Source organism: Electrophorus electricus, chromosome 1 (genome assembly GCF_041902795.1).
Source record: "Electrophorus electricus isolate QZ-2024a chromosome 1, ASM4190279v1, whole genome shotgun sequence".
NCBI classification, from domain to species: domain Eukaryota; kingdom Metazoa; phylum Chordata; class Actinopteri; order Gymnotiformes; family Gymnotidae; genus Electrophorus; species Electrophorus electricus.
The window spans coordinates 12,103,463-12,164,410 of NC_137497.1; the positions used below are offsets into that span (position 1 = coordinate 12,103,463).

The 60,948-nt window shown below is 37.8% G+C and overlaps 17 non-coding genes and 1 pseudogene across 17 annotated transcripts; all 18 read left to right on the forward strand.

Moving 5' to 3' along the window:
- Positions 1 to 7,036: 7,036 nt before the first annotated feature.
- LOC145659770 (5S ribosomal RNA) lies at positions 7,037 to 7,155 on the forward strand. Its single transcript, XR_014125908.1, has one exon. It is a non-coding gene; the product is annotated as a 5S ribosomal RNA (ribosomal RNA).
- Positions 7,156 to 9,501: 2,346 nt separating this feature from the next.
- LOC145659782 (5S ribosomal RNA) lies at positions 9,502 to 9,620 on the forward strand. The gene has a single exon (XR_014125928.1). It is a non-coding gene; the product is annotated as a 5S ribosomal RNA (ribosomal RNA).
- Positions 9,621 to 12,653: 3,033 nt separating this feature from the next.
- LOC145659794 (5S ribosomal RNA) lies at positions 12,654 to 12,772 on the forward strand. The gene has a single exon (XR_014125934.1). It is a non-coding gene; the product is annotated as a 5S ribosomal RNA (ribosomal RNA).
- A 3,022-nt stretch (positions 12,773 to 15,794) lies between these two features.
- Positions 15,795 to 15,913, forward strand: LOC145659795 (5S ribosomal RNA). The gene has a single exon (XR_014125936.1). It is a non-coding gene; the product is annotated as a 5S ribosomal RNA (ribosomal RNA).
- A 3,009-nt stretch (positions 15,914 to 18,922) lies between these two features.
- On the forward strand, positions 18,923 to 19,041 carry LOC145659797 (5S ribosomal RNA). The gene has a single exon (XR_014125937.1). It is a non-coding gene; the product is annotated as a 5S ribosomal RNA (ribosomal RNA).
- Positions 19,042 to 22,099: 3,058 nt separating this feature from the next.
- LOC145659799 (5S ribosomal RNA) lies at positions 22,100 to 22,218 on the forward strand. Its single transcript, XR_014125939.1, has one exon. It is a non-coding gene; the product is annotated as a 5S ribosomal RNA (ribosomal RNA).
- A 3,057-nt stretch (positions 22,219 to 25,275) lies between these two features.
- Positions 25,276 to 25,394, forward strand: LOC145659800 (5S ribosomal RNA). Its single transcript, XR_014125940.1, has one exon. It is a non-coding gene; the product is annotated as a 5S ribosomal RNA (ribosomal RNA).
- A 3,001-nt stretch (positions 25,395 to 28,395) lies between these two features.
- Positions 28,396 to 28,514, forward strand: LOC145659801 (5S ribosomal RNA). The gene has a single exon (XR_014125943.1). It is a non-coding gene; the product is annotated as a 5S ribosomal RNA (ribosomal RNA).
- Positions 28,515 to 31,600: 3,086 nt separating this feature from the next.
- LOC145659786 (5S ribosomal RNA) lies at positions 31,601 to 31,709 on the forward strand (annotated as a pseudogene).
- A 3,066-nt stretch (positions 31,710 to 34,775) lies between these two features.
- Positions 34,776 to 34,894, forward strand: LOC145659802 (5S ribosomal RNA). Its single transcript, XR_014125944.1, has one exon. It is a non-coding gene; the product is annotated as a 5S ribosomal RNA (ribosomal RNA).
- Positions 34,895 to 37,990: 3,096 nt separating this feature from the next.
- Positions 37,991 to 38,109, forward strand: LOC145659764 (5S ribosomal RNA). The gene has a single exon (XR_014125897.1). It is a non-coding gene; the product is annotated as a 5S ribosomal RNA (ribosomal RNA).
- Positions 38,110 to 41,167: 3,058 nt separating this feature from the next.
- On the forward strand, positions 41,168 to 41,286 carry LOC145659803 (5S ribosomal RNA). The gene has a single exon (XR_014125945.1). It is a non-coding gene; the product is annotated as a 5S ribosomal RNA (ribosomal RNA).
- A 3,011-nt stretch (positions 41,287 to 44,297) lies between these two features.
- Positions 44,298 to 44,416, forward strand: LOC145659804 (5S ribosomal RNA). The gene has a single exon (XR_014125946.1). It is a non-coding gene; the product is annotated as a 5S ribosomal RNA (ribosomal RNA).
- Positions 44,417 to 47,484: 3,068 nt separating this feature from the next.
- On the forward strand, positions 47,485 to 47,603 carry LOC145659807 (5S ribosomal RNA). Its single transcript, XR_014125947.1, has one exon. It is a non-coding gene; the product is annotated as a 5S ribosomal RNA (ribosomal RNA).
- Positions 47,604 to 50,629: 3,026 nt separating this feature from the next.
- Positions 50,630 to 50,748, forward strand: LOC145659811 (5S ribosomal RNA). Its single transcript, XR_014125948.1, has one exon. It is a non-coding gene; the product is annotated as a 5S ribosomal RNA (ribosomal RNA).
- A 3,031-nt stretch (positions 50,749 to 53,779) lies between these two features.
- LOC145659813 (5S ribosomal RNA) lies at positions 53,780 to 53,898 on the forward strand. Its single transcript, XR_014125949.1, has one exon. It is a non-coding gene; the product is annotated as a 5S ribosomal RNA (ribosomal RNA).
- Positions 53,899 to 56,926: 3,028 nt separating this feature from the next.
- On the forward strand, positions 56,927 to 57,045 carry LOC145659815 (5S ribosomal RNA). The gene has a single exon (XR_014125950.1). It is a non-coding gene; the product is annotated as a 5S ribosomal RNA (ribosomal RNA).
- Positions 57,046 to 60,074: 3,029 nt separating this feature from the next.
- On the forward strand, positions 60,075 to 60,193 carry LOC145659817 (5S ribosomal RNA). The gene has a single exon (XR_014125952.1). It is a non-coding gene; the product is annotated as a 5S ribosomal RNA (ribosomal RNA).
- Positions 60,194 to 60,948: the final 755 nt, after the last annotated feature.

Sequence of the window (60,948 nt, forward strand, 5' to 3'; positions counted from 1 at the left end):
AGGAGTGGCAAAAAGTTATCCAACAGCAATGTGAAAGACTGGTGGAAAGCATGCCAAGATGCATGAAAGCTGTGATTAAAAATCAAGGTTATTCCACCAAATATTGATTTCTTGACTCATCCTATGTTGAAATATTAGTACTGTGTTGTTTATAAATGAATATGAGCTTGTTTTCTTTGCATTATTTGTGGTGTGAAATTTCTGTAACTGTTTTGTTCTTTTGACCATTAGTCATTTTCATTAAAAAATCATGATCTAAAATACAATATATTTATCTGGAATTTGGAAGAAATGTTGCCAGTAGTTTATAGAATAAAACAAAACTGCTCAGCCTGGTCAAACACATACACATCAATTGTAAAACTAGAGAAACTGTTAATTTTGTAGTGGTCTCTTATTTTTTTTCTGGAGCTGTGTGTGTGTGTATATATATATATATATATGTGTGTGTGTGTGTGTGTGTGTGTGTGTGTGTGTGTGTGTGTGTGTGTGTGTGTGTTGGGTTTTTATTTAATTAAAAAATGGTACCAATTGAGAACTTAAATGAACATTTATCACTGTTATTTTCTGCACTGTTTGCTTAAGTATATCTGTACTCTGTCAGCAGGGCACTTATTTTAAATAAAAATCTCCACAGGTAATAAAAAATAAATAAAGAAGACCCACCCCTCACCCCCCACCCCCCACCCAACCTTCTCAGTCGACGGCAGGAAGGAAAAGAACAATGCCAGTGCTGATTATAAAAACGACATTTAATTGGCCAATGAATCGGTCGACCACTACTTCACCCTGTGCTTCATGATAAACACCTGACATGGTGAGGTCTCGTACGGAGGTCTAGGATCCATTCCTCAGCTATGATTCTACACCAATAAATTCCCCTCCAAAAAAAGAAACCCAGTTACCATAGCAACATGTTGTCACGGCTAGTCCCTCCCAGCTTCTGTGTTCCGTGTTTTCCATCTTGTGTATTTTAGTTCCATTCCGTAGTTTCATTTTCTCCGCCCCTCGTTTGATTTTCCACACCTGTCCCTCGTTTAGTTCATGTATTTAAAACCTGTCTTCTTGCCCTTGTCTTGGCTGTTCATTGCATTTGTGCATTCGTTAGACTTCATTGTGTTTGGTGAATGTTTTTGAAAGCCCGATATGCATGTATTTAAGTTTGTACTCCGTGCCTTTGTGTTTATGCTAGACTTCGTGTTTCCTAGCCTTTGTTATAGCCTGTTTGCCTTCGTGTGTTTTGTTTGTTTGCTCATGTATCCACGTACTCTCCGTGTTGGCTCCATCACCCTGGACTGCTACAACGATTCTGATTTTGGATTTGCCCGTAATAAATCTCGTTCTTCTCTGCTCTCGCGTCCGTCTCCTTACCGCTCACTTACATTTGTACAGGTCATTTACTGAACAGTTCTGTGGTTACCACTGTATTCATCACCCATTCCACACTGCCACTCAGTTTTTAACTGTTTATATGTGATTGTCATGTAAGAGAGAGTTAAACAGATGAAATATAAATGACCACTGTGAACCACAAACATTACTGGGTGCTGAAATAGATTCAGTAATGAACCTTCATTAATTCTAGTTAACAAAAACCTTATAGCCAGACCTGCCTAATCATGAACACACAACTAATTAGATCAGGAAACTAAGCTGTCCTTTAGACACACTTACACACCACCATAAAACAGACTAATAAACATTATCTACATGTAGCCCTGTGGAGAAAGGAATGTGTATATGATGTTATATGTGTATGTATGTATAAGTACTGTATATATTTATTTCCTTTCTTCTTGTTGTTTGAAGGAGAAACGGTGAAATTGTTTACAGTTTTTCATGTGTATACTTGGTTTCTGTGAGCATTATTGTCACAGACTGCTACTCCCCCATAAGTCACGTGGTGAGGCCCGCCGCGTGCAGGGGGATCCACACGTACTGTGAATAAATGTTTTGTAACCACACCACTTCGGGATTACATACACAGGGTTTATTGTTAAGTGTCAATGTGTCTATGTAAACCCTGTCCGTGTGTCCCTTTGTTGGTCATTGTCGCTACATGTGTGTTAACTCCTGGCCCTGTAGCAGTAACGATGGTTTGTGTAGTTCCCGTTAATGTGTAAATGTCTTCGTATGCTGTTTACAAAAGGGCTGCTGCTTCTCATCTGTCTGTGAGTGATGTGAGTGTAAAAGCTGATTTCTCCCTGTAAAGCGTCCTTGAGTTTGAGAAAGGCACTAAATAAATGTAACTAACTAATAATAATTTTTATTTCTAGTGTGGCTTATGTTTTTTTTTTTGTTTGGCCTTGTCTGCTCCTGAAGCTCAATCCCTCTACATACGACCTCCAATAAATCAACAAATACTTCACCCTCAATATCACTGTTCACTGTAGTAATTATGATGTGTGTTAATATGTAAATGTAGTCAGTGATGGTGCAGTAATTATGATGTGTGTTAATATGTAAATGTAGTCAGTGATGGTGCAGTAACTATGATGTGTGTTAATATGTAAATGTAGTCAGTGATGGTGCAGTAACTATGCTGTGTGTTAATATGTAAATGTAGTCAGTGATGGTACAGTAATTATGCTGTGTGTTAATATGTAAATGTAGTCAGTGATGGTGCAGTAATTATGCTGTGTGTTAATATGTAAATGTAGTCAGTGATGGTATAGTAATTATGCTGTGTGATAATATGTAAATGTAGTCAGTGATGGTGCAGTAATTATGCTGTGTGTTAATATGTAAATGTAGTCAGTGATGGTGTAGTAATTATGCTGTGTGTTAATATGTAAATGTAGTCAGTGATGGTGCAGTAATTATGCAGTGTGTTAATAAGTAAATGTAGTCAGTGATGGTGCAGTAATTATGCTGTGTGTTAATATGACAGACTGGAGCTTCAGCAGTGATCATAGTTATGACGGAGCACAGGTGGTGATCAGGGTGGTGGTGGTTGTTGTTGTTGTGTACACCCCCCCCTTTGTGTGGCTCATTCTCTCCACTGGTTCATTCACTTTGAACTCTGAGTATGTTTCTATTCTACATTTACAACAATATCTCTCTACAAGATCCAGATTTGTTTTAGTTTGATTTCTAAACAGTTCTCCATCACTGTAATAGTTACTTCCTGATGCTGAGCTCACTAGAGGACACAGACACAAATCTGTAGAAGTGGTTACTATGGTAACTGCTGAAACATTATGCATACCTACTTGTTAAGATCTTGTGCAGTGATGCTGTTGTGATCTTTCTGTCAGGAACTGGAGCTGAACTGCCCCAATCCCACAATCATTCTAGATCCCGTCACCGTGACCAATCTCGTGCATACACATATAATTATAACTCTATATGTTTAAATACACACACACACACACACTACGAGATCCTGTGATGTAATTTAATGCAACTGTAAATACTTTTGTCAAGTCATGGAAAAACAGGTAATCTGTAACATCTTTTAAATAGTTTAAATAGTTTAGTTGCCATTTGTCAACATGTTTTATTTAAGAGTTCCCCTTATTGTTCAGGTTATTGTAACGGTGAGTGATAATGAGGCGGTTGCATGTGCGTAGGAGAGCGAAATTTATTAGGGGCAAATCCAGAGTCGTAGTCAGAGTAGTCCAGGGTCATAGAATGCATAACAAAAACAAGAGCTATCTGCCATTCATACAAAGGCAAGGAAGCTGATGGGCTATTTTAGTTTTATTTAAGTTAATTAACTATTTAAGTTCATAAAATTATTTTCACATTTGTTTACACATTGTGTTATATTGCTACATATGTAACGTTTAGGTTTTTATCGTTAAAGGGGAAGCTGGAGCTTGTTCAAGAGCATATGGGAAAACCAAAAAAGAAACTGATTCAGGAGGTTGAAACAAGGTGGTACAGCAGCTTTCAAATGCTGGAGCGATTAGTAGAACTCAGGGAGCCTGTAAGCACTGGCAGGCTTACAAACTGGTATTCCTGCTCTGACCTCTGATGAGTACAATAATGTTTGTGAGCTCCTGTCTATATGTCTCCTTTTCACAAGGCCACTGTGGTGCTGTCAGAGGAGAAAAAGGTATCTGGCTGCAAAGTGGTGCTATTATTGAAAATGGTGGAAAAGATGCTCCAGGAAGAGGCAGCAAAGGTAACGGTAGCTAGTGAACTGGGAGAGACCTCATCAGGCTCCTTAGGGAAAAGCTCCACACAGCATGAGCATTATATCGCTGGGACCGCTGCTAGACCCAAGATACAAATCACTTGGATCCTTTATCCAAAAAAGGCAGATGAAGGAATAAAACAACTCACCTTTGAATCTGCCAATGTAATAGGGTCTAGACAGTCACATTCAACCCCAGCTGCAGCGTCAACATCACAGGATGCTATAGCTGAAAGACCTGGTTAGTATTTTTGCATTGGTTTAAAGTCAATTTCAGAGTTATGATCTCATTCATATTATCTGGTTTTGCTTCTCAGGAAACAAACTGTGGTGTCATTTTGATGCCACGTTCATGGAGGCCAGAAGAACTCACAATGTCACTGCTGATGCCACAGTTGAAATGCAGACCTGGCAGAACTGAAGAAAAGCAGAACACAGGGTCCCCTCCAGTACTGGGAGAGGCAGAGGTGCATATATCCAAATCTCTACAGGTTTGCTGTGGGATACTTGTGCACCTCTGCCTCCTCAGTACCACGTGAAAGTGTTTTCTTCAAAGCCAGGGAAGTTATTTTCAAACAGAGAAACCAACTGAGTCCAAGCACAGTGGAAAAAATATTATTTCTTAATAAAAGTGAATAAAGTCACCACAGTATTCATAAGCATAACCATTTTCCCATCTTTGAAAAACACTGCAACAGTCTTAAAAACATCTCAACATAAACATCTCATGTCCTATTTGGTTTATTTAAACATTGACTGAAAGCAACCTGTTTTTTGACACTAGTAGACCTCCAAAACCATTACCTACACATCAAAAACAGATTAGATGAATGAATGAACCACACAAAATCATATTAAGGTGTTTTTATTTCTATTGTTGGCAGTGACTATTCCCATGCTGTCACTGGTGCAAAACAGCCAAGAGATCCATCACAAATAGTTGAAATGACAATAAAGGTTTAGCCAGCAGGGGGGTTTGTGTGCACATGAAGCCTCCAGATATGAACCTTTTTTTGAACCAATTGGATGGAAAGCTTCAAGGCTTCATCTGGCAATCACTACAAAAACAAACAAAAATGTTTTAAAAAATAGAATTTAGCATTTACAAGTTACAAGTTCAATAAAAGAAAATCAGCAATCATAAATTCTCCAAAATAAGTCAACATCAAAACTCCACTCTTGAAATTTCCTTTGGAAACAAATACAAGGAAAAACAGGAAATTGGGTGATGTCACTTCCTGTCTTTAAGCAGGACGATTCCCCATAAAGCTCCCCTTCAAAGACAACATGGAAGACTCTCCACAAAAAAGTCACAGGTAAGTTCATTTTTTCTTAATATACTTTTGTTTTACCTACTTTGTTAAAATATACAAACTTTTCTGTGTTAATCCTGTGTTTTAATTTACATACATATATAAATATATATACACACAGCATATGTGCATTTCAAACACACAGTCCATGAACACATTGTGGTGGAGGGTAACCATCACAAGACATTATACTCATACTGTGTGCATCTGCACCTGTCTCACTCCACCACACAGAAAACAGCATGAAAAACCTTTCCCAGTTTCCAAAGATTTCCAACTTTAATGTGTTGATTTGTACAGAGACTTCAATACAGTGAGTTATGATTCCAAAGCATGTGTAACTTGTAGAACAGCGTGTATCATATGTACAGAAATAAACTGCAGCTGAAGAGTCCTTTAGCATCATTTATTGTGCATGTGTTTTTTTTGGGGACTTCTCACTGGTACTCACAATTTATTATTACATGGGTAGTACACACACACACACACACACACATACTAACAAGCAATTTTTACATGTTTATATGTCATCAAAGGTACAGAGATATTATTGTTTATTTTATGTTTCTTTTGAAAATGTTACTTTGCTAATCGCAATGTCATGAAATCTTGTATCCTGTGTAAAAACCCCAGCTGCTGTGGTTGCTATGGTGACAGCGATGCTTGTTAATGTTAGCGCAGATCTTTTCGACATGTTATTGTGTTGTTTTTTGTTGTTGTGATTTTCTATCTTTCATTGGTTAAATGATAGAATATGGGTTTTCTGGTTAAGTTTCACTTTCTAAATGTTTACTCGATTTGTAATCAACTCGTTATTTTTAGTATTTTAACATGCTGTTTGTAGTGGTTGATCATTCCTGTTCATATTTGTTATTATGACATTAGGCTACTTACGTTATTTATGTGACCTACAGGACATTGTTGTGCTGCGCTTAACATTACACAGCACAATATAGCAACTTAGATTTCCAGATGAAATTTTTTTTTTACTAACGGACCTTGAGGGGAGGAGAGTCTGCCAGTCTCTCTCTCTCTCACATGCACACACACGCACGCAATTTCATTTTTCCATGTTTTTACAGTAAAGGTTCACAGACCCAGTACTGCCGCTTGCCTCGTGATGTTAACAGTGCCAGAACAAAACGCAGCATCACAGCGAGTAGACAGAATTGTCGGGGTACACAAGCTGGCTTGGTATTGTGAAACAGTGCGGTTGTGCACAGCTGGATCTCTTGAGTTGTCGCGTATTTGTTCACTGAACGTATGGATGGACAGGTAGCTAGCTCACGTTAGTTGTAGGAACTAAGCACAGCTTAGCTTGCTCTAGCTAGAAGTGTCCAATACAGCGATACGCTGTATAATGATCCCATAAAGTAAACTTCATATCATTTTAAGCAACGGATCATCCAGCATATTGCAGAGAGGAAGAGCATGTTAAAGCAATGAAAAAAAGAAAGCAAAAACATGAAGGCATTGTGTAAGGCATTGTTTTATCGCTTCGACAAGAGCTTAATCGGGTGATTGTGTCTGTAGCCACGCTGTCGATGTATTGCATAAAGGCGCATTTTTCGCCGCTTTCATCGCTTACGGCCATACCACTCTGAACACGCCCGATCTCGTCCGATCTCGGAAGCTAAGCAGGGTCGGGCCTGGTTAGTACTTGGATGGGAGACCGCCTGGGAATACCAGGTGCTGTAAGCTTTTCTTCTTAGCTATGTTTCTTTTCATTTTTGCCTCTTTTCACGTACAACGTGGCTTCATTTCTTTAGGGTTTTATTTTATGCTTTCTTTCTTGCTTTTAGGTTTAGAACTGTAGCATTTTGGAGCTTAGTAAGTGCACCGGGTTCTCATAAACGTATGTATGTTTGTCTTATCAATTTCACCAAAACAACTCCATGTTTCTTTACTTTTACATCTTTCTCTTACCTTCATGTATTATGCCGTTTGTGTGTGCGAACACTTTCGGAGCAATTATCTAGGTGCGTTGGACCGCACGCCACTCAAAGCTTTTATTAACGGAACTGGAGGTTGGTTGCGTCGAGTTCAACTCCGTCCAATCATTTTGGGATTAGAACATGGTTTTACTCTTGAATCCCTTTCGACATTATATGTGCTATGTACATTTTAATGGGTGTTGTTTTGGGAAGGGATAGACTAATTTTAGTTACTGCAGCCTTTCTTTCGTTTGCTAACTATATTCATTCTGTTCCTTCTACCAGGGGAGCCAAGTCTGTCTCTCACTCATACATACACATACACACACACACACACACACACACACACACACACACATTAACAATTCTCCAAAATAAGTCAACATCAAAACTCCACTCTTGAAATTTCCTTTGGAAACTAATACAAGGAAAAACAGGAAATTGGGTGATGTCACTTCCTGTCTTTAAGCAGGACAATTCCCCATAAAGCTCCCCTTCAAAGACAACATGGAAGACTCTCCACAAAAAAGTCACAGGTAAGTTCATTTTTTCTTAATATACTTTTGTTTTACCTACTTTGTTAAAATATACCAACTTTTCTGTGTTAATCCTGTGTTTTAATTTACATACATATATAAATATATATACACACAGCATATGTGCATTTCAAACCCACAGTCCATGAACACACTGTGGTGGAGGGTAACTATCACAAGACATTACACTCATACTGTGTGCATCTGTGCCTGTATCACTCCACCACACAGAAAACAGCATGAAAAACCTTTCCCAGTTTCCAAAGATTTCCAACTTTAATGTGTTGATTTGTACAGAGACTTCTACATGTGTAACTTGTAGAACAGCGTGTATCATATGTACAGAAATAAACTGCAGCTGAAGAGTCCTTTAGCATCATTTATTGTGCATGTGTTTTTTTTGGGGACTTCTCACTGGTGCTCACAATTTATTATTACATGGGTAGTACACACACACACACACACACACACACACACACACACGCGCACACACATACTAACAAGCAATTTTTACATGTTTATATGTCATCAAAGGTACAGAGATATTATTGTTTATTTAATGTTTCTTTTGAAAATGTTAGTTTGCTAATCGCAATGTCATGAAATCTTGTATCCTGTGTAAAAACCCCAGCTGCTGTGGTTGCTATGGTGACAGCGATGCTTGTTAATGTTAGCGCAGATCTTTTCGACATGTTATGTTGTTTTTTGTTGTTGTGATTTTCTATCTTTCATTGGTTAAATGATAGAATATGGGTTTTCTGGTTAAGTTTCACTTTCTAAATGTTTACTCGATTTGTAATCAACTCGTTATTTTTAGTATTTTAACATGCTGTTTGTAGTGGTTGATCATTCCTGTTCATATTTGTTATTATGACATTAGGCTACTTACGTTATTTATGTGACCTACAGGACATTGTTGTGCTGCGCTTAACATTACACAGCACAATATAGCAACTTAGATTTCCAGATGAAATTTTTTTTTTACTAACGGACCTTGAGGGGAGGAGAGTCTGCCAGTCTCTCTCTCTCTCACATGCACACACACGCACGCAATTTCATTTTTCCATGTTTTTACAGTAAAGGTTCACAGACCCAGTACTGCCGCTTGCCTCGTGATGTTAACAGTGCCAGAACAAAACGCAGCATCACAGCGAGTAGACAGAATTGTCGGGGTACACAAGCTGGCTTGGTATTGTGAAACAGTGCGGTTGTGCACAGCTGGATCTCTTGAGTTGTCGCGTATTTGTTCACTGAACGTATGGATGGACAGGTAGCTAGCTCACGTTAGTTGTAGGAACTAAGCACAGCTTAGCTTGCTCTAGCTAGAAGTGTCCAATACAGCGATACGCTGTATAATGATCCCATAAAGTAAACTTCATATCATTTTAAGCAACGGATCATCCAGCATATTGCAGAGAGGAAGAGCATGTTAAAGCAATGAAAAAAAGAAAGCAAAAACATGAAGGCATTGTGTAAGGCATTGTTTTATCGCTTCGACAAGAGCTTAATCGGGTGATTGTGTCTGTAGCCACGCTGTCGATGTATTGCATAAAGGCGCATTTTTCGCCGCTTTCATCGCTTACGGCCATACCACTCTGAACACGCCCGATCTCGTCCGATCTCGGAAGCTAAGCAGGGTCGGGCCTGGTTAGTACTTGGATGGGAGACCGCCTGGGAATACCAGGTGCTGTAAGCTTTTCTTCTTAGCTATGTTTCTTTTCATTTTTGCCTCTTTTCACGTACAACGTGGCTTCATTTCTTTAGGGTTTTATTTTATGCTTTCTTTCTTGCTTTTAGGTTTAGAACTGTAGCATTTTGGAGCTTAGTAAGTGCACCGGGTTCTCATAAACGTATGTATGTTTGTCTTATCAATTTCACCAAAACAACTCCATGTTTCTTTACTTTTACATCTTTCTCTTACCTTCATGTATTATGCCGTTTGTGTGTGCGAACACTTTCGGAGCAATTATCTAGGTGCGTTGGACCGCACGCCACTCAAAGCTTTTATTAACGGAACTGGAGGTTGGTTGCGTCGAGTTCAACTCCGTCCAATCATTTTGGGATTAGAACATGGTTTTACTCTTGAATCCCTTTCGACATTATATGTGCTATGTACATTTTAATGGGTGTTGTTTTGGGAAGGGATAGACTAATTTTAGTTACTGCAGCCTTTCTTTCGTTTGCTAACTATATTCATTCTGTTCCTTCTACCAGGGGAGCCAAGTCTGTCTCTCACTCATACATACACACACACACACACACACACACACACACACACACACACACACACACACACACACACCACACATTAACAAGCAGTTGATTTTTTACATGTTTATATATCATCACAGGTACAGAGATATTTTTTATTTTATGTTTCTTTTGAAAATGTTAGTTTGCTAATCGCAATGTAATGAAATCTTGTATCCTGTAGAAAACCACAGTGGAAAAAATATTATTTCTTAATAAAAGTGAATAAAGTCACCACAGTATTCATAAGCATAACCATTTTTCCCATCTTTGAAAAACACTGCAACAGTCTTAAAAACATCTCAACATAAACATCTCATGTCCTATTTGGTTTATTTAAACATTGACTGAAATCAACCTGTTTTTTGACACTAGTAGACCTCCAAAACCATTACCTACACATCAAAAACAGATTAGATGAATGAATGAACCACACAAAATCATATTAAGGTGTTTTTATTTCTATTGTTGGCAGTGACTATTCCCATGCTGTCACTGGTGCAAAACAGCCAAGAGATCCATCACAAATAGTTGAAATGACAATAAAGGTTTAGCCAGCAGGGGGGTTTGTGTGCACATGAAGCCTCCAGATATGAACCTTTTTTTGAACCAATTGGATGGAAAGCTTCAAGGATTCATCTGGCAATCACTACAAAAACAAACAAAAATGTTTTAAAAAATAGAATTTAGCATTTACAAGTTACAAGTTCAATAAAAGAAAATCAGCAATCATAAATTCTCCAAAATAAGTCAACATCAAAACTCCACTCTTGAAATTTCCTTTGGAAACTAATACAAGGAAAAACAGGAAATTGGGTGATGTCACTTCCTGTCTTTAAGCAGGACAATTCCCCATAAAGCTCCCCTTCAAAGACAACATGGAAGACTCTCCACAAAAAAGTCACAGGTAAGTTCATTTTTTCTTAATATACTTTTGTTTTACCTACTTTGTTAAAATATACCAACTTTTCTGTGTTAATCCTGTGTTTTAATTTACATACATATATAAATATATATACACACAGCATATGTGCATTTCAAACCCACAGTCCATGAACACACTGTGGTGGAGGGTAACTATCACAAGACATTACACTCATACTGTGTGCATCTGTGCCTGTATCACTCCACCACACAGAAAACAGCATGAAAAACCTTTCCCAGTTTCCAAAGATTTCCAACTTTAATGTGTTGATTTGTACAGAGACTTCTACATGTGTAACTTGTAGAACAGCGTGTATCATATGTACAGAAATAAACTGCAGCTGAAGAGTCCTTTAGCATCATTTATTGTGCATGTGTTTTTTTTGGGGACTTCTCACTGGTGCTCACAATTTATTATTACATGGGTAGTACACACACACACACACACACACACACACGCGCGCACACACATACTAACAAGCAATTTTTACATGTTTATATGTCATCAAAGGTACAGAGATATTATTGTTTATTTAATGTTTCTTTTGAAAATGTTAGTTTGCTAATCGCAATGTCATGAAATCTTGTATCCTGTGTAAAAACCCCAGCTGCTGTGGTTGCTATGGTGACAGCGATGCTTGTTAATGTTAGCGCAGATCTTTTCGACATGTTATTATGTTGTTTTTTGTTGTTGTGATTTTCTATCTTTCATTGGTTAAATGATAGAATATGGGTTTTCTGGTTAAGTTTCACTTTCTAAATGTTTACTCGATTTGTAATCAACTCGTTATTTTTAGTATTTTAACATGCTGTTTGTAGTGGTTGATCATTCCTGTTCATATTTGTTATTATGACATTAGGCTACTTACGTTATTTATGTGACCTACAGGACATTGTTGTGCTGCGCTTAACATTACACAGCACAATATAGCAACTTAGATTTCCAGATGAAATTTTTTTTTTACTAACGGACCTTGAGGGGAGGAGAGTCTGCCAGTCTCTCTCTCTCACATGCACACACACGCACGCAATTTCATTTTTCCATGTTTTTACAGTAAAGGTTCACAGACCCAGTACTGCCGCTTGCCTCGTGATGTTAACAGTGCCAGAACAAAACGCAGCATCACAGCGAGTAGACAGAATTGTCGGGGTACACAAGCTGGCTTGGTATTGTGAAACAGTGCGGTTGTGCACAGCTGGATCTCTTGAGTTGTCGCGTATTTGTTCACTGAACGTATGGATGGACAGGTAGCTAGCTCACGTTAGTTGTAGGAACTAAGCACAGCTTAGCTTGCTCTAGCTAGAAGTGTCCAATACAGCGATACGCTGTATAATGATCCCATAAAGTAAACTTCATATCATTTTAAGCAACGGATCATCCAGCATATTGCAGAGAGGAAGAGCATGTTAAAGCAATGAAAAAAAGAAAGCAAAAACATGAAGGCATTGTGTAAGGCATTGTTTTATCGCTTCGACAAGAGCTTAATCGGGTGATTGTGTCTGTAGCCACGCTGTCGATGTATTGCATAAAGGCGCATTTTTCGCCGCTTTCATCGCTTACGGCCATACCACTCTGAACACGCCCGATCTCGTCCGATCTCGGAAGCTAAGCAGGGTCGGGCCTGGTTAGTACTTGGATGGGAGACCGCCTGGGAATACCAGGTGCTGTAAGCTTTTCTTCTTAGCTATGTTTCTTTTCATTTTTGCCTCTTTTCACGTACAACGTGGCTTCATTTCTTTAGGGTTTTATTTTATGCTTTCTTTCTTGCTTTTAGGTTTAGAACTGTAGCATTTTGGAGCTTAGTAAGTGCACCGGGTTCTCATAAACGTATGTATGTTTGTCTTATCAATTTCACCAAAACAACTCCGTTTCTTTACTTTTACATCTTTCTCTTACCTTCATGTATTATGCCGTTTGTGTGTGCGAACACTTTCGGAGCAATTATCTAGGTGCGTTGGACCGCACGCCACTCAAAGCTTTTATTAACGGAACTGGAGGTTGGTTGCGTCGAGTTCAACTCCGTCCAATCATTTTGGGATTAGAACATGGTTTTACTCTTGAATCCCTTTCGACATTATATGTGCTATGTACATTTTAATGGGTGTTGTTTTGGGAAGGGATAGACTAATTTTAGTTACTGCAGCCTTTCTTTCGTTTGCTAACTATATTCATTCTGTTCCTTCTACCAGGGGAGCCAAGTCTGTCTCTCACTCATACATACACACACACACACACACACACACACACACACACACACACACCACACATTAACAAGCAGTTGATTTTTTACATGTTTATATATCATCACAGGTACAGAGATATTATTTTTTATTTTATGTTTCTTTTGAAAATGTTAGTTTGCTAATCGCAATGTAATGAAATCTTGTATCCTGTGGAAAAGCACAGTGGAAAAAATATTATTTCTTAATAAAAGTGAATAAAGTCACCACAGTATTCATAAGCATAACCATTTTTCCCATCTTTGAAAAACACTGCAACAGTCTTAAAAACATCTCAACATAAACATCTCATGTCCTATTTGGTTTATTTAAACATTGACTGAAATCAACCTGTTTTTTGACACTAGTAGACCTCCAAAACCATTACCTACACATCAAAAACAGATTAGATGAATGAATGAACCACACAAAATCATATTAAGGTGTTTTTATTTCTATTGTTGGCAGTGACTATTCCCATGCTGTCACTGGTGCAAAACAGCCAAGAGATCCATCACAAATAGTTGAAATGACAATAAAGGTTTAGCCAGCAGGGGGGTTTGTGTGCACATGAAGCCTCCAGATATGAACCTTTTTTTGAACCAATTGGATGGAAAGCTTCAAGGATTCATCTGGCAATCACTACAAAAACAAACAAAAATGTTTTAAAAAATAGAATTTAGCATTTACAAGTTACAAGTTCAATAAAAGAAAATCAGCAATCATAAATTCTCCAAAATAAGTCAACATCAAAACTCCACTCTTGAAATTTCCTTTGGAAACTAATACAAGGAAAAACAGGAAATTGGGTGATGTCACTTCCTGTCTTTAAGCAGGACAATTCCCCATAAAGCTCCCCTTCAAAGACAACATGGAAGACTCTCCACAAAAAAGTCACAGGTAAGTTCATTTTTTCTTAATATACTTTTGTTTTACCTACTTTGTTAAAATATACCAACTTTTCTGTGTTAATCCTGTGTTTTAATTTACATACATATATAAATATATATACACACAGCATATGTGCATTTCAAACCCACAGTCCATGAACACACTGTGGTGGAGGGTAACTATCACAAGACATTACACTCATACTGTGTGCATCTGTGCCTGTATCACTCCACCACACAGAAAACAGCATGAAAAACCTTTCCCAGTTTCCAAAGATTTCCAACTTTAATGTGTTGATTTGTACAGAGACTTCTACATGTGTAACTTGTAGAACAGCGTGTATCATATGTACAGAAATAAACTGCAGCTGAAGAGTCCTTTAGCATCATTTATTGTGCATGTGTTTTTTTTGGGGACTTCTCACTGGTGCTCACAATTTATTATTACATGGGTAGTACACACACACACACACACACACACACACACACGCGCACACACATACTAACAAGCAATTTTTACATGTTTATATGTCATCAAAGGTACAGAGATATTATTGTTTATTTAATGTTTCTTTTGAAAATGTTAGTTTGCTAATCGCAATGTCATGAAATCTTGTATCCTGTGTAAAAACCCCAGCTGCTGTGGTTGCTATGGTGACAGCGATGCTTGTTAATGTTAGCGCAGATCTTTTCGACATGTTATTATGTTGTTTTTTGTTGTTGTGAATTTCTATCTTTCATTGGTTAAATGATAGAATATGGGTTTTCTGGTTAAGTTTCACTTTCTAAATGTTTACTCGATTTGTAATCAACTCGTTATTTTTAGTATTTTAACATGCTGTTTGTAGTGGTTGATCATTCCTGTTCATATTTGTTATTATGACATTAGGCTACTTACGTTATTTATGTGACCTACAGGACATTGTTGTGCTGCGCTTAACATTACACAGCACAATATAGCAACTTAGATTTCCAGATGAAATTTTTTTTTTACTAACGGACCTTGAGGGGAGGAGAGTCTGCCAGTCTCTCTCTCTCTCACATGCACACACACGCACGCAATTTCATTTTTCCATGTTTTTACAGTAAAGGTTCACAGACCCAGTACTGCCGCTTGCCTCGTGATGTTAACAGTGCCAGAACAAAACGCAGCATCACAGCGAGTAGACAGAATTGTCGGGGTACACAAGCTGGCTTGGTATTGTGAAACAGTGCGGTTGTGCACAGCTGGATCTCTTGAGTTGTCGCGTATTTGTTCACTGAACGTATGGATGGACAGGTAGCTAGCTCACGTTAGTTGTAGGAACTAAGCACAGCTTAGCTTGCTCTAGCTAGAAGTGTCCAATACAGCGATACGCTGTATAATGATCCCATAAAGTAAACTTCATATCATTTTAAGCAACGGATCATCCAGCATATTGCAGAGAGGAAGAGCATGTTAAAGCAATGAAAAAAAGAAAGCAAAAACATGAAGGCATTGTGTAAGGCATTGTTTTATCGCTTCGACAAGAGCTTAATCGGGTGATTGTGTCTGTAGCCACGCTGTCGATGTATTGCATAAAGGCGCATTTTTCGCCGCTTTCATCGCTTACGGCCATACCACTCTGAACACGCCCGATCTCGTCCGATCTCGGAAGCTAAGCAGGGTCGGGCCTGGTTAGTACTTGGATGGGAGACCGCCTGGGAATACCAGGTGCTGTAAGCTTTTCTTCTTAGCTATGTTTCTTTTCATTTTTGCCTCTTTTCACGTACAACGTGGCTTCATTTCTTTAGGGTTTTATTTTATGCTTTCTTTCTTGCTTTTAGGTTTAGAACTGTAGCATTTTGGAGCTTAGTAAGTGCACCGGGTTCTCATAAACGTATGTATGTTTGTCTTATCAATTTCACCAAAACAACTCCATGTTTCTTTACTTTTACATCTTTCTCTTACCTTCATGTATTATGCCGTTTGTGTGTGCGAACACTTTCGGAGCAATTATCTAGGTGCGTTGGACCGCACGCCACTCAAAGCTTTTATTAACGGAACTGGAGGTTGGTTGCGTCGAGTTCAACTCCGTCCAATCATTTTGGGATTAGAACATGGTTTTACTCTTGAATCCCTTTCGACATTATATGTGCTATGTACATTTTAATGGGTGTTGTTTTGGGAAGGGATAGACTAATTTTAGTTACTGCAGCCTTTCTTTCGTTTGCTAACTATATTCATTCTGTTCCTTCTACCAGGGGAGCCAAGTCTGTCTCTCACTCATACATACACACACACACACACACACACATTAACAAGCAGTTGATTTTTTACATGTTTATATATCATCACAGGTACAGAGATATTATTTTTTATTTTATGTTTCTTTTGAAAATGTTAGTTTGCTAATCGCAATGTAATGAAATCTTGTATCCTGTGGAAAAGCACAGTGGAAAAAATATTATTTCTTAATAAAAGTGAATAAAGTCACCACAGTATTCATAAGCATAACCATTTTTCCCATCTTTGAAAAACACTGCAACAGTCTTAAAAACATCTCAACATAAACATCTCATGTCCTATTTGGTTTATTTAAACATTGACTGAAATCAACCTGTTTTTTGACACTAGTAGACCTCCAAAACCATTACCTACACATCAAAAACAGATTAGATGAATGAATGAACCACACAAAATCATATTAAGGTGTTTTTATTTCTATTGTTGGCAGTGACTATTCCCATGCTGTCACTGGTGCAAAACAGCCAAGAGATCCATCACAAATAGTTGAAATGACAATAAAGGTTTAGCCAGCAGGGGGGTTTGTGTGCACATGAAGCCTCCAGATATGAACCTTTTTTTGAACCAATTGGATGGAAAGCTTCAAGGATTCATCTGGCAATCACTACAAAAACAAACAAAAATGTTTTAAAAAATAGAATTTAGCATTTACAAGTTACAAGTTCAATAAAAGAAAATCAGCAATCATAAATTCTCCAAAATAAGTCAACATCAAAACTCCACTCTTGAAATTTCCTTTGGAAACTAATACAAGGAAAAACAGGAAATTGGGTGATGTCACTTCCTGTCTTTAAGCAGGACAATTCCCCATAAAGCTCCCCTTCAAAGACAACATGGAAGACTCTCCACAAAAAAGTCACAGGTAAGTTCATTTTTTCTTAATATACTTTTGTTTTACCTACTTTGTTAAAATATACCAACTTTTCTGTGTTAATCCTGTGTTTTAATTTACATACATATATAAATATATATACACACAGCATATGTGCATTTCAAACCCACAGTCCATGAACACACTGTGGTGGAGGGTAACTATCACAAGACATTACACTCATACTGTGTGCATCTGTGCCTGTATCACTCCACCACACAGAAAACAGCATGAAAAACCTTTCCCAGTTTCCAAAGATTTCCAACTTTAATGTGTTGATTTGTACAGAGACTTCTACATGTGTAACTTGTAGAACAGCGTGTATCATATGTACAGAAATAAACTGCAGCTGAAGAGTCCTTTAGCATCATTTATTGTGCATGTGTTTTTTTTGGGGACTTCTCACTGGTGCTCACAATTTATTATTACATGGGTAGTACACACACACACACACACACACACACACACACACACACACACGCGCACACACATACTAACAAGCAATTTTTACATGTTTATATGTCATCAAAGGTACAGAGATATTATTGTTTATTTAATGTTTCTTTTGAAAATGTTAGTTTGCTAATCGCAATGTCATGAAATCTTGTATCCTGTGTAAAAACCCCAGCTGCTGTGGTTGCTATGGTGACAGCGATGCTTGTTAATGTTAGCGCAGATCTTTTCGACATGTTATTATGTTGTTTTTTGTTGTTGTGATTTTCTATCTTTCATTGGTTAAATGATAGAATATGGGTTTTCTGGTTAAGTTTCACTTTCTAAATGTTTACTCGATTTGTAATCAACTCGTTATTTTTAGTATTTTAACATGCTGTTTGTAGTGGTTGATCATTCCTGTTCATATTTGTTATTATGACATTAGGCTACTTACGTTATTTATGTGACCTACAGGACATTGTTGTGCTGCGCTTAACATTACACAGCACAATATAGCAACTTAGATTTCCAGATGAAATTTTTTTTTTACTAACGGACCTTGAGGGGAGGAGAGTCTGCCAGTCTCTCTCTCTCTCACATGCACACACACGCACGCAATTTCATTTTTCCATGTTTTTACAGTAAAGGTTCACAGACCCAGTACTGCCGCTTGCCTCGTGATGTTAACAGTGCCAGAACAAAACGCAGCATCACAGCGAGTAGACAGAATTGTCGGGGTACACAAGCTGGCTTGGTATTGTGAAACAGTGCGGTTGTGCACAGCTGGATCTCTTGAGTTGTCGCGTATTTGTTCACTGAACGTATGGATGGACAGGTAGCTAGCTCACGTTAGTTGTAGGAACTAAGCACAGCTTAGCTTGCTCTAGCTAGAAGTGTCCAATACAGCGATACGCTGTATAATGATCCCATAAAGTAAACTTCATATCATTTTAAGCAACGGATCATCCAGCATATTGCAGAGAGGAAGAGCATGTTAAAGCAATGAAAAAAAGAAAGCAAAAACATGAAGGCATTGTGTAAGGCATTGTTTTATCGCTTCGACAAGAGCTTAATCGGGTGATTGTGTCTGTAGCCACGCTGTCGATGTATTGCATAAAGGCGCATTTTTCGCCGCTTTCATCGCTTACGGCCATACCACTCTGAACACGCCCGATCTCGTCCGATCTCGGAAGCTAAGCAGGGTCGGGCCTGGTTAGTACTTGGATGGGAGACCGCCTGGGAATACCAGGTGCTGTAAGCTTTTCTTCTTAGCTATGTTTCTTTTCATTTTTGCCTCTTTTCACGTACAACGTGGCTTCATTTCTTTAGGGTTTTATTTTATGCTTTCTTTCTTGCTTTTAGGTTTAGAACTGTAGCATTTTGGAGCTTAGTAAGTGCACCGGGTTCTCATAAACGTATGTATGTTTGTCTTATCAATTTCACCAAAACAACTCCATGTTTCTTTACTTTTACATCTTTCTCTTACCTTCATGTATTATGCCGTTTGTGTGTGCGAACACTTTCGGAGCAATTATCTAGGTGCGTTGGACCGCACGCCACTCAAAGCTTTTATTAACGGAACTGGAGGTTGGTTGCGTCGAGTTCAACTCCGTCCAATCATTTTGGGATTAGAACATGGTTTTACTCTTGAATCCCTTTCGACATTATATGTGCTATGTACATTTTAATGGGTGTTGTTTTGGGAAGGGATAGACTAATTTTAGTTACTGCAGCCTTTCTTTCGTTTGCTAACTATATTCATTCTGTTCCTTCTACCAGGGGAGCCAAGTCTGTCTCTCACTCATACATACACACACACACACACACACACACACACACACACACACACACACACACACACACACACACACACACCACACATTAACAAGCAGTTGATTTTTTACATGTTTATATATCATCACAGGTACAGAGATATTATTTTTTATTTTATGTTTCTTTTGAAAATGTTAGTTTGCTAATCGCAATGTAATGAAATCTTGTATCCTGTGGAAAAGCACAGTGGAAAAAATATTATTTCTTAATAAAAGTGAATAAAGTCACCACAGTATTCATAAGCATAACCATTTTTCCCATCTTTGAAAAACACTGCAACAGTCTTAAAAACATCTCAACATAAACATCTCATGTCCTATTTGGTTTATTTAAACATTGACTGAAATCAACCTGTTTTTTGACACTAGTAGACCTCCAAAACCATTACCTACACATCAAAAACAGATTAGATGAATGAATGAACCACACAAAATCATATTAAGGTGTTTTTATTTCTATTGTTGGCAGTGACTATTCCCATGCTGTCACTGGTGCAAAACAGCCAAGAGATCCATCACAAATAGTTGAAATGACAATAAAGGTTTAGCCAGCAGGGGGGTTTGTGTGCACATGAAGCCTCCAGATATGAACCTTTTTTTGAACCAATTGGATGGAAAGCTTCAAGGATTCATCTGGCAATCACTACATAAACAAACAAAAATGTTTTAAAAAATAGAATTTAGCATTTACAAGTTACAAGTTCAATAAAAGAAAATCAGCAATCATAAATTCTCCAAAATAAGTCAACATCAAAACTCCACTCTTGAAATTTCCTTTGGAAACTAATACAAGGAAAAACAGGAAATTGGGTGATGTCACTTCCTGTCTTTAAGCAGGACAATTCCCCATAAAGCTCCCCTTCAAAGACAACATGGAAGACTCTCCACAAAAAAGTCACAGGTAAGTTCATTTTTTCTTAATATACTTTTGTTTTACCTACTTTGTTAAAATATACCAACTTTTCTGTGTTAATCCTGTGTTTTAATTTACATACATATATAAATATATATACACACAGCATATGTGCATTTCAAACCCACAGTCCATGAACACACTGTGGTGGAGGGTAACTATCACAAGACATTACACTCATACTGTGTGCATCTGTGCCTGTATCACTCCACCACACAGAAAACAGCATGAAAAACCTTTCCCAGTTTCCAAAGATTTCCAACTTTAATGTGTTGATTTGTACAGAGACTTCTACATGTGTAACTTGTAGAACAGCGTGTATCATATGTACAGAAATAAACTGCAGCTGAAGAGTCCTTTAGCATCATTTATTGTGCATGTGTTTTTTTTGGGGACTTCTCACTGGTGCTCACAATTTATTATTACATGGGTAGTACACACACACACACACACACACACACACACACACACACACACGCGCACACACATACTAACAAGCAATTTTTACATGTTTATATGTCATCAAAGGTACAGAGATATTATTGTTTATTTAATGTTTCTTTTGAAAATGTTAGTTTGCTAATCGCAATGTCATGAAATCTTGTATCCTGTGTAAAAACCCCAGCTGCTGTGGTTGCTATGGTGACAGCGATGCTTGTTAATGTTAGCGCAGATCTTTTCGACATGTTATTATGTTGTTTTTTGTTGTTGTGATTTTCTATCTTTCATTGGTTAAATGATAGAATATGGGTTTTCTGGTTAAGTTTCACTTTCTAAATGTTTACTCGATTTGTAATCAACTCGTTATTTTTAGTATTTTAACATGCTGTTTGTAGTGGTTGATCATTCCTGTTCATATTTGTTATTATGACATTAGGCTACTTACGTTATTTATGTGACCTACAGGACATTGTTGTGCTGCGCTTAACATTACACAGCACAATATAGCAACTTAGATTTCCAGATGAAATTTTTTTTTTACTAACGGACCTTGAGGGGAGGAGAGTCTGCCAGTCTCTCTCTCTCTCACATGCACACACACGCACGCAATTTCATTTTTCCATGTTTTTACAGTAAAGGTTCACAGACCCAGTACTGCCGCTTGCCTCGTGATGTTAACAGTGCCAGAACAAAACGCAGCATCACAGCGAGTAGACAGAATTGTCGGGGTACACAAGCTGGCTTGGTATTGTGAAACAGTGCGGTTGTGCACAGCTGGATCTCTTGAGTTGTCGCGTATTTGTTCACTGAACGTATGGATGGACAGGTAGCTAGCTCACGTTAGTTGTAGGAACTAAGCACAGCTTAGCTTGCTCTAGCTAGAAGTGTCCAATACAGCGATACGCTGTATAATGATCCCATAAAGTAAACTTCATATCATTTTAAGCAACGGATCATCCAGCATATTGCAGAGAGGAAGAGCATGTTAAAGCAATGAAAAAAAGAAAGCAAAAACATGAAGGCATTGTGTAAGGCATTGTTTTATCGCTTCGACAAGAGCTTAATCGGGTGATTGTGTCTGTAGCCACGCTGTCGATGTATTGCATAAAGGCGCATTTTTCGCCGCTTTCATCGCTTACGGCCATACCACTCTGAACACGCCCGATCTCGTCCGATCTCGGAAGCTAAGCAGGGTCGGGCCTGGTTAGTACTTGGATGGGAGACCGCCTGGGAATACCAGGTGCTGTAAGCTTTTCTTCTTAGCTATGTTTCTTTTCATTTTTGCCTCTTTTCACGTACAACGTGGCTTCATTTCTTTAGGGTTTTATTTTATGCTTTCTTTCTTGCTTTTAGGTTTAGAACTGTAGCATTTTGGAGCTTAGTAAGTGCACCGGGTTCTCATAAACGTATGTATGTTTGTCTTATCAATTTCACCAAAACAACTCCATGTTTCTTTACTTTTACATCTTTCTCTTACCTTCATGTATTATGCCGTTTGTGTGTGCGAACACTTTCGGAGCAATTATCTAGGTGCGTTGGACCGCACGCCACTCAAAGCTTTTATTAACGGAACTGGAGGTTGGTTGCGTCGAGTTCAACTCCGTCCAATCATTTTGGGATTAGAACATGGTTTTACTCTTGAATCCCTTTCGACATTATATGTGCTATGTACATTTTAATGGGTGTTGTTTTGGGAAGGGATAGACTAATTTTAGTTACTGCAGCCTTTCTTTCGTTTGCTAACTATATTCATTCTGTTCCTTCTACCAGGGGAGCCAAGTCTGTCTCTCACTCATACATACACACACACACACACACACACACACACACACACACACACACACACACACACACACACACACACACACACACACACACATTAACAAGCAGTTGATTTTTTACATGTTTATATATCATCACAGGTACAGAGATATTATTTTTTATTTTATGTTTCTTTTGAAAATGTTAGTTTGCTAATCGCAATGTAATGAAATCTTGTATCCTGTGGAAAAGCACAGTGGAAAAAATATTATTTCTTAATAAAAGTGAATAAAGTCACCACAGTATTCATAAGCATAACCATTTTTCCCATCTTTGAAAAACACTGCAACAGTCTTAAAAACATCTCAACATAAACATCTCATGTCCTATTTGGTTTATTTAAACATTGACTGAAATCAACCTGTTTTTTGACACTAGTAGACCTCCAAAACCATTACCTACACATCAAAAACAGATTAGATGAATGAATGAACCACACAAAATCATATTAAGGTGTTTTTATTTCTATTGTTGGCAGTGACTATTCCCATGCTGTCACTGGTGCAAAACAGCCAAGAGATCCATCACAAATAGTTGAAATGACAATAAAGGTTTAGCCAGCAGGGGGGTTTGTGTGCACATGAAGCCTCCAGATATGAACCTTTTTTTGAACCAATTGGATGGAAAGCTTCAAGGATTCATCTGGCAATCACTACAAAAACAAACAAAAATGTTTTAAAAAATAGAATTTAGCATTTACAAGTTACAAGTTCAATAAAAGAAAATCAGCAATCATAAATTCTCCAAAATAAGTCAACATCAAAACTCCACTCTTGAAATTTCCTTTGGAAACTAATACAAGGAAAAACAGGAAATTGGGTGATGTCACTTCCTGTCTTTAAGCAGGACAATTCCCCATAAAGCTCCCCTTCAAAGACAACATGGAAGACTCTCCACAAAAAAGTCACAGGTAAGTTCATTTTTTCTTAATATACTTTTGTTTTACCTACTTTGTTAAAATATACCAACTTTTCTGTGTTAATCCTGTGTTTTAATTTACATACATATATAAATATATATACACACAGCATATGTGCATTTCAAACCCACAGTCCATGAACACACTGTGGTGGAGGGTAACTATCACAAGACATTACACTCATACTGTGTGCATCTGTGCCTGTATCACTCCACCACACAGAAAACAGCATGAAAAACCTTTCCCAGTTTCCAAAGATTTCCAACTTTAATGTGTTGATTTGTACAGAGACTTCTACATGTGTAACTTGTAGAACAGCGTGTATCATATGTACAGAAATAAACTGCAGCTGAAGAGTCCTTTAGCATCATTTATTGTGCATGTGTTTTTTTTGGGGACTTCTCACTGGTGCTCACAATTTATTATTACATGGGTAGTACACACACACACACACACACACACACACACACACGCGCACACACATACTAACAAGCAATTTTTACATGTTTATATGTCATCAAAGGTACAGAGATATTATTGTTTATTTAATGTTTCTTTTGAAAATGTTAGTTTGCTAATCGCAATGTCATGAAATCTTGTATCCTGTGTAAAAACCCCAGCTGCTGTGGTTGCTATGGTGACAGCGATGCTTGTTAATGTTAGCGCAGATCTTTTCGACATGTTATTATGTTGTTTTTTGTTGTTGTGATTTTCTATCTTTCATTGGTTAAATGATAGAATATGGGTTTTCTGGTTAAGTTTCACTTTCTAAATGTTTACTCGATTTGTAATCAACTCGTTATTTTTAGTATTTTAACATGCTGTTTGTAGTGGTTGATCATTCCTGTTCATATTTGTTATTATGACATTAGGCTACTTACGTTATTTATGTGACCTACAGGACATTGTTGTGCTGCGCTTAACATTACACAGCACAATATAGCAACTTAGATTTCCAGATGAAATTTTTTTTTTACTAACGGACCTTGAGGGGAGGAGAGTCTGCCAGTCTCTCTCTCTCTCACATGCACACACACGCACGCAATTTCATTTTTCCATGTTTTTACAGTAAAGGTTCACAGACCCAGTACTGCCGCTTGCCTCGTGATGTTAACAGTGCCAGAACAAAACGCAGCATCACAGCGAGTAGACAGAATTGTCGGGGTACACAAGCTGGCTTGGTATTGTGAAACAGTGCGGTTGTGCACAGCTGGATCTCTTGAGTTGTCGCGTATTTGTTCACTGAACGTATGGATGGACAGGTAGCTAGCTCACGTTAGTTGTAGGAACTAAGCACAGCTTAGCTTGCTCTAGCTAGAAGTGTCCAATACAGCGATACGCTGTATAATGATCCCATAAAGTAAACTTCATATCATTTTAAGCAACGGATCATCCAGCATATTGCAGAGAGGAAGAGCATGTTAAAGCAATGAAAAAAAGAAAGCAAAAACATGAAGGCATTGTGTAAGGCATTGTTTTATCGCTTCGACAAGAGCTTAATCGGGTGATTGTGTCTGTAGCCACGCTGTCGATGTATTGCATAAAGGCGCATTTTTCGCCGTTTTCATCGCTTACGGCCATACCACTCTGAACACGCCCGATCTCGTCCGATCTCGGAAGCTAAGCAGGGTCGGGCCTGGTTAGTACTTGGATGGGAGACCGCCTGGGAATACCAGGTGCTGTAAGCTTTTCTTCTTAGCTATGTTTCTTTTCATTTTTGCCTCTTTTCACGTACAACGTGGCTTCATTTCTTTAGGGTTTTATTTTATGCTTTCTTTCTTGCTTTTAGGTTTAGAACTGTAGCATTTTGGAGCTTAGTAAGTGCACCGGGTTCTCATAAACGTATGTATGTTTGTCTTATCAATTTCACCAAAACAACTCCATGTTTCTTTACTTTTACATCTTTCTCTTACCTTCATGTATTATGCCGTTTGTGTGTGCGAACACTTTCGGAGCAATTATCTAGGTGCGTTGGACCGCACGCCACTCAAAGCTTTTATTAACGGAACTGGAGGTTGGTTGCGTCGAGTTCAACTCCGTCCAATCATTTTGGGATTAGAACATGGTTTTACTCTTGAATCCCTTTCGACATTATATGTGCTATGTACATTTTAATGGGTGTTGTTTTGGGAAGGGATAGACTAATTTTAGTTACTGCAGCCTTTCTTTCGTTTGCTAACTATATTCATTCTGTTCCTTCTACCAGGGGAGCCAAGTCTGTCTCTCACTCATACATACACACACACACACACACACACACATTAACAAGCAGTTGATTTTTTACATGTTTATATATCATCACAGGTACAGAGATATTATTTTTTATTTTATGTTTCTTTTGAAAATGTTAGTTTGCTAATCGCAATGTAATGAAATCTTGTATCCTGTGGAAAAGCACAGTGGAAAAAATATTATTTCTTAATAAAAGTGAATAAAGTCACCACAGTATTCATAAGCATAACCATTTTTCCCATCTTTGAAAAACACTGCAACAGTCTTAAAAACATCTCAACATAAACATCTCATGTCCTATTTGGTTTATTTAAACATTGACTGAAATCAACCTGTTTTTTGACACTAGTAGACCTCCAAAACCATTACCTACACATCAAAAACAGATTAGATGAATGAATGAACCACACAAAATCATATTAAGGTGTTTTTATTTCTATTGTTGGCAGTGACTATTCCCATGCTGTCACTGGTGCAAAACAGCCAAGAGATCCATCACAAATAGTTGAAATGACAATAAAGGTTTAGCCAGCAGGGGGGTTTGTGTGCACATGAAGCCTCCAGATATGAACCTTTTTTTGAACCAATTGGATGGAAAGCTTCAAGGATTCATCTGGCAATCACTACAAAAACAAACAAAAATGTTTTAAAAAATAGAATTTAGCATTTACAAGTTACAAGTTCAATAAAAGAAAATCAGCAATCATAAATTCTCCAAAATAAGTCAACATCAAAACTCCACTCTTGAAATTTCCTTTGGAAACTAATACAAGGAAAAACAGGAAATTGGGTGATGTCACTTCCTGTCTTTAAGCAGGACAATTCCCCATAAAGCTCCCCTTCAAAGACAACATGGAAGACTCTCCACAAAAAAGTCACAGGTAAGTTCATTTTTTCTTAATATACTTTTGTTTTACCTACTTTGTTAAAATATACCAACTTTTCTGTGTTAATCCTGTGTTTTAATTTACATACATATATAAATATATATACACACAGCATATGTGCATTTCAAACCCACAGTCCATGAACACACTGTGGTGGAGGGTAACTATCACAAGACATTACACTCATACTGTGTGCATCTGTGCCTGTATCACTCCACCACACAGAAAACAGCATGAAAAACCTTTCCCAGTTTCCAAAGATTTCCAACTTTAATGTGTTGATTTGTACAGAGACTTCTACATGTGTAACTTGTAGAACAGCGTGTATCATATGTACAGAAATAAACTGCAGCTGAAGAGTCCTTTAGCATCATTTATTGTGCATGTGTTTTTTTTGGGGACTTCTCACTGGTGCTCACAATTTATTATTACATGGGTAGTACACACACACACACACACACACACACACACACACGCACACACATACTAACAAGCAATTTTTACATGTTTATATGTCATCAAAGGTACAGAGATATTATTGTTTATTTAATGTTTCTTTTGAAAATGTTAGTTTGCTAATCGCAATGTCATGAAATCTTGTATCCTGTGTAAAAACCCCAGCTGCTGTGGTTGCTATGGTGACAGCGATGCTTGTTAATGTTAGCGCAGATCTTTTCGACATGTTATTATGTTGTTTTTTGTTGTTGTGATTTTCTATCTTTCACTGGTTAAATGATAGAATATGGGTTTTCTGGTTAAGTTTCACTTTCTAAATGTTTACTCGATTTGTAATCAACTCGTTATTTTTAGTATTTTAACATGCTGTTTGTAGTGGTTGATCATTCCTGTTCATATTTGTTATTATGACATTAGGCTACTTACGTTATTTATGTGACCTACAGGACATTGTTGTGCTGCGCTTAACATTACACAGCACAATATAGCAACTTAGATTTCCAGATGAAATTTTTTTTTTACTAACGGACCTTGAGGGGAGGAGAGTCTGCCAGTCTCTCTCTCTCTCACATGCACACACACGCACGCAATTTCATTTTTCCATGTTTTTACAGTAAAGGTTCACAGACCCAGTACTGCCGCTTGCCTCGTGATGTTAACAGTGCCAGAACAAAACGCAGCATCACAGCGAGTAGACAGAATTGTCGGGGTACACAAGCTGGCTTGGTATTGTGAAACAGTGCGGTTGTGCACAGCTGGATCTCTTGAGTTGTCGCGTATTTGTTCACTGAACGTATGGATGGACAGGTAGCTAGCTCACGTTAGTTGTAGGAACTAAGCACAGCTTAGCTTGCTCTAGCTAGAAGTGTCCAATACAGCGATACGCTGTATAATGATCCCATAAAGTAAACTTCATATCATTTTAAGCAACGGATCATCCAGCATATTGCAGAGAGGAAGAGCATGTTAAAGCAATGAAAAAAAGAAAGCAAAAACATGAAGGCATTGTGTAAGGCATTGTTTTATCGCTTCGACAAGAGCTTAATCGGGTGATTGTGTCTGTAGCCACGCTGTCGATGTATTGCATAAAGGCGCATTTTTCGCCGCTTTCATCGCTTACGGCCATACCACTCTGAACACGCCCGATCTCGTCCGATCTCGGAAGCTAAGCAGGGTCGGGCCTGGTTAGTACTTGGATGGGAGACCGCCTGGGAATACCAGGTGCTGTAAGCTTTTCTTCTTAGCTATGTTTCTTTTCATTTTTGCCTCTTTTCACGTACAACGTGGCTTCATTTCTTTAGGGTTTTATTTTATGCTTTCTTTCTTGCTTTTAGGTTTAGAACTGTAGCATTTTGGAGCTTAGTAAGTGCACCGGGTTCTCATAAACGTATGTATGTTTGTCTTATCAATTTCACCAAAACAACTCCATGTTTCTTTACTTTTACATCTTTCTCTTACCTTCATGTATTATGCCGTTTGTGTGTGCGAACACTTTCGGAGCAATTATCTAGGTGCGTTGGACCGCACGCCACTCAAAGCTTTTATTAACGGAACTGGAGGTTGGTTGCGTCGAGTTCAACTCCGTCCAATCATTTTGGGATTAGAACATGGTTTTACTCTTGAATCCCTTTCGACATTATATGTGCTATGTACATTTTAATGGGTGTTGTTTTGGGAAGGGATAGACTAATTTTAGTTACTGCAGCCTTTCTTTCGTTTGCTAACTATATTCATTCTGTTCCTTCTACCAGGGGAGCCAAGTCTGTCTCTCACTCATACATACACACACACACACACACACACACACACACACACACACACACACACACACACACACACACACACACACACACACACACACACACACCACACATTAACAAGCAGTTGATTTTTTACATGTTTATATATCATCACAGGTACAGAGATATTATTTTTTATTTTATGTTTCTTTTGAAAATGTTAGTTTGCTAATCGCAATGTAATGAAATCTTGTATCCTGTGGAAAAGCACAGTGGAAAAAATATTATTTCTTAATAAAAGTGAATAAAGTCACCACAGTATTCATAAGCATAACCATTTTTCCCATCTTTGAAAAACACTGCAACAGTCTTAAAAACATCTCAACATAAACATCTCATGTCCTATTTGGTTTATTTAAACATTGACTGAAATCAACCTGTTTTTTGACACTAGTAGACCTCCAAAACCATTACCTACACATCAAAAACAGATTAGATGAATGAATGAACCACACAAAATCATATTAAGGTGTTTTTATTTCTATTGTTGGCAGTGACTATTCCCATGCTGTCACTGGTGCAAAACAGCCAAGAGATCCATCACAAATAGTTGAAATGACAATAAAGGTTTAGCCAGCAGGGGGGTTTGTGTGCACATGAAGCCTCCAGATATGAACCTTTTTTTGAACCAATTGGATGGAAAGCTTCAAGGATTCATCTGGCAATCACTACAAAAACAAACAAAAATGTTTTAAAAAATAGAATTTAGCATTTACAAGTTACAAGTTCAATAAAAGAAAATCAGCAATCATAAATTCTCCAAAATAAGTCAACATCAAAACTCCACTCTTGAAATTTCCTTTGGAAACTAATACAAGGAAAAACAGGAAATTGGGTGATGTCACTTCCTGTCTTTAAGCAGGACAATTCCCCATAAAGCTCCCCTTCAAAGACAACATGGAAGACTCTCCACAAAAAAGTCACAGGTAAGTTCATTTTTTCTTAATATACTTTTGTTTTACCTACTTTGTTAAAATATACCAACTTTTCTGTGTTAATCCTGTGTTTTAATTTACATACATATATAAATATATATACACACAGCATATGTGCATTTCAAACCCACAGTCCATGAACACACTGTGGTGGAGGGTAACTATCACAAGACATTACACTCATACTGTGTGCATCTGTGCCTGTATCACTCCACCACACAGAAAACAGCATGAAAAACCTTTCCCAGTTTCCAAAGATTTCCAACTTTAATGTGTTGATTTGTACAGAGACTTCTACATGTGTAACTTGTAGAACAGCGTGTATCATATGTACAGAAATAAACTGCAGCTGAAGAGTCCTTTAGCATCATTTATTGTGCATGTGTTTTTTTTGGGGACTTCTCACTGGTGCTCACAATTTATTATTACATGGGTAGTACACACACACACACACACACACACACACACACACACACACACACACACACGCGCACACACATACTAACAAGCAATTTTTACATGTTTATATGTCATCAAAGGTACAGAGATATTATTGTTTATTTAATGTTTCTTTTGAAAATGTTAGTTTGCTAATCGCAATGTCATGAAATCTTGTATCCTGTGTAAAAACCCCAGCTGCTGTGGTTGCTATGGTGACAGCGATGCTTGTTAATGTTAGCGCAGATCTTTTCGACATGTTATTATGTTGTTTTTTGTTGTTGTGATTTTCTATCTTTCATTGGTTAAATGATAGAATATGGGTTTTCTGGTTAAGTTTCACTTTCTAAATGTTTACTCGATTTGTAATCAACTCGTTATTTTTAGTATTTTAACATGCTGTTTGTAGTGGTTGATCATTCCTGTTCATATTTGTTATTATGACATTAGGCTACTTACGTTATTTATGTGACCTACAGGACATTGTTGTGCTGCGCTTAACATTACACAGCACAATATAGCAACTTAGATTTCCAGATGAAATTTTTTTTTTACTAACGGACCTTGAGGGGAGGAGAGTCTGCCAGTCTCTCTCTCTCTCACATGCACACACACGCACGCAATTTCATTTTTCCATGTTTTTACAGTAAAGGTTCACAGACCCAGTACTGCCGCTTGCCTCGTGATGTTAACAGTGCCAGAACAAAACGCAGCATCACAGCGAGTAGACAGAATTGTCGGGGTACACAAGCTGGCTTGGTATTGTGAAACAGTGCGGTTGTGCACAGCTGGATCTCTTGAGTTGTCGCGTATTTGTTCACTGAACGTATGGATGGACAGGTAGCTAGCTCACGTTAGTTGTAGGAACTAAGCACAGCTTAGCTTGCTCTAGCTAGAAGTGTCCAATACAGCGATACGCTGTATAATGATCCCATAAACTAAACTTCATATCATTTTAAGCAACGGATCATCCAGCATATTGCAGAGAGGAAGAGCATGTTAAAGCAATGAAAAAAAGAAAGCAAAAACATGAAGGCATTGTGTAAGGCATTGTTTTATCGCTTCGACAAGAGCTTAATCGGGTGATTGTGTCTGTAGCCACGCTGTCGATGTATTGCATAAAGGCGCATTTTTCGCCGCTTTCATCGCTTACGGCCATACCACTCTGAACACGTCCGATCTCGGAAGCTAAGCAGGGTCGGGCCTGGTTAGTACTTGGATGGGAGACTGCCTGGGAATACCAGGTGCTGTAAGCTTTTCTTCTTAGCTATGTTTCTTTTCATTTTTGCCTCTTTTCACGTACAACGTGGCTTCATTTCTTTAGGGTTTTATTTTATGCTTTCTTTCTTGCTTTTAGGTTTAGAACTGTAGCATTTTGGAGCTTAGTAAGTGCACCGGGTTCTCATAAACGTATGTATGTTTGTCTTATCAATTTCACCAAAACAACTCCATGTTTCTTTACTTTTACATCTTTCTCTTACCTTCATGTATTATGCCGTTTGTGTGTGCGAACACTTTCGGAGCAATTATCTAGGTGCGTTGGACCGCACGCCACTCAAAGCTTTTATTAACGGAACTGGAGGTTGGTTGCGTCGAGTTCAACTCCGTCCAATCATTTTGGGATTAGAACATGGTTTTACTCTTGAATCCCTTTCGACATTATATGTGCTATGTACATTTTAATGGGTGTTGTTTTGGGAAGGGATAGACTAATTTTAGTTACTGCAGCCTTTCTTTCGTTTGCTAACTATATTCATTCTGTTCCTTCTACCAGGGGAGCCAAGTCTGTCTCTCACTCATACATACACACACACACACACACACACACACACACACACACACACACACACACACACACACACACACACACACACACACACACCACACATTAACAAGCAGTTGATTTTTTACATGTTTATATATCATCACAGGTACAGAGATATTATTTTTTATTTTATGTTTCTTTTGAAAATGTTAGTTTGCTAATCGCAATGTAATGAAATCTTGTATCCTGTGGAAAAGCACAGTGGAAAAAATATTATTTCTTAATAAAAGTGAATAAAGTCACCACAGTATTCATAAGCATAACCATTTTTCCCATCTTTGAAAAACACTGCAACAGTCTTAAAAACATCTCAACATAAACATCTCATGTCCTATTTGGTTTATTTAAACATTGACTGAAATCAACCTGTTTTTTGACACTAGTAGACCTCCAAAACCATTACCTACACATCAAAAACAGATTAGATGAATGAATGAACCACACAAAATCATATTAAGGTGTTTTTATTTCTATTGTTGGCAGTGACTATTCCCATGCTGTCACTGGTGCAAAACAGCCAAGAGATCCATCACAAATAGTTGAAATGACAATAAAGGTTTAGCCAGCAGGGGGGTTTGTGTGCACATGAAGCCTCCAGATATGAACCTTTTTTTGAACCAATTGGATGGAAAGCTTCAAGGATTCATCTGGCAATCACTACAAAAACAAACAAAAATGTTTTAAAAAATAGAATTTAGCATTTACAAGTTACAAGTTCAATAAAAGAAAATCAGCAATCATAAATTCTCCAAAATAAGTCAACATCAAAACTCCACTCTTGAAATTTCCTTTGGAAACTAATACAAGGAAAAACAGGAAATTGGGTGATGTCACTTCCTGTCTTTAAGCAGGACAATTCCCCATAAAGCTCCCCTTCAAAGACAACATGGAAGACTCTCCACAAAAAAGTCACAGGTAAGTTCATTTTTTCTTAATATACTTTTGTTTTACCTACTTTGTTAAAATATACCAACTTTTCTGTGTTAATCCTGTGTTTTAATTTACATACATATATAAATATATATACACACAGCATATGTGCATTTCAAACCCACAGTCCATGAACACACTGTGGTGGAGGGTAACTATCACAAGACATTACACTCATACTGTGTGCATCTGTGCCTGTATCACTCCACCACACAGAAAACAGCATGAAAAACCTTTCCCAGTTTCCAAAGATTTCCAACTTTAATGTGTTGATTTGTACAGAGACTTCTACATGTGTAACTTGTAGAACAGCGTGTATCATATGTACAGAAATAAACTGCAGCTGAAGAGTCCTTTAGCATCATTTATTGTGCATGTGTTTTTTTTGGGGACTTCTCACTGGTGCTCACAATTTATTATTACATGGGTAGTACACACACACACACACACACACACACACACACACACACGCGCACACACATACTAACAAGCAATTTTTACATGTTTATATGTCATCAAAGGTACAGAGATATTATTGTTTATTTAATGTTTCTTTTGAAAATGTTAGTTTGCTAATCGCAATGTCATGAAATCTTGTATCCTGTGTAAAAACCCCAGCTGCTGTGGTTGCTATGGTGACAGCGATGCTTGTTAATGTTAGCGCAGATCTTTTCGACATGTTATTATGTTGTTTTTTGTTGTTGTGATTTTCTATCTTTCATTGGTTAAATGATAGAATATGGGTTTTCTGGTTAAGTTTCACTTTCTAAATGTTTACTCGATTTGTAATCAACTCGTTATTTTTAGTATTTTAACATGCTGTTTGTAGTGGTTGATCATTCCTGTTCATATTTGTTATTATGACATTAGGCTACTTACGTTATTTATGTGACCTACAGGACATTGTTGTGCTGCGCTTAACATTACACAGCACAATATAGCAACTTAGATTTCCAGATGAAATTTTTTTTTTACTAACGGACCTTGAGGGGAGGAGAGTCTGCCAGTCTCTCTCTCTCTCACATGCACACACACGCACGCAATTTCATTTTTCCATGTTTTTACAGTAAAGGTTCACAGACCCAGTACTGCCGCTTGCCTCGTGATGTTAACAGTGCCAGAACAAAACGCAGCATCACAGCGAGTAGACAGAATTGTCGGGGTACACAAGCTGGCTTGGTATTGTGAAACAGTGCGGTTGTGCACAGCTGGATCTCTTGAGTTGTCGCGTATTTGTTCACTGAACGTATGGATGGACAGGTAGCTAGCTCACGTTAGTTGTAGGAACTAAGCACAGCTTAGCTTGCTCTAGCTAGAAGTGTCCAATACAGCGATACGCTGTATAATGATCCCATAAAGTAAACTTCATATCATTTTAAGCAACGGATCATCCAGCATATTGCAGAGAGGAAGAGCATGTTAAAGCAATGAAAAAAAGAAAGCAAAAACATGAAGGCATTGTGTAAGGCATTGTTTTATCGCTTCGACAAGAGCTTAATCGGGTGATTGTGTCTGTAGCCACGCTGTCGATGTATTGCATAAAGGCGCATTTTTCGCCGCTTTCATCGCTTACGGCCATACCACTCTGAACACGCCCGATCTCGTCCGATCTCGGAAGCTAAGCAGGGTCGGGCCTGGTTAGTACTTGGATGGGAGACCGCCTGGGAATACCAGGTGCTGTAAGCTTTTCTTCTTAGCTATGTTTCTTTTCATTTTTGCCTCTTTTCACGTACAACGTGGCTTCATTTCTTTAGGGTTTTATTTTATGCTTTCTTTCTTGCTTTTAGGTTTAGAACTGTAGCATTTTGGAGCTTAGTAAGTGCACCGGGTTCTCATAAACGTATGTATGTTTGTCTTATCAATTTCACCAAAACAACTCCATGTTTCTTTACTTTTACATCTTTCTCTTACCTTCATGTATTATGCCGTTTGTGTGTGCGAACACTTTCGGAGCAATTATCTAGGTGCGTTGGACCGCACGCCACTCAAAGCTTTTATTAACGGAACTGGAGGTTGGTTGCGTCGAGTTCAACTCCGTCCAATCATTTTGGGATTAGAACATGGTTTTACTCTTGAATCCCTTTCGACATTATATGTGCTATGTACATTTTAATGGGTGTTGTTTTGGGAAGGGATAGACTAATTTTAGTTACTGCAGCCTTTCTTTCGTTTGCTAACTATATTCATTCTGTTCCTTCTACCAGGGGAGCCAAGTCTGTCTCTCACTCATACATACACACACACACACACACACACACACACACACACACACACACACACACACACACACACACACACACACACACACACACACACACACACACACACACACACACACACACCACACATTAACAAGCAGTTGATTTTTTACATGTTTATATATCATCACAGGTACAGAGATATTATTTTTTATTTTATGTTTCTTTTGAAAATGTTAGTTTGCTAATCGCAATGTAATGAAATCTTGTATCCTGTGGAAAAGCACAGTGGAAAAAATATTATTTCTTAATAAAAGTGAATAAAGTCACCACAGTATTCATAAGCATAACCATTTTTCCCATCTTTGAAAAACACTGCAACAGTCTTAAAAACATCTCAACATAAACATCTCATGTCCTATTTGGTTTATTTAAACATTGACTGAAATCAACCTGTTTTTTGACACTAGTAGACCTCCAAAACCATTACCTACACATCAAAAACAGATTAGATGAATGAATGAACCACACAAAATCATATTAAGGTGTTTTTATTTCTATTGTTGGCAGTGACTATTCCCATGCTGTCACTGGTGCAAAACAGCCAAGAGATCCATCACAAATAGTTGAAATGACAATAAAGGTTTAGCCAGCAGGGGGGTTTGTGTGCACATGAAGCCTCCAGATATGAACCTTTTTTTGAACCAATTGGATGGAAAGCTTCAAGGATTCATCTGGCAATCACTACAAAAACAAACAAAAATGTTTTAAAAAATAGAATTTAGCATTTACAAGTTACAAGTTCAATAAAAGAAAATCAGCAATCATAAATTCTCCAAAATAAGTCAACATCAAAACTCCACTCTTGAAATTTCCTTTGGAAACTAATACAAGGAAAAACAGGAAATTGGGTGATGTCACTTCCTGTCTTTAAGCAGGACAATTCCCCATAAAGCTCCCCTTCAAAGACAACATGGAAGACTCTCCACAAAAAAGTCACAGGTAAGTTCATTTTTTCTTAATATACTTTTGTTTTACCTACTTTGTTAAAATATACCAACTTTTCTGTGTTAATCCTGTGTTTTAATTTACATACATATATAAATATATATACACACAGCATATGTGCATTTCAAACCCACAGTCCATGAACACACTGTGGTGGAGGGTAACTATCACAAGACATTACACTCATACTGTGTGCATCTGTGCCTGTATCACTCCACCACACAGAAAACAGCATGAAAAACCTTTCCCAGTTTCCAAAGATTTCCAACTTTAATGTGTTGATTTGTACAGAGACTTCTACATGTGTAACTTGTAGAACAGCGTGTATCATATGTACAGAAATAAACTGCAGCTGAAGAGTCCTTTAGCATCATTTATTGTGCATGTGTTTTTTTTGGGGACTTCTCACTGGTGCTCACAATTTATTATTACATGGGTAGTACACACACACACACACACACACACACACACACACACACGCGCACACACATACTAACAAGCAATTTTTACATGTTTATATGTCATCAAAGGTACAGAGATATTATTGTTTATTTAATGTTTCTTTTGAAAATGTTAGTTTGCTAATCGCAATGTCATGAAATCTTGTATCCTGTGTAAAAACCCCAGCTGCTGTGGTTGCTATGGTGACAGCGATGCTTGTTAATGTTAGCGCAGATCTTTTCGACATGTTATTATGTTGTTTTTTGTTGTTGTGATTTTCTATCTTTCATTGGTTAAATGATAGAATATGGGTTTTCTGGTTAAGTTTCACTTTCTAAATGTTTACTCGATTTGTAATCAACTCGTTATTTTTAGTATTTTAACATGCTGTTTGTAGTGGTTGATCATTCCTGTTCATATTTGTTATTATGACATTAGGCTACTTACGTTATTTATGTGACCTACAGGACATTGTTGTGCTGCGCTTAACATTACACAGCACAATATAGCAACTTAGATTTCCAGATGAAATTTTTTTTTTACTAACGGACCTTGAGGGGAGGAGAGTCTGCCAGTCTCTCTCTCTCTCACATGCACACACACGCACGCAATTTCATTTTTCCATGTTTTTACAGTAAAGGTTCACAGACCCAGTACTGCCGCTTGCCTCGTGATGTTAACAGTGCCAGAACAAAACGCAGCATCACAGCGAGTAGACAGAATTGTCGGGGTACACAAGCTGGCTTGGTATTGTGAAACAGTGCGGTTGTGCACAGCTGGATCTCTTGAGTTGTCGCGTATTTGTTCACTGAACGTATGGATGGACAGGTAGCTAGCTCACGTTAGTTGTAGGAACTAAGCACAGCTTAGCTTGCTCTAGCTAGAAGTGTCCAATACAGCGATACGCTGTATAATGATCCCATAAAGTAAACTTCATATCATTTTAAGCAACGGATCATCCAGCATATTGCAGAGAGGAAGAGCATGTTAAAGCAATGAAAAAAAGAAAGCAAAAACATGAAGGCATTGTGTAAGGCATTGTTTTATCGCTTCGACAAGAGCTTAATCGGGTGATTGTGTCTGTAGCCACGCTGTCGATGTATTGCATAAAGGCGCATTTTTCGCCGCTTTCATCGCTTACGGCCATACCACTCTGAACACGCCCGATCTCGTCCGATCTCGGAAGCTAAGCAGGGTCGGGCCTGGTTAGTACTTCGATGGGAGACCGCCTGGGAATACCAGGTGCTGTAAGCTTTTCTTCTTAGCTATGTTTCTTTTCATTTTTGCCTCTTTTCACGTACAACGTGGCTTCATTTCTTTAGGGTTTTATTTTATGCTTTCTTTCTTGCTTTTAGGTTTAGAACTGTAGCATTTTGGAGCTTAGTAAGTGCACCGGGTTCTCATAAACGTATGTATGTTTGTCTTATCAATTTCACCAAAACAACTCCATGTTTCTTTACTTTTACATCTTTCTCTTACCTTCATGTATTATGCCGTTTGTGTGTGCGAACACTTTCGGAGCAATTATCTAGGTGCGTTGGACCGCACGCCACTCAAAGCTTTTATTAACGGAACTGGAGGTTGGTTGCGTCGAGTTCAACTCCGTCCAATCATTTTGGGATTAGAACATGGTTTTACTCTTGAATCCCTTTCGACATTATATGTGCTATGTACATTTTAATGGGTGTTGTTTTGGGAAGGGATAGACTAATTTTAGTTACTGCAGCCTTTCTTTCGTTTGCTAACTATATTCATTCTGTTCCTTCTACCAGGGGAGCCAAGTCTGTCTCTCACTCATACATACATACACACACACACACACACACACACACACACACACACACACACACACACACACACACACACACACACCACACATTAACAAGCAGTTGATTTTTTACATGTTTATATATCATCACAGGTACAGAGATATTATTTTTTATTTTATGTTTCTTTTGAAAATGTTAGTTTGCTAATCGCAATGTAATGAAATCTTGTATCCTGTGGAAAAGCACAGTGGAAAAAATATTATTTCTTAATAAAAGTGAATAAAGTCACCACAGTATTCATAAGCATAACCATTTTTCCCATCTTTGAAAAACACTGCAACAGTCTTAAAAACATCTCAACATAAACATCTCATGTCCTATTTGGTTTATTTAAACATTGACTGAAATCAACCTGTTTTTTGACACTAGTAGACCTCCAAAACCATTACCTACACATCAAAAACAGATTAGATGAATGAATGAACCACACAAAATCATATTAAGGTGTTTTTATTTCTATTGTTGGCAGTGACTATTCCCATGCTGTCACTGGTGCAAAACAGCCAAGAGATCCATCACAAATAGTTGAAATGACAATAAAGGTTTAGCCAGCAGGGGGGTTTGTGTGCACATGAAGCCTCCAGATATGAACCTTTTTTTGAACCAATTGGATGGAAAGCTTCAAGGATTCATCTGGCAATCACTACAAAAACAAACAAAAATGTTTTAAAAAATAGAATTTAGCATTTACAAGTTACAAGTTCAATAAAAGAAAATCAGCAATCATAAATTCTCCAAAATAAGTCAACATCAAAACTCCACTCTTGAAATTTCCTTTGGAAACTAATACAAGGAAAAACAGGAAATTGGGTGATGTCACTTCCTGTCTTTAAGCAGGACAATTCCCCATAAAGCTCCCCTTCAAAGACAACATGGAAGACTCTCCACAAAAAAGTCACAGGTAAGTTCATTTTTTCTTAATATACTTTTGTTTTACCTACTTTGTTAAAATATACCAACTTTTCTGTGTTAATCCTGTGTTTTAATTTACATACATATATAAATATATATACACACAGCATATGTGCATTTCAAACCCACAGTCCATGAACACACTGTGGTGGAGGGTAACTATCACAAGACATTACACTCATACTGTGTGCATCTGTGCCTGTATCACTCCACCACACAGAAAACAGCATGAAAAACCTTTCCCAGTTTCCAAAGATTTCCAACTTTAATGTGTTGATTTGTACAGAGACTTCTACATGTGTAACTTGTAGAACAGCGTGTATCATATGTACAGAAATAAACTGCAGCTGAAGAGTCCTTTAGCATCATTTATTGTGCATGTGTTTTTTTTGGGGACTTCTCACTGGTGCTCACAATTTATTATTACATGGGTAGTACACACACACACACACACACACACACACACACACACACGCGCACACACATACTAACAAGCAATTTTTACATGTTTATATGTCATCAAAGGTACAGAGATATTATTGTTTATTTAATGTTTCTTTTGAAAATGTTAGTTTGCTAATCGCAATGTCATGAAATCTTGTATCCTGTGTAAAAACCCCAGCTGCTGTGGTTGCTATGGTGACAGCGATGCTTGTTAATGTTAGCGCAGATCTTTTCGACATGTTATTATGTTGTTTTTTGTTGTTGTGATTTTCTATCTTTCATTGGTTAAATGATAGAATATGGGTTTTCTGGTTAAGTTTCACTTTCTAAATGTTTACTCGATTTGTAATCAACTCGTTATTTTTAGTATTTTAACATGCTGTTTGTAGTGGTTGATCATTCCTGTTCATATTTGTTATTATGACATTAGGCTACTTACGTTATTTATGTGACCTACAGGACATTGTTGTGCTGCGCTTAACATTACACAGCACAATATAGCAACTTAGATTTCCAGATGAAATTTTTTTTTTACTAACGGACCTTGAGGGGAGGAGAGTCTGCCAGTCTCTCTCTCTCTCACATGCACACACACGCACGCAATTTCATTTTTCCATGTTTTTACAGTAAAGGTTCACAGACCCAGTACTGCCGCTTGCCTCGTGATGTTAACAGTGCCAGAACAAAACGCAGCATCACAGCGAGTAGACAGAATTGTCGGGGTACACAAGCTGGCTTGGTATTGTGAAACAGTGCGGTTGTGCACAGCTGGATCTCTTGAGTTGTCGCGTATTTGTTCACTGAACGTATGGATGGACAGGTAGCTAGCTCACGTTAGTTGTAGGAACTAAGCACAGCTTAGCTTGCTCTAGCTAGAAGTGTCCAATACAGCGATACGCTGTATAATGATCCCATAAAGTAAACTTCATATCATTTTAAGCAACGGATCATCCAGCATATTGCAGAGAGGAAGAGCATGTTAAAGCAATGAAAAAAAGAAAGCAAAAACATGAAGGCATTGTGTAAGGCATTGTTTTATCGCTTCGACAAGAGCTTAATCGGGTGATTGTGTCTGTAGCCACGCTGTCGATGTATTGCATAAAGGCGCATTTTTCGCCGCTTTCATCGCTTACGGCCATACCACTCTGAACACGCCCGATCTCGTCCGATCTCGGAAGCTAAGCAGGGTCGGGCCTGGTTAGTACTTGGATGGGAGACCGCCTGGGAATACCAGGTGCTGTAAGCTTTTCTTCTTAGCTATGTTTCTTTTCATTTTTGCCTCTTTTCACGTACAACGTGGCTTCATTTCTTTAGGGTTTTATTTTATGCTTTCTTTCTTGCTTTTAGGTTTAGAACTGTAGCATTTTGGAGCTTAGTAAGTGCACCGGGTTCTCATAAACGTATGTATGTTTGTCTTATCAATTTCACCAAAACAACTCCATGTTTCTTTACTTTTACATCTTTCTCTTACCTTCATGTATTATGCCGTTTGTGTGTGCGAACACTTTCGGAGCAATTATCTAGGTGCGTTGGACCGCACGCCACTCAAAGCTTTTATTAACGGAACTGGAGGTTGGTTGCGTCGAGTTCAACTCCGTCCAATCATTTTGGGATTAGAACATGGTTTTACTCTTGAATCCCTTTCGACATTATATGTGCTATGTACATTTTAATGGGTGTTGTTTTGGGAAGGGATAGACTAATTTTAGTTACTGCAGCCTTTCTTTCGTTTGCTAACTATATTCATTCTGTTCCTTCTACCAGGGGAGCCAAGTCTGTCTCTCACTCATACATACACACACACACACACACACACACACACACACACACACATTAACAAGCAATTGATTTTTTACATGTTTATATATCATCACAGGTACAGAGATATTATTTTTTATTTTATGTTTCTTTTGAAAATGTTAGTTTGCTAATCGCAATGTAATGAAATCTTGTATCCTGTGGAAAAGCACAGTGGAAAAAATATTATTTCTTAATAAAAGTGAATAAAGTCACCACAGTATTCATAAGCATAACCATTTTTCCCATCTTTGAAAAACACTGCAACAGTCTTAAAAACATCTCAACATAAACATCTCATGTCCTATTTGGTTTATTTAAACATTGACTGAAATCAACCTGTTTTTTGACACTAGTAGACCTCCAAAACCATTACCTACACATCAAAAACAGATTAGATGAATGAATGAACCACACAAAATCATATTAAGGTGTTTTTATTTCTATTGTTGGCAGTGACTATTCCCATGCTGTCACTGGTGCAAAACAGCCAAGAGATCCATCACAAATAGTTGAAATGACAATAAAGGTTTAGCCAGCAGGGGGGTTTGTGTGCACATGAAGCCTCCAGATATGAACCTTTTTTTGAACCAATTGGATGGAAAGCTTCAAGGATTCATCTGGCAATCACTACAAAAACAAACAAAAATGTTTTAAAAAATAGAATTTAGCATTTACAAGTTACAAGTTCAATAAAAGAAAATCAGCAATCATAAATTCTCCAAAATAAGTCAACATCAAAACTCCACTCTTGAAATTTCCTTTGGAAACTAATACAAGGAAAAACAGGAAATTGGGTGATGTCACTTCCTGTCTTTAAGCAGGACAATTCCCCATAAAGCTCCCCTTCAAAGACAACATGGAAGACTCTCCACAAAAAAGTCACAGGTAAGTTCATTTTTTCTTAATATACTTTTGTTTTACCTACTTTGTTAAAATATACCAACTTTTCTGTGTTAATCCTGTGTTTTAATTTACATACATATATAAATATATATACACACAGCATATGTGCATTTCAAACCCACAGTCCATGAACACACTGTGGTGGAGGGTAACTATCACAAGACATTACACTCATACTGTGTGCATCTGTGCCTGTATCACTCCACCACACAGAAAACAGCATGAAAAACCTTTCCCAGTTTCCAAAGATTTCCAACTTTAATGTGTTGATTTGTACAGAGACTTCTACATGTGTAACTTGTAGAACAGCGTGTATCATATGTACAGAAATAAACTGCAGCTGAAGAGTCCTTTAGCATCATTTATTGTGCATGTGTTTTTTTTGGGGATTTCTCACTGGTGCTCACAATTTATTATTACATGGGTAGTACACACACACACACACACACACACACACGCGCACACACATACTAACAAGCAATTTTTACATGTTTATATGTCATCAAAGGTACAGAGATATTATTGTTTATTTAATGTTTCTTTTGAAAATGTTAGTTTGCTAATCGCAATGTCATGAAATCTTGTATCCTGTGTAAAAACCCCAGCTGCTGTGGTTGCTATGGTGACAGCGATGCTTGTTAATGTTAGCGCAGATCTTTTCGACATGTTATTATGTTGTTTTTTGTTGTTGTGATTTTCTATCTTTCATTGGTTAAATGATAGAATATGGGTTTTCTGGTTAAGTTTCACTTTCTAAATGTTTACTCGATTTGTAATCAACTCGTTATTTTTAGTATTTTAACATGCTGTTTGTAGTGGTTGATCATTCCTGTTCATATTTGTTATTATGACATTAGGCTACTTACGTTATTTATGTGACCTACAGGACATTGTTGTGCTGCGCTTAACATTACACAGCACAATATAGCAACTTAGATTTCCAGATGAAATTTTTTTTTTACTAACGGACCTTGAGGGGAGGAGAGTCTGCCAGTCTCTCTCTCTCTCACATGCACACACACGCACGCAATTTCATTTTTCCATGTTTTTACAGTAAAGGTTCACAGACCCAGTACTGCCGCTTGCCTCGTGATGTTAACAGTGCCAGAACAAAACGCAGCATCACAGCGAGTAGACAGAATTGTCGGGGTACACAAGCTGGCTTGGTATTGTGAAACAGTGCGGTTGTGCACAGCTGGATCTCTTGAGTTGTCGCGTATTTGTTCACTGAACGTATGGATGGACAGGTAGCTAGCTCACGTTAGTTGTAGGAACTAAGCACAGCTTAGCTTGCTCTAGCTAGAAGTGTCCAATACAGCGATACGCTGTATAATGATCCCATAAAGTAAACTTCATATCATTTTAAGCAACGGATCATCCAGCATATTGCAGAGAGGAAGAGCATGTTAAAGCAATGAAAAAAAGAAAGCAAAAACATGAAGGCATTGTGTAAGGCATTGTTTTATCGCTTCGACAAGAGCTTAATCGGGTGATTGTGTCTGTAGCCACGCTGTCGATGTATTGCATAAAGGCGCATTTTTCGCCGCTTTCATCGCTTACGGCCATACCACTCTGAACACGCCCGATCTCGTCCGATCTCGGAAGCTAAGCAGGGTCGGGCCTGGTTAGTACTTGGATGGGAGACCGCCTGGGAATACCAGGTGCTGTAAGCTTTTCTTCTTAGCTATGTTTCTTTTCATTTTTGCCTCTTTTCACGTACAACGTGGCTTCATTTCTTTAGGGTTTTATTTTATGCTTTCTTTCTTGCTTTTAGGTTTAGAACTGTAGCATTTTGGAGCTTAGTAAGTGCACCGGGTTCTCATAAACGTATGTATGTTTGTCTTATCAATTTCACCAAAACAACTCCATGTTTCTTTACTTTTACATCTTTCTCTTACCTTCATGTATTATGCCGTTTGTGTGTGCGAACACTTTCGGAGCAATTATCTAGGTGCGTTGGACCGCACGCCACTCAAAGCTTTTATTAACGGAACTGGAGGTTGGTTGCGTCGAGTTCAACTCCGTCCAATCATTTTGGGATTAGAACATGGTTTTACTCTTGAATCCCTTTCGACATGATATGTGCTATGTACATTTTAATGGGTGTTGTTTTGGGAAGGGATAGACTAATTTTAGTTACTGCAGCCTTTCTTTCGTTTGCTAACTATATTCATTCTGTTCCTTCTACCAGGGGAGCCAAGTCTGTCTCTCACTCATACATACACACACACACACACACACACACACACACACACACACACACACACACACACACACACACACACACACACACACACACACACACCACACATTAACAAGCAGTTGATTTTTTACATGTTTATATATCATCACAGGTACAGAGATATTATTTTTTATTTTATGTTTCTTTTGAAAATGTTAGTTTGCTAATCGCAATGTAATGAAATCTTGTATCCTGTGGAAAAGCACAGTGGAAAAAATATTATTTCTTAATAAAAGTGAATAAAGTCACCACAGTATTCATAAGCATAACCATTTTTCCCATCTTTGAAAAACACTGCAACAGTCTTAAAAACATCTCAACATAAACATCTCATGTCCTATTTGGTTTATTTAAACATTGACTGAAATCAACCTGTTTTTTGACACTAGTAGACCTCCAAAACCATTACCTACACATCAAAAACAGATTAGATGAATGAATGAACCACACAAAATCATATTAAGGTGTTTTTATTTCTATTGTTGGCAGTGACTATTCCCATGCTGTCACTGGTGCAAAACAGCCAAGAGATCCATCACAAATAGTTGAAATGACAATAAAGGTTTAGCCAGCAGGGGGGTTTGTGTGCACATGAAGCCTCCAGATATGAACCTTTTTTTGAACCAATTGGATGGAAAGCTTCAAGGATTCATCTGGCAATCACTACAAAAACAAACAAAAATGTTTTAAAAAATAGAATTTAGCATTTACAAGTTACAAGTTCAATAAAAGAAAATCAGCAATCATAAATTCTCCAAAATAAGTCAACATCAAAACTCCACTCTTGAAATTTCCTTTGGAAACTAATACAAGGAAAAACAGGAAATTGGGTGATGTCACTTCCTGTCTTTAAGCAGGACAATTCCCCATAAAGCTCCCCTTCAAAGACAACATGGAAGACTCTCCACAAAAAAGTCACAGGTAAGTTCATTTTTTCTTAATATACTTTTGTTTTACCTACTTTGTTAAAATATACCAACTTTTCTGTGTTAATCCTGTGTTTTAATTTACATACATATATAAATATATATACACACAGCATATGTGCATTTCAAACCCACAGTCCATGAACACACTGTGGTGGAGGGTAACTATCACAAGACATTACACTCATACTGTGTGCATCTGTGCCTGTATCACTCCACCACACAGAAAACAGCATGAAAAACCTTTCCCAGTTTCCAAAGATTTCCAACTTTAATGTGTTGATTTGTACAGAGACTTCTACATGTGTAACTTGTAGAACAGCGTGTATCATATGTACAGAAATAAACTGCAGCTGAAGAGTTCTTTAGCATCATTTATTGTGCATGTGTTTTTTTTGGGGACTTCTCACTGGTGCTCACAATTTATTATTACATGGGTAGTACACACACACACACACACACACACACACACACACGCGCACACACATACTAACAAGCAATTTTTACATGTTTATATGTCATCAAAGGTACAGAGATATTATTGTTTATTTAATGTTTCTTTTGAAAATGTTAGTTTGCTAATCGCAATGTCATGAAATCTTGTATCCTGTGTAAAAACCCCAGCTGCTGTGGTTGCTATGGTGACAGCGATGCTTGTTAATGTTAGCGCAGATCTTTTCGACATGTTATTATGTTGTTTTTTGTTGTTGTGATTTTCTATCTTTCATTGGTTAAATGATAGAATATGGGTTTTCTGGTTAAGTTTCACTTTCTAAATGTTTACTCGATTTGTAATCAACTCGTTATTTTTAGTATTTTAACATGCTGTTTGTAGTGGTTGATCATTCCTGTTCATATTTGTTATTATGACATTAGGCTACTTACGTTATTTATGTGACCTACAGGACATTGTTGTGCTGCGCTTAACATTACACAGCACAATATAGCAACTTAGATTTCCAGATGAAATTTTTTTTTTACTAACGGACCTTGAGGGGAGGAGAGTCTGCCAGTCTCTCTCTCTCTCACATGCACACACACGCACGCAATTTCATTTTTCCATGTTTTTACAGTAAAGGTTCACAGACCCAGTACTGCCGCTTGCCTCGTGATGTTAACAGTGCCAGAACAAAACGCAGCATCACAGCGAGTAGACAGAATTGTCGGGGTACACAAGCTGGCTTGGTATTGTGAAACAGTGCGGTTGTGCACAGCTGGATCTCTTGAGTTGTCGCGTATTTGTTCACTGAACGTATGGATGGACAGGTAGCTAGCTCACGTTAGTTGTAGGAACTAAGCACAGCTTAGCTTGCTCTAGCTAGAAGTGTCCAATACAGCGATACGCTGTATAATGATCCCATAAAGTAAACTTCATATCATTTTAAGCAACGGATCATCCAGCATATTGCAGAGAGGAAGAGCATGTTAAAGCAATGAAAAAAAGAAAGCAAAAACATGAAGGCATTGTGTAAGGCATTGTTTTATCGCTTCGACAAGAGCTTAATCGGGTGATTGTGTCTGTAGCCACGCTGTCGATGTATTGCATAAAGGCGCATTTTTCGCCGCTTTCATCGCTTACGGCCATACCACTCTGAACACGCCCGATCTCGTCCGATCTCGGAAGCTAAGCAGGGTCGGGCCTGGTTAGTACTTGGATGGGAGACCGCCTGGGAATACCAGGTGCTGTAAGCTTTTCTTCTTAGCTATGTTTCTTTTCATTTTTGCCTCTTTTCACGTACAACGTGGCTTCATTTCTTTAGGGTTTTATTTTATGCTTTCTTTCTTGCTTTTAGGTTTAGAACTGTAGCATTTTGGAGCTTAGTAAGTGCACCGGGTTCTCATAAACGTATGTATGTTTGTCTTATCAATTTCACCAAAACAACTCCATGTTTCTTTACTTTTACATCTTTCTCTTACCTTCATGTATTATGCCGTTTGTGTGTGCGAACACTTTCGGAGCAATTATCTAGGTGCGTTGGACCGCACGCCACTCAAAGCTTTTATTAACGGAACTGGAGGTTGGTTGCGTCGAGTTCAACTCCGTCCAATCATTTTGGGATTAGAACATGGTTTTACTCTTGAATCCCTTTCGACATGATATGTGCTATGTACATTTTAATGGGTGTTGTTTTGGGAAGGGATAGACTAATTTTAGTTACTGCAGCCTTTCTTTCGTTTGCTAACTATATTCATTCTGTTCCTTCTACCAGGGGAGCCAAGTCTGTCTCTCACTCATACATACACACACACACACACACACACACACACACACACACACACACACACACACATTAACAAGCAATTGATTTTTTACATGTTTATATATCATCACAGGTACAGAGATATTATTTTTTATTTTATGTTTCTTTTGAAAATGTTAGTTTGCTAATCGCAATGTAATGAAATCTTGTATCCTGTGGAAAAGCACAGTGGAAAAAAATATTATTTCTTAATAAAAGTGAATAAAGTCACCACAGTATTCATAAGCATAACCATTTTTCCCATCTTTGAAAAACACTGCAACAGTCTTAAAAACATCTCAACATAAACATCTCATGTCCTATTTGGTTTATTTAAACATTGACTGAAATCAACCTGTTTTTTGACACTAGTAGACCTCCAAAACCATTACCTACACATCAAAAACAGATTAGATGAATGAATGAACCACACAAAATCATATTAAGGTGTTTTTATTTCTATTGTTGGCAGTGACTATTCCCATGCTGTCACTGGTGCAAAACAGCCAAGAGATCCATCACAAATAGTTGAAATGACAATAAAGGTTTAGCCAGCAGGGGGGTTTGTGTGCACATGAAGCCTCCAGATATGAACCTTTTTTTGAACCAATTGGATGGAAAGCTTCAAGGATTCATCTGGCAATCACTACAAAAACAAACAAAAATGTTTTAAAAAATAGAATTTAGCATTTACAAGTTACAAGTTCAATAAAAGAAAATCAGCAATCATAAATTCTCCAAAATAAGTCAACATCAAAACTCCACTCTTGAAATTTCCTTTGGAAACTAATACAAGGAAAAACAGGAAATTGGGTGATGTCACTTCCTGTCTTTAAGCAGGACAATTCCCCATAAAGCTCCCCTTCAAAGACAACATGGAAGACTCTCCACAAAAAAGTCACAGGTAAGTTCATTTTTTCTTAATATACTTTTGTTTTACCTACTTTGTTAAAATATACCAACTTTTCTGTGTTAATCCTGTGTTTTAATTTACATACATGTATATATACACACAGCATATGTGCATTTCAAACCCACAGTCCATGAACACACTGTGGTGGAGGGTAACTATCACAAGACATTACACTCATACTGTGTGCATCTGTGCCTGTATCACTCCACCACACAGAAAACAGCATGAAAAACCTTTCCCAGTTTCCAAAGATTTCCAACTTTAATGTGTTGATTTGTACAGAGACTTCTACATGTGTAACTTGTAGAACAGCGTGTATCATATGTACAGAAATAAACTGCAGCTGAAGAGTCCTTTAGCATCATTTATTGTGCATGTGTTTTTTTTGGGGACTTCTCACTGGTGCTCACAATTTATTATTACATGGGTAGTACACACACACACACACACACACACACACACACACACACGCGCACACACATACTAACAAGCAATTTTTACATGTTTATATGTCATCAAAGGTACAGAGATATTATTGTTTATTTAATGTTTCTTTTGAAAATGTTAGTTTGCTAATCGCAATGTCATGAAATCTTGTATCCTGTGTAAAAACCCCAGCTGCTGTGGTTGCTATGGTGACAGCGATGCTTGTTAATGTTAGCGCAGATCTTTTCGACATGTTATTATGTTGTTTTTTGTTGTTGTGATTTTCTATCTTTCATTGGTTAAATGATAGAATATGGGTTTTCTGGTTAAGTTTCACTTTCTAAATGTTTACTCGATTTGTAATCAACTCGTTATTTTTAGTATTTTAACATGCTGTTTGTAGTGGTTGATCATTCCTGTTCATATTTGTTATTATGACATTAGGCTACTTACGTTATTTATGTGACCTACAGGACATTGTTGTGCTGCGCTTAACATTACACAGCACAATATAGCAACTTAGATTTCCAGATGAAATTTTTTTTTTACTAACGGACCTTGAGGGGAGGAGAGTCTGCCAGTCTCTCTCTCTCACATGCACACACACGCACGCAATTTCATTTTTCCATGTTTTTACAGTAAAGGTTCACAGACCCAGTACTGCCGCTTGCCTCGTGATGTTAACAGTGCCAGAACAAAACGCAGCATCACAGCGAGTAGACAGAATTGTCGGGGTACACAAGCTGGCTTGGTATTGTGAAACAGTGCGGTTGTGCACAGCTGGATCTCTTGAGTTGTCGCGTATTTGTTCACTGAACGTATGGATGGACAGGTAGCTAGCTCACGTTAGTTGTAGGAACTAAGCACAGCTTAGCTTGCTCTAGCTAGAAGTGTCCAATACAGCGATACGCTGTATAATGATCCCATAAAGTAAACTTCATATCATTTTAAGCAACGGATCATCCAGCATATTGCAGAGAGGAAGAGCATGTTAAAGCAATGAAAAAAAGAAAGCAAAAACATGAAGGCATTGTGTAAGGCATTGTTTTATCGCTTCGACAAGAGCTTAATCGGGTGATTGTGTCTGTAGCCACGCTGTCGATGTATTGCATAAAGGCGCATTTTTCGCCGCTTTCATCGCTTACGGCCATACCACTCTGAACACGCCCGATCTCGTCCGATCTCGGAAGCTAAGCAGGGTCGGGCCTGGTTAGTACTTGGATGGGAGACCGCCTGGGAATACCAGGTGCTGTAAGCTTTTCTTCTTAGCTATGTTTCTTTTCATTTTTGCCTCTTTTCACGTACAACGTGGCTTCATTTCTTTAGGGTTTTATTTTATGCTTTCTTTCTTGCTTTTAGGTTTAGAACTGTAGCATTTTGGAGCTTAGTAAGTGCACCGGGTTCTCATAAACGTATGTATGTTTGTCTTATCAATTTCACCAAAACAACTCCATGTTTCTTTACTTTTACATCTTTCTCTTACCTTCATGTATTATGCCGTTTGTGTGTGCGAACACTTTCGGAGCAATTATCTAGGTGCGTTGGACCGCACGCCACTCAAAGCTTTTATTAACGGAACTGGAGGTTGGTTGCGTCGAGTTCAACTCCGTCCAATCATTTTGGGATTAGAACATGGTTTTACTCTTGAATCCCTTTCGACATTATATGTGCTATGTACATTTTAATGGGTGTTGTTTTGGGAAGGGATAGACGAATTTTAGTTACTGCAGCCTTTCTTTCGTTTGCTAACTATATTCATTCTGTTCCTTCTACCAGGGGAAAGTCTGTCTCTCACTCATACATACACACACACACACACACACACACACACACACACACACACACACACACACACACCACACATTAACAAGCAGTTGATTTTTTACATGTTTATATATCATCACAGGTACAGAGATATTATTTTTTATTTTATGTTTCTTTTGAAAATGTTAGTTTGCTAATCGCAATGTAATGAAATCTTGTATCCTGTGGAAAAGCACAGTGGAAAAAATATTATTTCTTAATAAAAGTGAATAAAGTCACCACAGTATTCATAAGCATAACCATTTTTCCCATCTTTGAAAAACACTGCAACAGTCTTAAAAACATCTCAACATAAACATCTCATGTCCTATTTGGTTTATTTAAACATTGACTGAAATCAACCTGTTTTTTGACACTAGTAGACCTCCAAAACCATTACCTACACATCAAAAACAGATTAGATGAATGAATGAACCACACAAAATCATATTAAGGTGTTTTTATTTCTATTGTTGGCAGTGACTATTCCCATGCTGTCACTGGTGCAAAACAGCCAAGAGATCCATCACAAATAGTTGAAATGACAATAAAGGTTTAGCCAGCAGGGGGGTTTGTGTGCACATGAAGCCTCCAGATATGAACCTTTTTTTGAACCAATTGGATGGAAAGCTTCAAGGATTCATCTGGCAATCACTACAAAAACAAACAAAAATGTTTTAAAAAATAGAATTTAGCATTTACAAGTTACAAGTTCAATAAAAGAAAATCAGCAATCATAAATTCTCCAAAATAAGTCAACATCAAAACTCCACTCTTGAAATTTCCTTTGGAAACTAATACAAGGAAAAACAGGAAATTGGGTGATGTCACTTCCTGTCTTTAAGCAGGACAATTCCCCATAAAGCTCCCCTTCAAAGACAACATGGAAGACTCTCCACAAAAAAGTCACAGGTAAGTTCATTTTTTCTTAATATACTTTTGTTTTACCTACTTTGTTAAAATATACCAACTTTTCTGTGTTAATCCTGTGTTTTAATTTACATACATATATAAATATATATACACACAGCATATGTGCATTTCAAACCCACAGTCCATGAACACACTGTGGTGGAGGGTAACTATCACAAGACATTACACTCATACTGTGTGCATCTGTGCCTGTATCACTCCACCACACAGAAAACAGCATGAAAAACCTTTCCCAGTTTCCAAAGATTTCCAACTTTAATGTGTTGATTTGTACAGAGACTTCTACATGTGTAACTTGTAGAACAGCGTGTATCATATGTACAGAAATAAACTGCAGCTGAAGAGTCCTTTAGCATCATTTATTGTGCATGTGTTTTTTTTGGGGACTTCTCACTGGTGCTCACAATTTATTATTACATGGGTAGTACACACACACACACACACACACACACACACGCGCGCACACACATACTAACAAGCAATTTTTACATGTTTATATGTCATCAAAGGTACAGAGATATTATTGTTTATTTAATGTTTCTTTTGAAAATGTTAGTTTGCTAATCGCAATGTCATGAAATCTTGTATCCTGTGTAAAAACCCCAGCTGCTGTGGTTGCTATGGTGACAGCGATGCTTGTTAATGTTAGCGCAGATCTTTTCGACATGTTATTATGTTGTTTTTTGTTGTTGTGATTTTCTATCTTTCATTGGTTAAATGATAGAATATGGGTTTTCTGGTTAAGTTTCACTTTCTAAATGTTTACTCGATTTGTAATCAACTCGTTATTTTTAGTATTTTAACATGCTGTTTGTAGTGGTTGATCATTCCTGTTCATATTTGTTATTATGACATTAGGCTACTTACGTTATTTATGTGACCTACAGGACATTGTTGTGCTGCGCTTAACATTACACAGCACAATATAGCAACTTAGATTTCCAGATGAAATTTTTTTTTTACTAACGGACCTTGAGGGGAGGAGAGTCTGCCAGTCTCTCTCTCTCACATGCACACACACGCACGCAATTTCATTTTTCCATGTTTTTACAGTAAAGGTTCACAGACCCAGTACTGCCGCTTGCCTCGTGATGTTAACAGTGCCAGAACAAAACGCAGCATCACAGCGAGTAGACAGAATTGTCGGGGTACACAAGCTGGCTTGGTATTGTGAAACAGTGCGGTTGTGCACAGCTGGATCTCTTGAGTTGTCGCGTATTTGTTCACTGAACGTATGGATGGACAGGTAGCTAGCTCACGTTAGTTGTAGGAACTAAGCACAGCTTAGCTTGCTCTAGCTAGAAGTGTCCAATACAGCGATACGCTGTATAATGATCCCATAAAGTAAACTTCATATCATTTTAAGCAACGGATCATCCAGCATATTGCAGAGAGGAAGAGCATGTTAAAGCAATGAAAAAAAGAAAGCAAAAACATGAAGGCATTGTGTAAGGCATTGTTTTATCGCTTCGACAAGAGCTTAATCGGGTGATTGTGTCTGTAGCCACGCTGTCGATGTATTGCATAAAGGCGCATTTTTCGCCGCTTTCATCGCTTACGGCCATACCACTCTGAACACGCCCGATCTCGTCCGATCTCGGAAGCTAAGCAGGGTCGGGCCTGGTTAGTACTTGGATGGGAGACCGCCTGGGAATACCAGGTGCTGTAAGCTTTTCTTCTTAGCTATGTTTCTTTTCATTTTTGCCTCTTTTCACGTACAACGTGGCTTCATTTCTTTAGGGTTTTATTTTATGCTTTCTTTCTTGCTTTTAGGTTTAGAACTGTAGCATTTTGGAGCTTAGTAAGTGCACCGGGTTCTCATAAACGTATGTATGTTTGTCTTATCAATTTCACCAAAACAACTCCATGTTTCTTTACTTTTACATCTTTCTCTTACCTTCATGTATTATGCCGTTTGTGTGTGCGAACACTTTCGGAGCAATTATCTAGGTGCGTTGGACCGCACGCCACTCAAAGCTTTTATTAACGGAACTGGAGGTTGGTTGCGTCGAGTTCAACTCCGTCCAATCATTTTGGGATTAGAACATGGTTTTACTCTTGAATCCCTTTCGACATTATATGTGCTATGTACATTTTAATGGGTGTTGTTTTGGGAAGGGATAGACTAATTTTAGTTACTGCAGCCTTTCTTTCGTTTGCTAACTATATTCATTCTGTTCCTTCTACCAGGGGAGCCAAGTCTGTCTCTCACTCATACATACACACACACACACACACACACACACACACACACACACACACACCACACATTAACAAGCAGTTGATTTTTTACATGTTTATATATCATCACAGGTACAGAGATATTATTTTTTATTTTATGTTTCTTTTGAAAATGTTAGTTTGCTAATCGCAATGTAATGAAATCTTGTATCCTGTGGAAAAGCACAGTGGAAAAAATATTATTTCTTAATAAAAGTGAATAAAGTCACCACAGTATTCATAAGCATAACCATTTTTCCCATCTTTGAAAAACACTGCAACAGTCTTAAAAACATCTCAACATAAACATCTCATGTCCTATTTGGTTTATTTAAACATTGACTGAAATCAACCTGTTTTTTGACACTAGTAGACCTCCAAAACCATTACCTACACATCAAAAACAGATTAGATGAATGAATGAACCACACAAAATCATATTAAGGTGTTTTTATTTCTATTGTTGGCAGTGACTATTCCCATGCTGTCACTGGTGCAAAACAGCCAAGAGATCCATCACAAATAGTTGAAATGACAATAAAGGTTTAGCCAGCAGGGGGGTTTGTGTGCACATGAAGCCTCCAGATATGAACCTTTTTTTGAACCAATTGGATGGAAAGCTTCAAGGATTCATCTGGCAATCACTACAAAAACAAACAAAAATGTTTTAAAAAATAGAATTTAGCATTTACAAGTTACAAGTTCAATAAAAGAAAATCAGCAATCATAAATTCTCCAAAATAAGTCAACATCAAAACTCCACTCTTGAAATTTCCTTTGGAAACTAATACAAGGAAAAACAGGAAATTGGGTGATGTCACTTCCTGTCTTTAAGCAGGACAATTCCCCATAAAGCTCCCCTTCAAAGACAACATGGAAGACTCTCCACAAAAAAGTCACAGGTAAGTTCATTTTTTCTTAATATACTTTTGTTTTACCTACTTTGTTAAAATATACCAACTTTTCTGTGTTAATCCTGTGTTTTAATTTACATACATATATAAATATATATACACACAGCATATGTGCATTTCAAACCCACAGTCCATGAACACACTGTGGTGGAGGGTAACTATCACAAGACATTACACTCATACTGTGTGCATCTGTGCCTGTATCACTCCACCACACAGAAAACAGCATGAAAAACCTTTCCCAGTTTCCAAAGATTTCCAACTTTAATGTGTTGATTTGTACAGAGACTTCTACATGTGTAACTTGTAGAACAGCGTGTATCATATGTACAGAAATAAACTGCAGCTGAAGAGTCCTTTAGCATCATTTATTGTGCATGTGTTTTTTTTGGGGACTTCTCACTGGTGCTCACAATTTATTATTACATGGGTAGTACACACACACACACACACACACACACACACACACACGCGCACACACATACTAACAAGCAATTTTTACATGTTTATATGTCATCAAAGGTACAGAGATATTATTGTTTATTTAATGTTTCTTTTGAAAATGTTAGTTTGCTAATCGCAATGTCATGAAATCTTGTATCCTGTGTAAAAACCCCAGCTGCTGTGGTTGCTATGGTGACAGCGATGCTTGTTAATGTTAGCGCAGATCTTTTCGACATGTTATTATGTTGTTTTTTGTTGTTGTGATTTTCTATCTTTCATTGGTTAAATGATAGAATATGGGTTTTCTGGTTAAGTTTCACTTTCTAAATGTTTACTCGATTTGTAATCAACTCGTTATTTTTAGTATTTTAACATGCTGTTTGTAGTGGTTGATCATTCCTGTTCATATTTGTTATTATGACATTAGGCTACTTACGTTATTTATGTGACCTACAGGACATTGTTGTGCTGCGCTTAACATTACACAGCACAATATAGCAACTTAGATTTCCAGATGAAATTTTTTTTTTACTAACGGACCTTGAGGGGAGGAGAGTCTGCCAGTCTCTCTCTCTCACATGCACACACACGCACGCAATTTCATTTTTCCATGTTTTTACAGTAAAGGTTCACAGACCCAGTACTGCCGCTTGCCTCGTGATGTTAACAGTGCCAGAACAAAACGCAGCATCACAGCGAGTAGACAGAATTGTCGGGGTACACAAGCTGGCTTGGTATTGTGAAACAGTGCGGTTGTGCACAGCTGGATCTCTTGAGTTGTCGCGTATTTGTTCACTGAACGTATGGATGGACAGGTAGCTAGCTCACGTTAGTTGTAGGAACTAAGCACAGCTTAGCTTGCTCTAGCTAGAAGTGTCCAATACAGCGATACGCTGTATAATGATCCCATAAACAAAACTTCATATCATTTTAAGCAACGGATCATCCAGCATATTGCAGAGAGGAAGAGCATGTTAAAGCAATGAAAAAAAGAAAGCAAAAACATGAAGGCATTGTGTAAGGCATTGTTTTATCGCTTCGACAAGAGCTTAATCGGGTGATTGTGTCTGTAGCCACGCTGTCGATGTATTGCATAAAGGCGCATTTTTCGCCGCTTTCATCGCTTACGGCCATACCACTCTGAACACGCCCGATCTCGTCCGATCTCGGAAGCTAAGCAGGGTCGGGCCTGGTTAGTACTTGGATGGGAGACCGCCTGGGAATACCAGGTGCTGTAAGCTTTTCTTCTTAGCTATGTTTCTTTTCATTTTTGCCTCTTTTCACGTACAACGTGGCTTCATTTCTTTAGGGTTTTATTTTATGCTTTCTTTCTTGCTTTTAGGTTTAGAACTGTAGCATTTTGGAGCTTAGTAAGTGCACCGGGTTCTCATAAACGTATGTATGTTTGTCTTATCAATTTCACCAAAACAACTCCATGTTTCTTTACTTTTACATCTTTCTCTTACCTTCATGTATTATGCCGTTTGTGTGTGCGAACACTTTCGGAGCAATTATCTAGGTGCGTTGGACCGCACGCCACTCAAAGCTTTTATTAACGGAACTGGAGGTTGGTTGCGTCGAGTTCAACTCCGTCCAATCATTTTGGGATTAGAACATGGTTTTACTCTTGAATCCCTTTCGACATTATATGTGCTATGTACATTTTAATGGGTGTTGTTTTGGGAAGGGATAGACTAATTTTAGTTACTGCAGCCTTTCTTTCGTTTGCTAACTATATTCATTCTGTTCCTTCTACCAGGGGAGCCAAGTCTGTCTCTCACTCATACATACACACACACACACACACACACACACACACACACACACACACACACACACACACACACACACACATTAACAAGCAGTTGATTTTTTACATGTTTATATATCATCACAGGTACAGAGATATTATTTTTTATTTTATGTTTCTTTTGAAAATGTTAGTTTGCTAATCGCAATGTAATGAAATCTTGTATCCTGTGGAAAAGCACAGTGGAAAAAATATTATTTCTTAATAAAAGTGAATAAAGTCACCACAGTATTCATAAGCATAACCATTTTTCCCATCTTTGAAAAACACTGCAACAGTCTTAAAAACATCTCAACATAAACATCTCATGTCCTATTTGGTTTATTTAAACATTGACTGAAATCAACCTGTTTTTTGACACTAGTAGACCTCCAAAACCATTACCTACACATCAAAAACAGATTAGATGAATGAATGAACCACACAAAATCATATTAAGGTGTTTTTATTTCTATTGTTGGCAGTGACTATTCCCATGCTGTCACTGGTGCAAAACAGCCAAGAGATCCATCACAAATAGTTGAAATGACAATAAAGGTTTAGCCAGCAGGGGGGTTTGTGTGCACATGAAGCCTCCAGATATGAACCTTTTTTTGAACCAATTGGATGGAAAGCTTCAAGGATTCATCTGGCAATCACTACAAAAACAAACAAAAATGTTTTAAAAAATAGAATTTAGCATTTACAAGTTACAAGTTCAATAAAAGAAAATCAGCAATCATAAATTCTCCAAAATAAGTCAACATCAAAACTCCACTCTTGAAATTTCCTTTGGAAACTAATACAAGGAAAAACAGGAAATTGGGTGATGTCACTTCCTGTCTTTAAGCAGGACAATTCCCCATAAAGCTCCCCTTCAAAGACAACATGGAAGACTCTCCACAAAAAAGTCACAGGTAAGTTCATTTTTTCTTAATATACTTTTGTTTTACCTACTTTGTTAAAATATACCAACTTTTCTGTGTTAATCCTGTGTTTTAATTTACATACATATATATACACACAGCATATGTGCATTTCAAACCCACAGTCCATGAACACACTGTGGTGGAGGGTAACTATCACAAGACATTACACTCATACTGTGTGCATCTGTGCCTGTATCACTCCACCACACAGAAAACAGCATGAAAAACCTTTCCCAGTTTCCAAAGATTTCCAACTTTAATGTGTTGATTTGTACAGAGACTTCTACATGTGTAACTTGTAGAACAGCGTGTATCATATGTACAGAAATAAACTGCAGCTGAAGAGTCCTTTAGCATCATTTATTGTGCATGTGTTTTTTTTGGGGACTTCTCACTGGTGCTCACAATTTATTATTACATGGGTAGTACACACACACACACACACACACACACACACGCGCACACACATACTAACAAGCAATTTTTACATGTTTATATGTCATCAAAGGTACAGAGATATTATTGTTTATTTAATGTTTCTTTTGAAAATGTTAGTTTGCTAATCGCAATGTCATGAAATCTTGTATCCTGTGTAAAAACCCCAGCTGCTGTGGTTGCTATGGTGACAGCGATGCTTGTTAATGTTAGCGCAGATCTTTTCGACATGTTATTATGTTGTTTTTTGTTGTTGTGATTTTCTATCTTTCATTGGTTAAATGATAGAATATGGGTTTTCTGGTTAAGTTTCACTTTCTAAATGTTTACTCGATTTGTAATCAACTCGTTATTTTTAGTATTTTAACATGCTGTTTGTAGTGGTTGATCATTCCTGTTCATATTTGTTATTATGACATTAGGCTACTTACGTTATTTATGTGACCTACAGGACATTGTTGTGCTGCGCTTAACATTACACAGCACAATATAGCAACTTAGATTTCCAGATGAAATTTTTTTTTTACTAACGGACCTTGAGGGGAGGAGAGTCTGCCAGTCTCTCTCTCTCACATGCACACACACGCACGCAATTTCATTTTTCCATGTTTTTACAGTAAAGGTTCACAGACCCAGTACTGCCGCTTGCCTCGTGATGTTAACAGTGCCAGAACAAAACGCAGCATCACAGCGAGTAGACAGAATTGTCGGGGTACACAAGCTGGCTTGGTATTGTGAAACAGTGCGGTTGTGCACAGCTGGATCTCTTGAGTTGTCGCGTATTTGTTCACTGAACGTATGGATGGACAGGTAGCTAGCTCACGTTAGTTGTAGGAACTAAGCACAGCTTAGCTTGCTCTAGCTAGAAGTGTCCAATACAGCGATACGCTGTATAATGATCCCATAAAGTAAACTTCATATCATTTTAAGCAACGGATCATCCAGCATATTGCAGAGAGGAAGAGCATGTTAAAGCAATGAAAAAAAGAAAGCAAAAACATGAAGGCATTGTGTAAGGCATTGTTTTATCGCTTCGACAAGAGCTTAATCGGGTGATTGTGTCTGTAGCCACGCTGTCGATGTATTGCATAAAGGCGCATTTTTCGCCGCTTTCATCGCTTACGGCCATACCACTCTGAACACGCCCGATCTCGTCCGATCTCGGAAGCTAAGCAGGGTCGGGCCTGGTTAGTACTTGGATGGGAGACCGCCTGGGAATACCAGGTGCTGTAAGCTTTTCTTCTTAGCTATGTTTCTTTTCATTTTTGCCTCTTTTCACGTACAACGTGGCTTCATTTCTTTAGGGTTTTATTTTATGCTTTCTTTCTTGCTTTTAGGTTTAGAACTGTAGCATTTTGGAGCTTAGTAAGTGCACCGGGTTCTCATAAACGTATGTATGTTTGTCTTATCAATTTCACCAAAACAACTCCATGTTTCTTTACTTTTACATCTTTCTCTTACCTTCATGTATTATGCCGTTTGTGTGTGCGAACACTTTCGGAGCAATTATCTAGGTGCGTTGGACCGCACGCCACTCAAAGCTTTTATTAACGGAACTGGAGGTTGGTTGCGTCGAGTTCAACTCCGTCCAATCATTTTGGGATTAGAACATGGTTTTACTCTTGAATCCCTTTCGACATTATATGTGCTATGTACATTTTAATGGGTGTTGTTTTGGGAAGGGATAGACTAATTTTAGTTACTGCAGCCTTTCTTTCGTTTGCTAACTATATTCATTCTGTTCCTTCTACCAGGGGAGCCAAGTCTGTCTCTCACTCATACATACACACACACACACACACACACACACACACACACACACACACACACACACACACACACACACACACACACACCACACATTAACAAGCAGTTGATTTTTTACATGTTTATATATCATCACAGGTACAGAGATATTATTTTTTATTTTATGTTTCTTTTGAAAATGTTAGTTTGCTAATCGCAATGTAATGAAATCTTGTATCCTGTGG